At 43.7% G+C, this 71,835-nt stretch overlaps 1 protein-coding gene across 3 annotated transcripts; it reads left to right on the forward strand.

Moving 5' to 3' along the window:
- Positions 1-13,940: 13,940 nt before the first annotated feature.
- Positions 13,941-47,689, forward strand: GATA6 (GATA binding protein 6). Of its 3 annotated transcripts, none has more exons than XM_049901947.1 (7): positions 13,941-15,117; positions 15,549-16,705; positions 21,019-21,185; positions 25,264-25,389; positions 26,263-26,350; positions 26,439-26,542; positions 44,075-47,689. In XM_049901947.1, exons 2-7 carry the CDS (start codon positions 15,586-15,588, stop codon positions 44,243-44,245), a joined length of 1,776 nt encoding a protein of 591 aa, XP_049757904.1. In that variant the 5' UTR covers positions 13,941-15,117; positions 15,549-15,585; the 3' UTR covers positions 44,246-47,689. The 3 variants fall into 3 exon arrangements, with proteins under 3 accessions (XP_049757904.1, XP_049757903.1, XP_049757905.1); XM_049901946.1 differs by having other exon boundaries at positions 14,083-14,171; XM_049901948.1 differs by having other exon boundaries at positions 14,083-14,171; positions 44,079-44,182.
- Positions 47,690-71,835: the final 24,146 nt, after the last annotated feature.

Genomic DNA, 71,835 nt, shown 5'->3' on the forward strand with positions numbered 1-71,835 from the left:
TTGGTACTACGTACCAGGCCCTGGGCTGGGAAACAATGACAAACAGAACAAACAAAAAAGATTGCAGCTTTCTTGAGCTTACTTTCTAATGTTCCATCCTAATTTCATTATTTTAGGCTCCTTTTAAATGCCCCAAATCTCGCTGTAATTTACTTGGAGAGATTCAATCATGACTCAGCCCTTTAACACTCTGGATAGGAAGGTGAGTTTTGATTGTACCAAAGAAACATCTGAGAGAATCTTTTTTATTTATTTTTTTTCCCCAGCAAAGTTAAAGTGATAGTTGAATAGTAAGAAGTAATGAATCCCTGTGCTGGCACTTTAAAGTAGAATTTTCAAGAAAATACACATAGTTGCCCTCAGTTGAGGGAGAAAGGTCAGATACTGACTTGATACAGCCAACGTATTACTCATGCTCAGAAGGATTCTGTGCTTAGTTTAATGATCTGCTGTCTTACCCTTGAAATTCTTAATAATTTTTGAGCAAGGGACCCTTTAATTTCACACTCCTGCAAATTATGTAGCCAGTCCTGATTACTTTAAATCCAACTCTGTGCAGGGTGTCATTAAGCCTATTTCTCCCTTACAGATGAAGAACATTCTTCCACAAAGCCAAGGGAGAAGGCTGGCAGGTTTCTTCTGTAGCTTCACACTAGGGAAGAGGTTGTTCTTTGAGGGGCAGCACCAGTTTCCCATCGTTCCATCCTCAAGCTTTGCACATCATGTTCCCTCTTCCCCCACTCCCACCAGCTCATCCTACAGGTCATGGGGCTGATAATGAGAAGCTTTTCCTAGCCTCTCAAGACTGGGTTAGGCACCACCTCTTGGAGATCCTAACACTTAACCACACTGTGTTTCACGTACCTCTTTGCATCTCCCACCCAGACCACTGTTGAGGACAGCAACCACACTTTATTACTAATGAATCCACAGTGGTTAGCACAGAGTAGATGTTGAAGGAAATAAAATCTTTAAAGTTAGCCACAATAATGGTGATGATGATTCAGTGTATTAGTAATAGAAGACACCTTATCAAGTCACATGCCAAGGACTTTGTTGTTATGTTGTTAGGTGCTGTTGAGTCCGCTCTGACTCATAGCAACCCTATGCACAACAAAACTAAACACTGACAGGTCCTGCACCATCCTCACAATTGTTGCTATACTTGAGCCCATTGTTGCAGCCACTGTGTCAGTCCACCTCGTTGAGGGACTTCCTCTTTTCTGCTGATCCTCTACTCTACCAAGCATGATGTCCTTCTCTAGGGACTGATCACTCCTGATAACATGCCCAAAGTATGTGAGACATAGTCTCGCCATCCTTGCTTCTAAGGAGCATTGTGGTTGTACTTCTTCCAAGACAGATTTGTTTGTTCTTTTGGCAGTCCGTGGTACATTCAATATTCTTCGCCAACACCACAATTCAGAGGTGTCAATTCTTCTTCCATTTTCCTTATTCGTTGTCCAGCTTTCACATGCATATGAGGCGCCTGAAAACACTGTGGCTTGGGTCAGGTGCACCTTAGTCCTCAAGGTGACATCTTTGCTTTTCAACATTTTGAAAAGGTCTTTTGCAGCAGGTTTGCCCAATGCAATGCGTCCTGTGACTTCTTCACTTCTGCTTCCATGGGCGTTTATTGTGGATCCATGTAAAATGAAGTCCTTGACAACCTCAATCTTCTCTCTGTTTATCAGATGTTGCTTATACGTCCAGTTGTGAGGATCTTTGTTTTCTTTATGTTGAGGTGCAATCCATACTGAAGGCTGTGGTCTTTGATCTTGATCTTCATTAGTAAGTTCTTCAAGTCCTCTTCACTTTCAGCAAGCAAGGTTGTGTCACATGCATAACGCAGGTTGTTAATGAGTCTTCCTCCAATCCTGATGCCCCATTCTTCTTCATATAGTCCAGCTTCTTGGATTATTTGCTCAGCATACATATTGAATAAGTATGGTGAAAGGATACAACCCTGATGCACACCTTTCCTGACTTTTAATCATGCAGTATCCCCTTGTTCTGTTTGAATCACTGCCTCTTGATCATGTACGGATTCCTCATGAGCACATTTAAGTGTTCCAGAATTCCGATTCTCCATAATGTTATCCATAATTTGTTATGATCCACACAGTCAAATGCCTTAGTGTAGTCAATAAAACACAGATAAACATATTCCTGGTATTCTCTGCTTTCAGCCAGGAACCAATCCAACATCAGCAATGATATTCCTGGTTCCATGTCCTCTTCTAAATCCAGCTTAAATTTCTGACGGTTCCCTGTCGATATACTGCTGCAGCCGCTTTTGAATAATCTTCAGCAAAATTTTTCTTGCATGTGATTAGTGCTCAATAATTTCTACATTCGATTGGATCACCTTTCTTGGGAACAAGCAAAAATATGGATCTCTTTCAGTCGGTTGGTCAGGTAGCTGTCCTTCAAATTTCTTGGCATAGACATATGAGCACTTCCAGTGCTGCATTCATTTGCTGAAATAACTCAATTGGTATTTCGTCAATTCTTGCAGCCTTGTTTTTCACCAGTGCCTTCAGTGCAGCTTGGACTTCTTCCTTCAGTACCATTGGTTCCTGATCATATGTTACCTCCTGAAATGGTTAAACATCGACCAATTCTTTTTGGTATAGCGACTCTGTGTACTCCTTCCATCTTCTTTTGATGCTTCCTGCATCATTTAATATTTGCCCCATAAAATCCTTCAGTACTGTAACTCGAGGTGTGAATTTTTTCTTTAGTGCCTTCAGCCTGAGAAATGCTGAGCATGTTCTTCCCTTTTGGTTTTCTGTCTTCAGCTCTTTGCACATGTCATCATACTTTACTTTGTCTTCTTAAGCTGCCCTTTGAAATCTTCTGTTCAGCTCTTTTACTTCATCATTTTTTCCTTTTGCCTTAGCTACTCGATGTTCAAGAGCAAGTTTCAGAGTCTCTTCTGAAATCCATTTTGGTCTTTTCTTTGTCTCCTGTCTTTTTAATGACCTCTTGCTTTCTTCATACATGATGTCCTTGATGTCATTCCACAACTCGTCTGATCTTCAGTCATTAGTGTTCAACATGTCAAATCTATTCTTGAGATGGTCTCTAAATTCAGGGCATACTTTGGCTCTGGTGGGCTTATTCTGATTTTCTTCAGTTTCAACTTGAACTTGCATATGAGTAATTGATGGTCTGATCCACAGTTGGCCCCTGACCTGGTTCTGACTGATGATATTGAGTTTTTCCATCATCTCTTTCCACAGATGTAGTTGATTTGATTCCTGTGTATTCCATCTGGCGGAATTCATTTATTTCGGTGAAAAAAGGTATTTGCAATGAAGAAGTTGTTGGTCTTGCAAAATTCAATCATGCGATCTCCAGCACTGTTTGTATCACCAAGGCCATATTTTCAAACTACCAATCCTTCTTCGTTTTCCAACTTCCGCAATCCAATCACCAGTAATTATCAGTGCATTCTGATTGCATGTTCGATCAATTTCAGGCTGCAGAAGTTGGTAAAAATCTTCAATTTCTTTACCTTTGGCCTTAGTGGTTGGTGCGTAAATTTGAATAATAGTCATAGTAACTGGTTTTCCTTGTAGGCTTGTGGATATTATCCTATCACTGACAGGGTTGTACTTCCAGATAGATATTGAAATTTTCTTTTTGGCGATAAATGCAAAGCCATTCCTCTTCAAGTTGTCACTCCCGGCATAGTAGACCATTATGATTGTCCAATTCAAAGTGACCTATGCCAGTCCATTTCAGCTCACTAATGCCTAGGCTATCGATGGTTATGCATTCTGTTTCATTTTTGAAGATTTCCAATTTTCCTAAATTCATACTTTGTACATTCTATCTTCTGATTATTAATGGATATTTGCAGCTGTTTCTTCTCATTTTGAGTCACACCACATGAGCAAATGAATGTCCTGAAAGCTTGACACCATACACGTCATTAAGGTCAACTCTACTTTGAGGGGCAGCTCTTCCCCAGTTGTATTTTGAGTGCCTTCCAACCTGAGGGGCTCATCTTCCGGCACTGTATCAATGTTCCACTGCTACTTATATGGTTTTCACTGGCTAATTCTATTCAGAAGTAGACCACCACGTGCGTCTTCCTAGTCTGTCTTAGTCTAGATGCTCAGCTGAAACCTGTCTGCTATGGGTGACCCTGCTGGTATTTGAATACTGGTGGCATAGCTTCCAGTATCACAGCAACACACAAGCCCCCACAGTATGACAAGCTGACAGACGGGTGGGGGTCCAAAGACCTTAGTAATGTATAAAACATATTGAGGGAAAAAAAAGCAATCTAAATTGTTAAGACAAATACCAGTTTATGTATGTGATATGAGTATTCAAAAAACCAAACCTGTTGCCATTGAGTTGATTCTGACTCATAGTGACTCTACAGGACGGAGTAGAACTGCCCCACAGGGTCTCCAAGGAGCAGCTGGTGGATCCAGACTGCTGACCTTTTGGTTAGTAGCTGAGCTCCTAACCACTGTGCCACCAGGGCTCCAATGATATGGGTATTAAATATCCATTAATAATAAAAATAAAATGTGGCCCTGCCATTTCAGGGTCTTTGCTTTTAGCCCCTTCTAGAATACAAAGGGAACTTTTGAGCTTCGCATGGTTTCTAATGTTACCTGAAAACCACTGATACTAGAGAACAGCTTTGTATCATATCATGCAACAGGACAGTCCATAAGAATTTTCTCAGGGAACATCCATAACCTCAGTGGGAACAGTGATCTCTCTGGTTTTCAACTTTGAATACTAATTCATTTAGCGTTCAGAATAATCCTGTCAGGTGGCTACTGTTACTATTTTTTTGTTGTTAGGTGCCATCCAGTTGGTTCCAACTCATAGTGACCCTATGTACGTCAAAGACTGTTATTACCACTCCCTTTTTATAGTTGAGGAAAATAAGCAGAACTTGCATAAGGACACACAATGTTACAGAGCTGGGATTTGAACCCAGGCCTCCATGTCTTAACCTCCACATGGGTGCTTAATCTAGTTTGAGACCACACGTGTAGCCAGATTGTGCTGCTGGTCCACCACCTCCAACAATAAGTAGGCTTTTTCCTATTCACAGAGGCTTTTTCACTTTGCCCAAACCATGCTGAGATCTTTACAGAAAGATGCCTTTGAAATGCAGAGGTTGACAGCTTTATTTGTGAATCCACACTGTGGTTTTTGGCTAGAGTCGGCTGGGCACCAGCTATGTGGTTATCTGTGAGCACCTTTTAAAATGGTGTAATACACTGTTATTGTTGGATAATTGCATGCCTTTAATTTGTGGTATTATAAACAGCAGTAATCTGGCTCAGGAGTAGCCAGAAAAAGTTACTTGATATCCATTAAGTCAAGTTTTTATTTGTATTCACCTTTGTAGAGATAAAAATTACTATGGTTAGGAAAATGCATCATATTAAGCTACTCTAATGGGTGTCTCCTGATTGGATGGGTAAAAAAAAGTTGCCTCCTGAAGAAGTAGACGATTCTGCTTCTTTCCCTAATAGGTGAATATACTTTTTTAGAATATGAATTTTAAAGAGGAAAAAACAGCCATACTTTTTTCAGTTCCTGGACATGGAATAGTGATTTTTTTTTTTTAAGACTTCCTTAAACCACAGTTACCTGTTTACCTTACTCAGAAATTCTGATAGTTCAAGATAAAGCAAAACATTAAATCATGTACAATAATTACTTATCTAGTAAATATGAAGTCCCCATAATAGTAACCAGGAGTCCCTGGGTACTGCGAACGTCTTATACATTCATCTGCTAACCAAAAGAATGGAGGTTTGAGTCCACCCAGAGGTGCCTCAAAAGAAAATCCTGGCAATCTACTTCCAAAAAATCAACCATTGAAAACTCAGTACTACTGGGACACACAGGAGGCCATAAATCAACTGGAGGGCAACTGGTTTGGTCTTGATTTTCTACAGTCACCACGCTGAAAATCAGGGTATTCATCTTCAGCTATTGCTTTTAGTCAGTGTTCTGTGCTTTAGTTGATTCATTATCTATTTACAGAGAAAGAACGAATTATTTAGATAGCATCTTCCATCAAAAGACATTTCAGTGGTTTGAAAACTGGAGCCTAAATTAACTGTTAAGTCATTGGAGAGGAATCATTCTTCTTGTTTAGCCTACTGGGATAGCATTTAGATTTCCTTGTAGGTTTGTATCTAACCTGACAGAATCTAAAGATCCAGATGAGGCATGTATTAGGGTCTTCCTGGGGCCCCTGACAGAGCTACGTGCAGGGAGGAGGGCTTAAGCCATTAGTTTGTGATTAATGTTTGCAGAAAGTAGTAATATTTCTACCATTTTATGGATGGAGCAACTGAGGCACTGAGAGGTTAAGTGGCTTGCCCTCGGTAACAAAGCTGTTCAGTAGGTCCAGGAAGACCCAGATCTCAGGCGAGCTGACCATGATTTTGCACCTAATTCTCACCAATTCTAAATTTTGCAAATTACAATTCCTGCATTTGCCCACAGGCAGATTACCAGACTGAAGGTTGGAACAAAAAAAAAAAAAAAAAAAATGAGAAGATGTTGACAGTCACTTTCTAGGAGAAGGACGCTCCGAAGGTTTGTTTTGAATCACAGAGCTGCCGTGGGTGGGAACACGTCCGGCGGACCCGACCCTCGTGGACACCGCGGGCTTTCTGCGGATCCCTGCCGGCTTCCGTCCATGAGGATTCAATCAGCCCCGACCGCGGGCGGTGGGGGCGGGGCCGGCCGACTGTAAATCTGGGAGAGCTGCAAGTATTCAGGGTCTTGAACTTTATCAGGTTTGAATGTGTGATTGTGAAAGTAAAGAGCAGAGAAATGACAGCACTCAGTAAATCAAACCCAGAGAAGATCAGGACTGTCAAAGACAAGAGAAAAACAGGCTCCGGGCACAAACCCTGCCTAAAACCCACAGGCATGGGAATACTTTTATGTTTCCTTCAGACTTTGCCTCTGAAAAACAAATCTCTTGCCCTGCCATTTTATCTACAGACCAGTATTCTTCGTTATGTCCCATGGATTTCTTTTTTTAAGTTTTTGTTATTGAGGCTTAGATCTTGCTTTAGAAGACCGGGTGTATAAGAAAAAAACAAAATTCGTTGAGAATAAACTGGAATGGTTTAGATTTTTCCTTATCAATAATGTGCTCTGTAGTTTCTGAGATCGTTCTTTTATTACTGCCTTAAAAAAAAAAAGATTATTACAGTAAAATAAATCTCCTGCATATATAGCAAAACCAGATTGAATACTAAAAAGCAGGAGAGAAGTATAAAGTTAGACAGCCAGATCATTTTATTATTATTATTTTAATATCTAATAATACCACTCCTCAAGGCTGCCCTCCTGATGTTAATTCACTCCTATCTACTGCCAGAAGAAGTCCCCAGGGTGGGCTGCTCCAGAGGACTGGGATTCTTGGAGCAGAAGAGAAGCCTCAAGATGACTATCTTTGCTTGTAGAGGACACTGGAGGCTGCTGCTGGCATTTGTAAGGGGAACAACAAGGAATGTTTCCTCTTCAAAGGAACCAGGAGTAAGTAAAGGGACTGTTTGTCTCAAGCTCCCCACACCCCCGTCTTCCCTGTTACAATGTAATAAATAAGGTCCTCACTGCTAAGTAGAAAAGGCCTGAAACCTCTGGTGAACAGTAGGTCCCAAAGTTGAATGGGTGCTCACAGAAGTTCTTTCCTGGGAACTAATTGAGCTCCAGGGGATAGTTGGGCCACACAACTATTGAAATTGAAATTTGGATTAGTATATGTGAGTCTATTACAATATAGATATTAGTATTACCAGTTTTATAGTGCTTACTATGTGTCATATACTAGTGGCACTTCATATATACAAAATTTTTTAATCCTCACAGCAGTCCTGTAAGGAAGGTACCATTATTGTCTCCATCTTATAGATGGGAAAAGTGAGGCTCAGAGAGGTTAGGTACCTTGCCCAGGTTACAGAGCTAGTAAGCAGGAGGGAGTGGGGGGAGGGGTCAGGATTCAAACCCAGACAGGCTAGTCTGGAGTCTCCACTTCTAGAGATTCCCTCAGTCTGCAAGCTAGACCGACAGCCTTCTTTTCAAACTTGAAGCCTATAGGACAACAGGAACTTGGATACTTTTCTAGAGAAAGAACAAGGGCTCAGCCATTTTGTCCATCTAGGAGGCTATCTGTGGGACAGCTTAGCTGGCATGACAGAGGTGCCAACCTTCTAGACTGTTAACACCTCAACACTAGGAGCTAACCCTTCTATTTCTTCTTCATGCATCACAAACTCAGTGCATGTTAGCAAGTGGAGGGCTATACGATGTCTCCCTTTGGTCTTAATTCTCTGCATATTTGCAACATAGCTGAACAGAGAGGTCATATTTCTGGGTGGCGGATGCAGTAATTCTTAATTTCATGGAGACTTTTTTTCCTTCGTTGATTTGAGGAAGGGGCATTAGTAAGGTAGTGGCTCTCCAAAAGCCTATCACCTCCTTCTTTCTTCTCCTCCTTAGCAACGCCCCCCATCAGGAAAAAACAAACAACAAGAACAGGAAGGTCTCTTGAGTTTAGACAGCTCTGGGGTGGTGGGTATCTGGATCTGAGCCCTAGAACTGGCATTACCTGCACACCCTGGGATACCAGCAGAATCCAGGGAGAGCCAAGGTCCTACCTGTCTAATGAGGTGGACATTCTGTCTCTCTTTCATTGTCTTGGAAACATAAATGATTCCTTCCCCTTGGATGCTCTGATTTTTCCCATTCCCAGAGACTGGGCGAGTGGCAAGACAGAAGACATGGGAAGAAAACCCATGGCAGGAAAGCTCTGCCTCCCCAGCTTCTTACCCCACCCTATTCCAGGCTAATCCCAGTCTGGAGGATGTGGAAATGTTCCATCCTGGAGGTGCCTGGTCTGGAACAGTGTCCCTGTCTTTCTCTCACACTCTCACCTATTCACCCCTACTTAAGGGGGTCAGGAAGACTGACAGGGAGGGAGGACAAAAACCGCAGCATCTGACTCCCCGAGCCCACTTTAGAGTCCTGGATCAAGGAACTGGATATTCCCTTCTGCACCTTTGGTGAAAGGGAAGGGAATCACCCCCAGGGCAGGGCTGAGGCCCAGTTGGCAGCCCTAGGCTTTATATAGCGATGCCAGTAGTAATTAATAATGATAATAAATACCATACTTGGTAACCAAACAGTCTTGAGGGTGACTGAACCATTGGACCTCTGCCTCCCATCCGTCTGTGGTCCACACCCTCACCATGGGCCTCAGCCTCATCCTGCTGCCCAGTTCCATCCACCATGTTCTGACTAGGGTTCAAAATGGGATCTGCTCAAGATGACCAGAGCTGTGGTGCACACACTGCACCTTAGCAGAATCGCAGAAATCAGGGGTGGGAAGGTGAAGGGGTTTTGATTCTATTATTTAGTATCAGAAAACAATCAAAATGAGACGGTAATCTGGGCTCCGCCGAGCTGTTTAGTTTTTGTGGGGCACGAAGGGGTCATTTGGGAACCCCAGCTCCTCCCAGGGCCTGGCACTCTCAGGCCCAGCAGCCTGGGTGCCTCCACATCCCCCGGGCGAGCAATGGCCACAGGTCCCGCCAGGCCCATTCCAGATCTGGGGCTGCTGAAGTTGGGATCTCAGGGTGTCAGGGCGCAGCCAGGCTGCGGGGAGGGAGGCAGGCGCCTGTGTGGAATTTCTTTATCGGGACTGGAAAGCCGCAAGTTTCTCCTTCGCTTCTTTAAACGATCAAGGAAAGACACCTTTCGATCTTTTGTCAGACATCTTGGCCCTTAATAGCTAAATTTATTTGGTTTAAAGCGGCCATGGGAGAAGCAGGGAGGGAAAATCTTTCGTCGGTCATTGGGTGGCCTAGATAACAAGCTTTAAAAAAGAGAGAGAAGAAGAAAGTAAAAAGGTTAATGGATGAGGGGAGGGCTAGAAGGCGCCCAGCGTGGGGCTTTTACAGCGACCCTCCCCCGGCCACCCCCTTATCGCGGCCCTAACTTACCGGCGGCGTATGAAGTACATTAAGTCACGTAAACAGCGCGCGGAGAGGAATGCCACCGCGGTGACCTTTCGTGCGCCGCCGTAGCAAGCCCACCTCCGCGCCGCGCTGGCGGCCGCCGGCGGCGCGCGGGGTCGGGCCGAGGCTGCGCGGGGCTAGGAGGCCGCGGCCGGGCCGGGTCCTGCCGCCGCCGCCGCGCTGCCAACTCGCCCGGGGCGCAGTCGTGGGCTCTGCGGTGGGAAGAGGGGCGCGGAGCCGGACAGGGGCTTGGGGCGACCTCTCGGCCCCGCAGCTTTCGCGCTTCCGCCGCCACCACCTGACGTCTCTAAACAGTATTTTTGATTTTTTAGAGAATTAAAAAAACAAGAAAGAAAATGACCGGCCGAACTCTGGGCCTGCGTGGGGCTGACGGCCGCTGAGTGGCGGACTCCCCGCCCCGACGGTGCTAGTGGGCCCGGCCGGTGGCCGGGGGCACCGAGGTGACCCATGTCCTGCGGCAAATGCATTCCCTGGACAGGAGGAAATATGGTATAACCGAGAAGGCCCCGTTAATCTAAGTTTTAAAAAACCTAAAGTAAAAATATGTTTTAAGTAAAAAATGGTATTTTTTTGTCCGAAACGTCGTTGGAGCAGCCAGCTTTGAGAAGTGGCAGTATAATTGGCAGGGATAACGGCGTATGGGGACGCGGGACCTTGCGCCGGGTCGCGCTACCCCTCCGGAAGCAGCACAAGGCGGGGTCCCGACCACCCCTTCTAGTCTGGCAGCAGAGCCCCGGCTGCCTGCCCAATTGGCTGCCGGGTTCCCGCTGAATTCGAAACGCGAACTGTGCGTTGGCACGGCCCAAATAAATCAGCCCTGGGGACAGGCCGCGCTCAGGAGCCAGTCCTCCTCGAGTGTGAGGGGGACGACGCAGGGAGGGACGGCTCGCTCACTAGGGACCTCCCTTGGGTCTAAATGTTCCCGGGAGAAAGGGCTTCGTTCAAGATCAGCAAATTCCAATAGAGGAGACTGGCGGGGAGGAGGGAGGAGCGGAAAAAGACCCACCAAGAAAACGAGAGCTTCCAAGAACCCGCCTGTCCACCTGGGCATTTTGGGGGGCTTTCCCCAACTCTTGGGTTTCCGTAGTTTGGGGCGCTTCCCTTCTCTCTGCACCCCCATTTTCTGCCCCCCCTTTCGGGCTAGCTGGGGGGCGCCGAGGAAGCGCACGGGGCCTGGGGCGGGTGACGGGGGTATATTCGAAAACTTGCCCCTTCTCCCAGTGCTTTCCCCAGCGCCAAAGTGGACACGTTTAGAAAACAGCAAATTGGAGGGGCAGCGGCAGGATTTACTCTCTGAGTCAGCTCTTTGGCTTAAACAGTTTTATTTTAAATTAATTGAGAAGAAAAACATTTCACTTTCCATTGCCTCGTTTGCTTGGAAAACCATACTAAAGAGAATGAAATTCGTGACTCTGCAAAGGAGCAAACAACGATCTTTTTTTCTTTTTGTTTTAGGCAATGTTAAAAAAAAAAAAAAAAAGAAGAAGAAGATTGAGAGTATGGCGGAGAAAATGCCGGGTCCCTTCACGAGCCCTGAGAGCCCGAAAATTGTCAAATCGGTCAATGTCCGCCCCAGCCGCGCCAGGGCCAACGCGCCCTCCCAACGCTGCTGCCGACCTGCGGGAAGCAAGACCCTGGGAGCTCGTTAGCTCTGGCCAAAGGAAACCACACGGACACCTCCGGTACTTGTAAATATAAAGAAACGTACACCACAGTGCTCAGGCTCCTGTCGGGGCTCAGGATCTTCGGGGCATAGGCTTGGAGGCTGACTTACCCGCTAACTTAATAAAATCATTTATTTGCTAACTCTTCACTGGAAATCACCCCACTGAGATCTGAAATTTTTAAAAATCACTTTTAATAGCAAACCTGAGAAGCATTATTTCAAAACATTTGCACTCAAAGGAAATCAAACGTTCACAATATTTTGATTTACAACTGAACTTCTGCAAAATCCACTGCACTAAGAAATTTGGTCGGAACTCACGAAAGAACCAAATGGAAGGCATTTGAAGCCCTGGTCGGAGTAGAGCGGACAGCAGACGCCGGGCTATCTGTTCTGGTAGTTGCATTCGATCGAACTTTGGTTAAAATTTTAAGCCCTTGGATCCTGCTCCAGTCGCCAGTCTGCGTTCCAGAGTTTTCTACCTTCAACCTTTCCGAAATGCTGCCACGCTGAACCTGGGAGCCGCCGCGGTGATTGGGGGAGGCAAGAAGGAATGTAATAAAAGTGACTAAATTGGACAAGAACGGTTTATGGACCTTCTCAGTAGCAATTTAAAATTCAGAAGTGTTTAGCAGCAATTTACAACGAACAATGAAAAAAGATGAATTATCGCCAACTTCCTCGATTCCGCGCCCCCTCCCCCAGGCTTCTAGGCTCTGTTACCTTCCTCCCCCTTCTCCCTCCCCCCCAGGTCCCACAGGTCCGCAATGCACAGTTAAACTGGGAGAAGTGTACACTTGGGACATCTCACAGACTCTGGAAACCATACTTTACAATGCACCTACCTACCCCGGCTCCTTTCCCGGCCCCAACTGGAAAAACACAAAAACAAAACAAAACCGAAAAAACAGAGCTCAAGCGCTTTCAGGAAGACTGGCCTTTAGAAAATCAGACTTCGATTTACCTGAGGGAAAGAAAAACGTAAAAATTCATTCCCACAAAACAACTCCTAATTAAATTCTCTCTCGGCAGCCTCTTGGGGACACGTCTGTCGGAAGAAATCCTTTCTGTGAACGAAAGGGAACGAGACATATATCACGGCTCCTGCGGACGAGCCTGCGGTCGCGCGAGTCGTTGCTGACAGATCGGCTCTGATAACCCCGCGACGTTCATTTCCAGTCTCTTTGCCCGCTAAGGACCGTATCAGTTTGTACACAGTTGTGATAACCATTTGGAGGGAGCGAAGAAGGGGTGTGTTTGTAGGGAGGGGAGGGGAGCGGTGATTTTGCTCTGGATCCAGAGAAGGTGATCCCCCCCCACTCCCTTCCAAGACTTATCTGCGACTTACCTGAAGTTCTCCAGGGAAATCTCAGAGCAAACTGTACATAACAACGCGGAAGGGGTCCCCAGGCACGCCGGGCGTGGAAGCGCTTTAAGTACATTACCACTGACTAACCTTTAAGTACACGACCACCTCGAAGTAAAAGTTCCCAAAGGTTAGCTAGGGAGAGGAACTTCCCGAAACTCAGAAATTTAGTATATTTTTTAAGTGCAGGGGAGACCTAGGAATTGGGGCACCATTTCATCTTTCCCGGATCATAGGAGCTGCGACCCTCAACAGCCAACACGGCCCCAGGGTCCCAGGAAAGGATCGGGCAGAGTTTAATGTCGGTCACAAATAACTTCAGAGCAAAGAGCTCAGTTAACCCGGGGGGAGGAGCGCGGAGGGCCAGCGGGGTAAAGCACTTTTCCCCCTAGTTTTTTTTTTCTGGGGGCGCGACGACCCAGGGGCTGACATGCCTCTCCCCTCGCGGCCGCGGCGCGGGGCTGTGCACAGCCAATTCCTCACGTGCCGCGGCTTCCCCCCCTCCACCTCGTGAGTGTGTGCGTAACTAGGGGCGCTGGTGGGGGGGGAGCGCCTCAGCCGGCAGGATGGGGGTGGGTCGCCCGCCAGCCGGGTCAGGCCTTGTGCCGCCTCGGCCCCTCCCCCGGCGTCCTCCGGCCCTGCGCCCCCTGGGTGGATTTGCCCCCACTCCCGGGACTGCGCTCCCGGCTCGGCCCACGCCCGCAGGCTGCGCGGCGCTCATTGTCTGCCCGGGGCCGCGCGCTCCCCTCCCCCCGCCGTCCACTCCCCACCCTCTTTTTTCTCCTCCCCTCGCTCCCTCCTCCTCCTCGTCTTCACCTCCAGCTCCCAGCAGCTCGCAGAGCGCAGTTCCGACCCACAGCCTGGCACCCTTCGGCGAGCGCTGTTTGTTTAGGGCTCGATGAGTCCAATCAGGAGCGCAGGCTGCAGTTTTCCGGCAGAGCAGTAAGAGGCGCCTCCTCTCTCCTTTTTATTCACCAGCCGCGCTGCGCAGACCCCGGACTCGAGCTCGCCCGCCGGCGCCCTCGGCCTCTCTCCCCGCTCAGGATCACCCTTTGCCGCGGCTGTTGTCCATGCGCAGCGCCCACCAGAGGTTCGGATTCTTCTTTCCTTCCTCACTCTTCCCGCCTTGCTCCCCGCCACCCCACGCCTTGCGGGCCGCTAGGCTTCGGGCTCTCCAGCGCTCTCCGGGCCGCAGTTGGCTCCGAGGCTTTCTCCTTCCTATCCTCCCGGTGGTCTGTAGCGGCTCCCAGGTTCCCGGGACACCGCGGACCAACTTCTGGTGTCTTTTCCTCTCCCCGAAGCGCTTATCTGCGCGCAGCCTTATCTCCGAGTTATCTCGGCGCGAAGGGGCGGGAGCCGGTAGCCGGGCGGGCAGAGAAACTTATTTCTTGCTATCTAGTCCGGGTCTGTGTGTGGGCATTAATTTTAGTGTGGTTATCTTCAGTGAGTCGAAGAGATTTGGAAAAGCAGCCCCAAGGAGGCCAGCCCGACTGCATTTCGCTTCCCACTCCCCACCCCTTTAGAGGCTCCTGTCATTCTTCCTGCTTTCCCCTTTGGGGTGGCCTCGGCTCCGGGGCGGTCTCACAGCCCGCCTGGCGGTTCCCTCTCCTCTGCACTCCACTCCACTCCACCCCGTCTGATTCTGAGACGTTCTGCTCTTTCCACGGCCGGGGATGACTACCGTGTGGGCTGGGCGGTGGGCCTGGCGGGGCGTGAGCGCGCGCGCTGGTGGCCACAGACGCCGGCTGTGTCCACGGTGTGCCGCTCCCCGGGGAAGCGATTTGGGCGTGAGACTCTACCACCGCGGGCTCCGGCACTGCCTCTGCCCGGAAGGTCCGGGACTGCCCGTCTCCGCTCCGGCGCCCCACCTTCCCAGGGTTGCACTGCATTTCTCTCTGGGTGTCCCGTTCGGTCTCGTCAACGCAGTCAGGGAAGCGCTGGAACGGCTACCGTGGGAGAACGCGGCAGTTTCGCTTTGGGGGGCAGGTTGCCTTTCTTGCGCTCATGATTTTTAAGCCGGGAACTCTCACACTGAGGTATTCCAGGCAAAGGGAATCCGTAGTGAGGCGGGATGAGGCCGCGCGGACACACACTGCTATTTAAAGTGTTCTCTTGCGTGTCATCGGCCAAGAGGGAGTTACTTGGGGTGGAAGGAAAACCTCGGGGAGCCTCTGTCACCCCTAGAATCTGGCGCGCGGAGTAAGGATGCTGCGGACGGGCGGGAGTGGAGAGCCAGGGAACCGAAGCGGTGCGGGTGCGGGAGGTTGGCTATGCCGAGCCTTCAGGATCCTGTGGCGGCTGCGCAGGCTCCATTCTCTACTCCCTCCCCCAACCCCTGCGTCCTGGGCCGAATCCGGATCGTCGTGAAGCCTCATTACCTAGAAAATGAAGTCGGGGTGAGGTGCTTTAGGGCCTGTGCTTTTGGTAACCCCTCTTTATTTCTGTTCCCCCCTCCACCTCGCCTCAGGAGCTAGGAGTCAGCTGGGAGCGGCGCCAGACCGTGGATGGCCTTGACTGACCGCGGCTGGAGCCTGCCGAAGCGCTTCGGGGCCGCGGCTGCAGACGCCGGTGACTCCGGGGCCTTTCCAGCACGGGAGCCCTCCACGCCGCCTTCTCCCATCTCTTCTACGTCCTCCTGCTGCTCCCGGGGCGGGGAGCGCGGCCCCGGCGGCGCCGGCAACTGCAGGACGCCGCAGCTCGACACGGAGGCGGCGGCAGGCCCCCCGGCCCGATCGCTGCTGCTCAGCCCCTACGCCTCACATCCCTTCGGGGCTCCCCACGGACCTTCGGCGCCCGGGGTCGCTGGCCCCGGGAGCGCCCTGTCCAGCTGGGAAGACCTGCTGCTCTTCACTGACCTGGACCAGGCCGCGACCGCCAGCAAGCTGCTGTGGTCCAGCCGCGGCGCCAAGCTGAGCCCCTTTGCACCCGAGCAGCCCGAGGAGATGTACCAGACCCTCGCCGCCCTCTCCAGCCAGGGCCCGGGCGCTTACGACGGCGCGCCCGGCGGCTTTGTGCACTCGGCAGCCGCGGCGGCCGCAGCGGCAGCCGCGGCAAGCTCCCCGGTCTACGTGCCCACCACCCGTGTGGGGTCCATGCTCCCCGGCCTGCCGTACCTGCAGGGGGCGGGTAGCGGGCCTGCCAACCACGCGGGCGGCGCGAGCGCGCACCCCGGCTGGCCCCAGGCCTCGGCCGACAGCCCTCCATACGGCAGCGGTGGCGGCGCAGCGGGCGGCGGGGCAGCTGGGCCCGGCAGCGCCAGCTCGGCCGCCGCGCACGTCTCGGCGCGCTTCCCCTACTCACCCAGCCCGCCCATGGCCAACGGCGCGGCGCGGGAGCCGGGGGGCTACGCGGCCGCCGGCGGCGCGGGCGGTGCGGGTGGCGTGAGCGGCGGCGGCGGCGGGAGCCTGGCGGCCATGGGCGGCCGCGAGCACCAGTACAGCTCGCTGTCGGCAGCGCGGCCGCTGAACGGGACGTACCACCATCACCACCACCACCATCCGAGCCCCTACTCACCCTACGTGGGTCCACCGCTGACGCCCGCCTGGCCTGCAGGACCCTTCGAGACCCCGGTGCTGCACAGCCGCGCCGGAGCCCCGCTGCCCATGCCGCGGGGCCCCAGCGCAGGTAAGGGTCGCGTCGCAGTGTGAGGGTGGGGTCCAAGGCGTTGGGGCTGCAGGGTGGGTGAGGTAGCTACTTACTTCAGAACGGTTTTCAGGGCTTTCCTTTCTGGTTGCGGGAAGGGTTTTGTAGGCCTGAGGCAAGGCGACCGGGGACTAGTAGCTTTCATGGGGCGATAGGGTGATGGGGTGCGTCTATTTTACGAACGAACTCTCGGTTCCTTTCCAAGCTTACCTTAGTGACTTGGAGAAGGAAGCTCCGGGAACTCGAGGAATGGTAAATGGGCCGACAGTTGGGAAAAAATGAGGCAGAAAGGGAACTGACAGGGCCTGAGCCCTCTCAACCCTTGTCTGAAGCCCTAGTTTGGGTGTCAGTGGATGACTCCCCTTGGGGGAGCAGCTTAGGGGAGTGCTGGGCACTTGATTCACCCTCTCCCCAAATACACCCACGTGCACATGCAGCCTCACCCAATTTAGCTCTCAAAAGGTGAGGAGTTGTGTGTTTTCCCTGAGAAGGATATTTGAAGAAAGGACTTAGGAACAGAAGAGATGAGAGGGCTCCTGGATGGGCCAGCCTCATACAGATAGAACTTCATCCCAGGGGAAAGCTGGTGGATAGAGCCCGGGCCTGATGCCAGGCAGGACCAGGAACCTGGGGCTGCCTGTGCCTACCTGCCCCTCCTATGCAGGCCAGGCTGGAACCCAGGGGTCCTGGAGCTCGGGACATTTTTTCAACCACGGAGTTTTGTTCACAAATTTTTCAGCTTCCAATTCCACTTGTGCTCTCATTCACAAGGCAGGGGGAGGAGGCATTTGGAGTACACTGGGAAAACACAACCTTCAAAATACCTGGAAATACATCATTTTGTAAAGTGTTTTGTTTTGCTCAAGCAGGAAAGTGTGTGAGCTGTTTCTAGCCTGACAAAAAGGGCAGATTGGCTTCTTTTCACAGTCACAGCATTCTGTGAGTCCTCGGTGCTTTTACGGGTCTCTGGATTTGTATTTCACCTGTTTGATCTTCTCAGGGAAAACAAAACTTTTTCTCTTTGTTTGAGGGAGGTGTGAGGAGCCCCTGTAGCCAGAGAGATGACAAGGAAGAGGGAGGCGTATTAGCCCAACTTTTCTCAGTGCTCCCTTTGGAACCCTGATTAGTTAGGGTAAAGTGGGGCATTGCTAAGCCTGGGTTCAAAAGACATACTGGAAAACCCTAGTGACCTGAAAGTAAGGAAACTGAAGAGCCATCGGCTAGTAACATTGGGAGGGGGCCAACAGGCTTCTTCATAACTAGCCCTTCCTTTCTTCCTCCAAGGACTTTAAGACTTTGCTCTCTCTTTTTCCTTCCCCAGCAATCTGTGTCTGGAGTGGCAGTGGGGTACCCTGTTAAGATTTACCCTATTGGGTTGAGACCTGAGAGAGCAGAGGGCTATCAGCCCTTCCTGCTGCATAGGGACCCACGTCTGGCTTCTAGGAGCATAGAGGCAAGGAGATGAGGGATCTTCAAAGAACCGGAAACGGGTAGTGTGTATGAGGCTTCTTTTATTAGTCAGGGAGTCTAGCAGGGAATCTGATGGGTGTGTGTTGGGTGGGGAGCAGATGCAGTTTGAGCAGGACCCTGAAGCTCAGCCTGTTTCTTGACATACCTTAGATTGATCTCTATAATTCCTTTCCCCTAGTCTTCCAGCATTTCACATGATTGAGAAAGAGGGTAACCCAAAAGACAGAATCAGAGTCTGCTGATATATAAAGTCACTGGTGCTGTATGAAAAGTCTTTTTAGAGACAATATGGTGCAGTGGCAAGCAAGTTTTAAGTTTCTTTTTCTTTTAAACATAGCCTGTCTGTTCACTAATTTGCTCACTTTGTGGCCAGGACACTGCAAAATTAGAAAAATGTTCTGTAGACCAAGAGTATATTTTAATAGAAAGGGAGGGGTTTGGGAGCGCTCAGCTTTTGCATAAAGGGTCTATTAAGAAAACAGGAAGCTACAAGGGCCAAACCAGTCTTCTTTTTGGAGGGGAGTGAATTACCCGAACTTTGTCATCCCAGGTGCTCTGTCACGTACTAAGAGAGACCTTGGTTCCCCATCTCCCCTCCCCCCAGCTTCCTAGCTAGATTCTCTGTTTCTCCACTTTGATTTTTTTTTTTTTTAAATAGCCGTTTTTGGAGGCAGTCTCTAATTGATTTGAGCAAATACCAGGGCTAAAACATGAGCACTGGGCTTTCTCAACCTGCACAGTGCAGAGGCCTCTGGGTGACCCACCCCATACACCTTTCCCTGACCCTGGTGGTGGGGGGTGTCCTGGGTGAACTCAGTCCTCGGGCCAGCACCCTCCTAAGATCATCCTACTCTGGGTCCTGGGACAACACACAGGCTATGCCCTTTCCCAAGTCCATCACTCCCTCAGGGTACCCAAAAAAGCCATGTTAGGAGACAGATGATGTTGAATAAGGAAAAATTGGTGAACAGGGTCCAGCACAATCAGATTTTGTAATTTTTCTTAAAAAAAAAAAAAAAAAACAGGGTCCCCCCCCCACTCCTCATTTTAGTCAGATAAAGGATTGTAGCTGCCGGGTGAAGGGTGAAGGAGAGGCAGAAGGGGAATGGGAGCAATAAATTTTTACATAATTAAAAATAAGCAAACACCCTAGATTTTGTGACTCAAAAAAAAAATTAAATTTTGTCTTGGGCTTTTCAGATGACTTAATAGTTCTACTTGGGGAGTCCATACTGTCTTCTCCTGGGAGTCTTTATTGTTTCCAGCACCGGGCAAGGAGGCCAGGCACAGGGCTGAGTTTTCCAGGGAATTCCCCCCTATATGGAGAGGGGCTCTGATAGGTAACATTTTAAAGTCAACAACAAAGACAAATACCTTGTTTAACTTCAGTGTCCTTGAAGTCCTGAGCATTTTACTGATTGCCCTAGTCAATAGTGGCTTTTAGGGTGGAGAAGAATAAATCTTTGTGATGTGTTGTACGTTGCAGTGTCCCCATGACAACTTTGACTCTCATTGTGCAGGATGCTAGTTCCTAGGAAGGGAAAATAGTACTAATGGAATTAAAGAGTCTTTATGCCAAAGTCACATTTCAATATTTTTACAACAAAAGGTTAATAGTCGACGAGTAGACACAAGCTTTAAATGGCAGGGAAACTGGAGGGAATAGAAAGGCTCACTAGCACCCGAAATCCTCAAATAAAACTTCTTCCAAGTGTAATGTTTATTTACTTTAAAAAGAGATTCAGAAATGCTTCTTAAAGAATGCCAGTTTGAAGTATTTAAACCATATAAAATATAACGAACCCAAATAGTAGGAGACGTTTATTAAAAAAAAAAAAAAAACCTACATTCACTTATTTCACCTATTTCATTTTATTTGCCCATACTTAAGTTGGTTGAGGGGAAGTAATGAATGTTACAGCCATTTCTTAAGATTTTTTTTCAAGGCAGGTTAAGATTAGTTGTGATTTACAAAAACTAACCAAATAATAATAAAATGACATTTTAAATAGATTGCATAAGCTGAAATTTTAGTGTAAGAAAATAGAAAACAATTTTATGTATCACTGGGAAGGTCTTACTCATTTTCTCAATCTTTAAAATATCAACTGTATGTACAAATTTTGCAGATAGAAGAAATTAGTCATGAGCATAAAATGTAACATTAGTCTGTGTCCTTAATATGTTAGTACTCACCCCCCCCCAGTCCTGAGTTATATTCTAATCAATTGACATAAGTGCCCAAGTACACGATTTCCAATTTCACGTGTTTTTTTAATTGGGTAAAAGGCTTGTAAGGAAGAGTTGCGGATATAGAAAATGCTTTAAAAAATTACCTGAGATAAAAGTAAATAAAGTAGCCGCACTGTGTACCCGGGTGTTTGTGGGGTGGAGAGAGAAACAGTGGTCAGTGTTAATGTTGTATGGCTCGTTTGCGTTTGGCAAGTGGCATATTGTAATTATGATGGATTTCAGTTTTGAAAAGCTTGAAGCAACCGGAGACAAGGGGCGGGGGGGTCCAAACCGACCTCCCCACAGAGAGGAGGCAGATGATTTCGGGCTCTGCCTCCTGAACTGTCCCGATTTTCTGGGGTCTCTACTGCGCTCACCCAAGGTGTGCAGAAATATTGGGGAAATAAATGATCAACCAATCAATGGCAAGGAACTGAAACGTCTGAAAAGGCAGGTGGGGGAGCCAGGGCACCCAGTCTCCACGATCCAGAGGGGGGCTTCGGGAGAGGGGGGCATCAGGGGTGACGGACGCTCTGCCTGAGGAGGGGCAGGCGTGGCGCGCCTGACCCGGGCCTCTCTCCGCTCTCGCGCAGACCTGCTGGAGGACCTGCCCGAGAGTCGCGAGTGCGTGAACTGCGGCTCCATCCAGACGCCGCTGTGGCGGCGGGACGGCACCGGGCACTACCTGTGCAACGCCTGCGGCCTCTACAGCAAGATGAACGGCCTCAGCCGGCCCCTGATCAAGCCACCGAAACGTGCGGTGAGTGAGACCGCCGCCTCGCCCTTCCCTCCGGCCGGGCCCCGGGCAGCGCTCCTCCCCGCGGGGCCGCAGCTCGGCGCCGGGTGCTTCCCACCGGGCCCCTGACCTCGCCGCCGCCGGCGGCCTGGGCGGTGCTGGTTGTGCGGTGCGCGCCCGGGGCCCTGGCGGTTTCAGCCCGGCCAGAGGGACTCGGCTGCGCGCTCCTGGGCCTTTCCCGGCCCGCCCGCGGGCGTCTCAGTGTAGGCCACTGCGACACCAGACTTCGGGGGAGGCGAAGGCTGCCCCTTTTCTGTATATTCACCTATACGGAATGATGTCGTTTAGTGAAAAGGGAGGTGTAGGGTACTATTTTTTTTGTTGTTGTTAAAGTACGAAAATAATCCATATTTACGTATCGTACTTTTTACTGAAATAATTCTACAAGGATACACAAGAAATTGGCAATGGTGGTAAGCTGGGGAGAAAAACTGAGTTCCGAGAGAGATCAGGTGAAGGAAGGAAACATTTTTCTCTGTGTATTCTTCAATCTGGTTTGGTTTTGTATTCTTGAAAAAGGTGTGTGTGTGTGTGTGTGTGTGTGTGTGTGTGTGTGTGCATAAACAAGCCATGTTCGTTTACAACAGTTCCCTTCAAATAGAATAAAACAGCAAAAAAACTCCGACCTCTGCTCTGCCCCCTACAAAACTTCATTCTGGGCTCTTCTACTCTGTCCTTTAATACCTTTCCTCCTCGATTGAGCACCACATTCTGTACGTCTTTTGGGTTGCTCTGGAGTCTGGTGAAAATTTATTTAATCACTATGATTTGAAATCTGACTGTTGAGAGAACTGCAAAGAACTTGAGAAATGCCTAGTCTGTGTGTTCTTCTCAAGACTAGAATTTTCACCAATTGGAGCACATTTTACCATGTTTAGAACAGGGAATTCTGATTTTCTTCATGCATTAATCTCATATTGTCATTATGTGTGTTTATTAGCAGGAGAGGGTATTTGCTGCTGTAGTGATTAGAGAAAATAAATTAAATGGTTCATAAATCCCACTATAAAGGTAACATTTGTTGAACAAGTACTCATACTTTGATACCTTTTAAGAAAAATATTTTACAGTTAGATGCCGGATGTCTTAAGTATCCAAGTAATTTATTTAATTGTTATACTCTAATTAGCAGGAACAAATGCTACTCTTGTTGTTTGTGTTAAATAGATTAGAGGGAAATTGCATCACGATGTAAGTCTGACACCTTAAAAAGAAGCAATTAGTTTTATGGTTGTTTTGTTTTTAATGCATTTAAAATAAAGTGGCTGAGGTTAATTTAATGAGCGGCTGTGCAGTTAAACATATTACAACCTCCCACAGCTTAAAATTTTCTTCCAAGGGCATCCTTAACTTCAGTGTGTGACTCCTCGTGGTTTTCGTTTTCTCTTACTTGCATCTGGCATTGTATTTAAAAAGAAAAAGTAGCCCATGGAAAATATTACAATAAAGTTCCTTATTTAATAAAACTTATTATTTGGGGGGACAGGGGAGGAGAAAGGCAAATGGAGCTGAGTACTAGGTGAGCTCTGAAAGGTAACATTTTCTCAAGATTGGGTGAACAGCTGGTAGAAAAGTAGCCATTTAGATACAAGTTGCATTCTAAATTTGATCTAGTAACATTCATATTAGATAACACCATTTGTTTTGTGCCTTTATGGGTAAAAAATAACTGTTGCTAGAAAGAAAACAGTTTTTCACATCTCTGAATCAATTAATTTTCCTTCTGTGTGGCAGGTGTCCCGGCAGTGACCAAGGTCAGCCAGTATGCTTTGTAAATGGGTTTATAAATGATACCAATTGAAGGGTGTGTCACTATCAATTAGTTCTCCTTGTAGGCTTTTTATTTATGGTTTTGATGGATCTAGCGTAGTTCTCAGAAACAGAAGGTTGAACCCAAGTTTGTTTAGCCAGCAGTACAGAACCAATCACTATGGATTTGAACTCATAATACGTTGCAAAATGAGAGATTTATGGTGTGGCTTGAATTCCTTGTCACTGATGAGTACAACTAAGATCACTTGTAACAAGGAACTTTTATAACCCGTTCACCTTCATTTCACATGTTTATGAGGACGGGCTTCACTTATGATCTGCAGTTGACAGTCATAAAATTCTTTGTTATAATGGCAAATTCTGATAACAGATTTGGTTCACATTGACTCCAAATTCCACTGGAAACTGTCATAAATGACCTGTTTATAAAATAAAGCTTTCTGTCCCCTAGCTTACTGATTTCACATTTATGAAGAGAAAGGAGTGCTCTCTGAGAAAATTATTTTCTTTTATCCAAAAAGAGGAAAAAAATAAGAGAAAAAGAAGCCCCACGTGTAAGGTTTTGTTAATGTTTGTTCTCATCATTTTAGCAAAGCAGTTCCCCAGATAATATCCCTGTTAGCCAAGCTCAGTCGTTTCCACTGAAGTCTGATTCTGTCTTAGCACTTGCTTCTCAGAAACGGTGGGTGTAGTGTTAAAAGGTTTACTCGTGTCTCTTTGTTTTTATAACTTGTCTGGAAAGAGTAGTGCTAAAGCAGTACAACAGGATGTGAATTGTAAATGCAAAATTCAATTTTATCTTTTAAATGTGTGGGCAAAGGATTTTGAAATCTCTGTCCTCTCATCTGTGAATATTCATGCTCAATGTATATTTTTTGTTGTCCATTCTTCACTACTTCTCTAATTAATCAGCATAGCTAAATTTCCAATTTTTTTTATTTGTACATTTCAATTTCCTTTGGTCCCTGAATTTTTCCTCAGTCTTTTTGCTGAAGTCATGATGCATTTTTTATAGTTGCTAATCTAGGTAATTTAAAGACAAATCTTATATTTTGCCATTTGAGGGAGGAAATTATACTAGTTCAAATTCTCATTCTTTATAATGCACACATAATAATTTAGGGGAAATAAATTCCCCCTAAGGTTCTTATGCATAAAGGGAAGGTGGAAATGGAAGTCACAGTCATACAGTTGGCCGTTCCTGGTAATGCCATTTAACCCTTTGTACAAACAAAAATTGTGTATAATACCTACAGGGTAAATATTGATGTCACTGTATAGAAGACTATGTCAGCATCAAAACATTGTTAAATTTACTTTCTCGTAAAAAAAAAAAATTCTGGCAGGCAATTATGACAATTATGGATTGTATTAAAATATGTTTGTTTACGAAGTATTAAACATATTTTTCAAGATCCATTTCCATTAACATACATAAACCCTAAAAACCCAAACCCATTGCCATCGAGTTGATTTCCAACTCATAGTGACCCTATAGGGCAGAGTAGCACTGTCCCATAGGATTTCCAAGGAGGGCTGGTGGATTTGAACTACTGACTTTTTGCTTAGCAGCTAAGCTCATAATCACTGTGCCACCAGGGATCCTCCATTACATAGATCCTTCAAAATTTCCTGAGAAATAGACCTGGTTAGTTTTCAGGGTGAGCTATGGGGACTGCCTAAAGCCACTTAGCGTATCCGTGGGTGGTTTGTGACTCTTGTATGTCAGACCTATGACCACAGGGCTGCCTGCTTGGAAGTGGGGTGGGGGGAGAACTCTCCTGCTGGCCCAGTATTGTATAGTTATTTCTGGTGTGTTTTGGAATATAATTCTGTTTGGGCAACCTTTAGAAAAATAAACCTGATTACCCTTAAAGTAATAGCAGTAACTAGGAAACTCCTCTAAATTCTTGGAGAAGAAACCATCAGTGAGACTTTCCATATCATGATGCTAGTGAAAACTTGAAGTGGAGTTATTAGCCAACATTATATGATTGCTTATCAGTTATTTCTTCTAGAATTTATGCTAATATGCTGGAGCAAATCAAATGTTTGGGTTTGGGATTGAGCACATTATGTAAACCTGAAGTTTCTTGACTCAGGAAGGTCAACGTAATTATACTTTAAATTTTTTTCTCAAGGAACATATCATTTATAATAAACCCAGGTACATGCTTGTTGATTACAGCATCGTAATACAATGAAGTATGTAGCATATACATAAAAATCGTTTGTATCTTCGGACTTACTTTCTTGTGCTGTTTTCTAGCCTGCATCACGGCGGCTTGGATTGTCCTGTGCCAATTGTCACACCACAACCACCACCTTGTGGCGCAGAAACGCTGAAGGTGAACCCGTGTGCAATGCTTGTGGACTCTACATGAAACTCCATGGGGTGCGCCATTTATTCTCCTCATGTGTATATATGCATTTGGTGTCTTGTTGTACAAGGTGGTTTTAGTTTAAAAACAAAAGGGAAAAACTTGAATTTTTGAAAGTCAAATATACATTTGAAGTATGCTCTCATTAAATCTAAGATGCTATTAATTACAATATAAACTATTATGAATTAGTAAGAAACAACAACCAAAAATGCTGTGTCACACATATACATCCCAATTTTAGAAATGTTAAAATGTGAAAAACATGCATTTGAAAATTGATAACCTATGATACCAGTCCCTGTCCTGCTTTTTTTGGGGGGGGGGGCATGCTCAGAGAACATGTGAGAAACCAACTAGAAGTGCACAATAACTATTTTATATTTTCAACTTTAAAAACACTTGGAATGCAATCAAATATATTGGTACAAAGGAGTAATATGTTTAAGAGTTATAGCTAGAAAGGCTCTATACTTCATTTTAAAGGATCACACAAAATATAAACACATCAGTCTTACAGAGAAAAGTAAGCTTGTATCTGTAGGAGGAGGAGAACAAATGATCTCTTTGAAATAAAAATATTTATTCAGTGGTTTTCCTCTACAATTGAAATGATTTAAAACAATAAACATTAAATTGAAGCAGTAAATTCTCCCTGACAAATTAGCCCATTTCCTCTGAAGGAATCTGTATGGTTGATGGGGGAAAGTATAGGCACTTAATCTATTGAATGTATATAAAAAATTAGATTGAGACTAATGCCAAGTTGTTTTTTTTTTTTTTAATGAGGTGTCTTAGTATTAGTGTTGAGTGTTTTAGTTAGACTTTTCTTCAATATAGTATTTATTAAACTTATGGCTTATATGAAAAAAAAAAAAAACTTTTAGGTGCCTCGGCCGCTTGCTATGAAAAAAGAGGGAATTCAAACGAGGAAACGAAAACCAAAGAACATAAATAAGTCAAAGACTTGCTCTGGTAAATATAATAAAATGCTACTTGATTGTATTTTCAACTTTAATGGTAAGTATATGTATATTTATAAGGTTAATTTTGACCGTTGCAGGTAATAGCAATAATTCAGTTCCTATGACTCCAACTTCCACCTCCTCCAACTCAGACGACTGCAGCAAAAACGCTTCTCCTGCTACACAACCGACAGCCTCAGGGGTAAGTGTCACAAGTAGGGCCAGAGTGGTCACAGTGACAGTGAGCTCTCTGAGCGAGTGGCTTGCTCTCTGGTGTATTATCTCAGATTTTATCTTATCTGGTAGTACAATAATCTAAACCAACATTCAGTTTCGTTAGCTGATACCTAAGAACAGTTTTTAGAGGAAATTACATTTAAATGTAAACAAAATGACAAATTTAAGTACTTTACAAACCTCTTAATTAAGATGTATATCTTTTTTTATGGTTAAATTAACCTAAGTAAAAGCCTGAATTTGAGTATTAAAGATCTTAAATGGTTTTATTTCTAGGTATTTATCTGAGTTGTTACCTTGTATTTCTGACATAGGTCAGAAAAACTACTAGGCCAACAGTTTCCTATATCCCAGGGCCCGTGGCATTTAAAACTGCTCCAGCTGTTTTTCCTTTTTATTAATCATCTATCCGAGGCAAAGCTCATCCAAAGGTGATCACTGGTTTCTTTTCACCCAGCTGTCCCCATTCCGGGAGATCTGGACTTTTCTAGAGGACCTTAGTTGTACCTGGGTTTGTTACATTCCAGCAACAGCCACAAACCCAGAGAGGTTTGTGCCGTTGAGCACCGGCAGATGCCAGGGGTCTTTGAAGATCACAGGGCTAGTTTCTATGCAGCTATTGCTGAGACTAGGTTTTCCTGAAGTAAAAACAAACAAACAAACAAAAAACCCGTATTTGCCTGGAATGCTCTTTAAAAAATATCTCAGGTAGATCCAGGAGAGGACCTTGGGCAGCCGACTTCAGATAGTGCCTGGTGATTCTTTGGATTATGCTGAGACTAGTTTAGGACTAAACACCAGCATGTAAATTCCTGCTTGCTTAGTGATTGTTTTCTACGTTTAGCTTTGCTCTCAAATTATTTGAGGTACTTAAAACAAAACAAAACAAAACAAAACAACTGGATTCCTACCCTCCACCCTAGCCCCAACCCTAGATTTCCTTAGTCTCTGGGTGTGGGGCTTGGAAATTTTTAAACCTGTGCCCCAGGTGAAATTTAAACCGCTGCCCTGAAGCTGTCTGTGAGCCAGGGTTTGGGAACCATAGTCCTGGTATTTTATTGGTTTAAACAAAAGAAAAAAATTTAAATGTTTAAAACAAAATTTAAAAACTGTTGCTTAAAATTATATTTGTTACCTTTCTCTTCTCTTCTGAATTTTTTGGGGCCTTTTCACTGATGAAACCAGAAGTTTCAGCGTTTCACAAAGGATCAGTTGTCTCGATTTGTTACAGACACATGTTAAAGAATGTTTCTGGCCTTTTATAAAAATGGACTCTGGTGTACGATGTTTTTTATAGGCAGATTAGGTGTAACTTTTTTGTTTAAGGACCTCAAGTAATAAATAGAACATATTGCATGTTCGGAAGCCCTGGTGGCGTAGTGATTAAGTGCTGCGGCTGCTAACCAAAGAATCAACAGTTCAAATCCAGCAGCCACTCCCTGGAAACTCTGGGGCAGTTCTACTCTGTGCAATAGGGTTGCTGTGAGTAGGAATCGACTCGACGGCGCTGGGTTTAGTTTTTATTGCATGGTCAGAGATGGAAAAATCCAGCATTTAAAGATAACCTTTATTATATCCTAAGTCCTCAGAAGCAATTATCTAAAGGAGGCAAAACAATGTTTCGGTTTTCCAAAGCCCTGAGGAGCAGTCCGCTTTTTGCCCTTGAGTGTCTCTCCTAGCTGAAATGACATTGCTGCCAGACCCTGGTCACAGGTACAGGTCAGCTTATTCAAGGCGAAAGTATAATTTGAATGACAAATGGCACAGAAAGAGATATTTGCCAAACAATGGACTTCGGGGACTTGGGAGCTTTTAGTGGATGGAGTCGGTTTTTCTTCTGTGGTTTTGTGATGTAGATTTTCCAGATGGGATCAGTTGCCCTTCTGGGGAATAAATTCCAGCTGTGGGAAGGTCTATACCCTGGCCTGGTTGGAGGGGCTTCGGGAGTTCTCTGAGCTTTCCAGCGCTCCCCACTGCCCTGGGATCCCTCCAGGGGTGGAGTGCAGGTGTGTGTGAGGGTCCTTGTCATAAATCCAGCCCATGTTTCTAAAATGCATGCAGGTGCGTATTCCAAGGGGCCACCAGGGACAGAACGTGCTGGAGGTGGCGGAGCTCTCTGTGGGCAGTGTTCTTCAGAGGAAATCTCAGTTCCTTACTAGAGGCCAGGAGGCAAAGAAACAAAGATTTTAGAGATCTGGGGAGTTTCAGAGTAGTCTCACACAAGGTCTTTTGCTGCAACACACTATCCTGGGCAGCCTGCACGGGAACCGGGCAGCCAGAGGTGGTGTGAGCTCAGCGCCCGGAGAGGAGGCAGGGTCGACTGGAGTGTCCCAGGGTAGGGGTGGAGCTTGCCTACTGGCCTTCCCTCTGTCTCCTGTCCTCAACATGACTCCTCCAGGCAGACGGCAGGCACCTAGACTTGAGGGTTTTCTCCCACTGGTGAACCTGTCAGGAGTGTTTACAGCAGCCCCTACCTGGCAAGGTGGTTGTGCAGAACCAGGCCTGCTCAGCAGAAGCAAATCTGCCGGCTGCCTTTGGAAACTGTCCCCCTCAGGATCATTGTAGTAGCGTCTATGAGGCCGAGCCACTTCTACAGGTCGTTGCCAGGTGTGCAGTGTGCCCCTGCGTCCCTTCGCACTGGGCAGTGCCTTCTGCTGGGTGGACTCTGAGCCCCTCTGTGTGGCGCTCCACAGCGGAGCAACCACAGAGAACACTGTGGAGGAGTTATCTGCGGCGGCTGGCAGGAGCAGTTTTAAAAGACTGCTGTGTGGACAGGTATTTTATTTTCCCATTTTGTTTCTGGTGTATCATATTGGAGGGTGGCTGGCTTTGTGGCCGTCTGCCTAGAGGGTTTGGTGAAATATTGGAGGTGAAGGAAATATTACCGCCACATGGCTAGGTTGTATTCGGTGTTTAGGAAGCGAACATATCACACAGCATCTTAAAATAAATGACTGTTGATCCCCACTGCCACCTGTAATGTGGCAGAATGAGTAATGCAGGGTTATCCTAGTTTTATAGGAGCAACTGAGCTACAAAAACAAAGCACACTCTAAGCCATACTCATAGTGGAAGATAGGGCCTGAGGGGTCACACATTCTTCCACTTAGAGATGCAAGTGAAAACATAACAGCTCATCTGCTTTTCCTTAATAGTGATTGCGAGTTACAGAGGTCCATATCAAACTTAGTGTTCATTTTAATTTCACCCCTGAGAGGTCAGTTGTAGGAGATCACCACCAGGCATTATCAGCCAGCTGCTTTTGAATCCTAGTACGGGAAGGGAGAAGTGTTCTGGACAGGAGCTTAGTTTAGTATCTGGAGGGAGGCTGTCCTATTGTGTGTTGCTGAGTGAGCCTTCCTGGTGAAACAGTGGTTAAGAGCTCTGGCTGCTAACCAAAAGGTTGGCAGTTCGAATCCACCATCTGCTCCTTGGAAATCCTACTGGGGCTAGTTTTACTCTGTACTATGAGTCTGAATCGACTGGACAGCAAGGGTTTTTTTTTTTTTTTTGGAGTGAGGCTCCAGGGTTCCCCTCCCCAGCAGGAATGAGATGTGGGCAGGATTCCCTGTGCAAGCAGGCATTCTTCCAGGGTGAGTGTAGAAACTTGGACTTTGAAGTTTCGTTGACTTACTTGCATGTCTTAGCTTTAATTACTTGTTACTAATTTGTGTTTTAGCTAGACTTCCATCTAGGGAACAGGAGTCCTTCCTTCTGATAGTTTTGAGGTCAATGGCCTGATATCTCATGACTCAGTTTCCCTTTGTCGTAGGCTGTGCAAGTGAGGTAGAGGGAGGGCAGTTGGCTTCCTGTCTGGGATCAGGGAGACTCACTGCCATGACGCCTGGCTTGGTCTTTATTTGGGATTCTTTGTGTTTACTAAGAAATATGGTAAACTTAGTTTTTGATTAGACAGTTGACTAATTTCCCTGACTTTTGAACTTAAAAAGTTCAATTTCTTGAAAATAGACATTCCTTCTGGATAATTTTTTTTTTCTTGTACATGTACATGTAGATTTACTAAAGAACGCGTATGTAGTTGACCTAGGTAAAATATCAGAAGACTTTTTTTTTGGCATTTACTCTTATAGATTGTAAGAATATTAAAATCTTTTTCATTGAATTCTGTTTATTTGCTGAGTTATATTTTATAGGTTCTTTTGCTTTTGTTGTTTAGGGGGTAAACATGGTAACATGTTGTATTTCAGCAATTCTCAAATAAGATTTAGTAAGTATTCCAGAAAGGGTCCCATCCCATCTGATTTAAACCAAAGATTTGTAAAAGTGCAGGGTACTTTATAACTTTATAGCACAGCTCCCAAACAAGTATTTCCTCTAATTTCCTTTGGGATACCAAGCCAAACCAAACCCATTGCCGTTGAGTCAATCCCAACTCATAGCGACCCTACAGGACAGAGTAGACCTGCCCCGTAGGGTTTCCAAGTGGCTGGTGGATTTGAGCTGCTGAACTTTTGGTTAGCAGCCGAGCCATTAACCACTGTGCCACCAGGGCTCCAATAGGGGAGGATTTATTTTGGGAAGAAATTAGTAGTAAGAATTACTGTCTGAGAATAAGGAGTCACAATGTAGTTTGCTAGCCTAAAAATAGCTTGTATAAATAATTATTAAAAAAAATTAAACTGGCTTAAGTTGATATTAAATCTGCAAAAATCATAATGTTGAAGTCATCATTAAACATATAATATTGAAATTAATGGAGAAGTAGTATGTCTTACTAGCCCTTGCCTTACGGGTCTTCGTTTCAGTTAAGAAGCATTGCTTGAACATCTGCAGTATGGAAGATCTTGTTTACAGTTGAGTAAAACATGGTCCCCGACCTCAAATTGCTTATACTGGGATGGTGGGAACGGGGTAGAAGGGCTGATACAGACACAGACCTCACTACTGGTCAGATTTGTAGGTGCTTTGAATGAACTACAAAATATGTACTGTAGGAGGGAGTGATGAATTCTGATTGCGGAGTTGAAAATGGCTTCACAGAGAAGAAGAAATTTGAAATAGTTGAATCAAGATTTTTTTGCAGGAGAAAAATTGGGATATAAGCATCCCGGAAAGAAGGAAGAGCATGGATACCTATGGCACTTGGGAAAGTAGTTTTAGGAGTTCAGTGTGGCTGGAGCGTAGGGTATAAGAAGCCAAAGGTAGGAGATAAGGCTGGAAAAACAGGTGGGAAGTAGATAGTCCTGTTTAATGAAAATATTTCAAATCAGTTATCAACTCATCCTTAAGCAGTGCCCAAACTACATTCGTTTCTAAGTGGGGAGACTTTATTTAACCCTCACTTCAGTGACATGTGTTTTCTGTCAGCATGTTAGGGTCCATCAATGGAGCCCATCAATTAAAACATTCTTAATTGGGAGTATTTCGATAATTGATGTAAATAAACGCGTGCTCCTGCTTGTGTGTTTTAAAGGGGTTTCCACCTCACAATTAGGAGCAACACTTCTTCAGAGCTGTTTACATGCACATGCACTGACCTCTTGTGCTTTCAACATGGGGAGCACTTCAGATTCTCTGTCTCCCCAGATCTCAGAGCAAGATGGTTAGGGGTGGCTGCCTGGTTACCTTCCTAATGGAAACACTGTGGTGGTTCCTTGTTTGAGCCACACCCTTCCTGCAAGGAGAGGTAGACATACTTAGACTAAAACTAAGACAGACCTAAATTCTGCCCATTACTGGTGACTCTGCCACTGGATGGGCTTTACCCAGTCTTTGGTCAGCTTCTCCATATTAAATAGTTCTCATTATTCCTGTTGCATTTTTCTCCTGGGGTGCTATGTGCCTGACTAGACCTATTTCCCCTAGTCATTACCACTTTGTGGTAATAACTTTATTCAACAACCTTATCAGAAGAGATATTTCTCCTGAGCTGCCTGGTGCTCAATCTTGTGCTAGAAGTGGTTTGAAAGAGTTAAAGCGCATTCCTAAGTACGTTTGGAGCCCTGGCGGAGTGGAGTTTAAGAGCTTGGCTGCTAATCAAAAAGGCTGGCAGTTCAAATCCACCAGCCGCTCCTTGGAAATCCTATGGGGCAGTTCTACTTTGACCTATGGCGTTGTTATGAGTTGGAATTGACCGGACAGCAACAGGTTTGGTTTTGGGTTTAAGTGCATATGAACATCAGGGAGTGATTTCAGTAGAGACTGACACTGTTAGAATATTTGAGTGTGCTTTACAAGGCCTTCTGGAGAAAGCTTAGGCAGCTTACAGGCTAATACTGAAAATTGTTTTTATAGATTTTATCTATTGATATTTGCATCCTTTGGTGAAAACTGGGGAGAAAAATCAGTCACACAGCTTACTAGATATTGCTCAGTTGATGGGGGAATGTTTTATTAGCAGATTTACGTTCCACTATCTTTTTCTCCAAGTAATTGAATCCCTTTGGATTTACCGTGGCATTATGGTTGCTCACAAAATAAGTTTCTTTTAAACAGCCAAAGGGTGCATTTGTGAAGCACTTGGTTCGTGCTTACTGTACTAGTTGCATACAATTTTAGCTGCTTTCTCAGAGAAACTTGACTTTGAGTAGGAGTTCGGATTCAAAAGGCTCCTGGGACTAGGGCAGAAAATTACTGCTTAACTCCCACTCCAATATTCCACAGGAGCCTTTGGCGGGCTTTAGGACTAAACATTAGTCTTGCATCTTATCGTAGTGGTCATGCCTTGGGGATGTTTTCTCTCGTTCCCATACTTTCTTATTTATAAGGTAGTGGCTGTTGGAAGGCAGGAAACTAGCTTTTATCAAATGTCTTTTATGTGCCAAGTGTTTTGTGTACACTTTCTTTTTATTCCTAACTATTACTCCCCAAATTAGGTGTTTTTATGCCTATTTTCTATTTGGGAGGTAAGGATCAAGCCCAAGGTCATGTATTGCATTAACTGGCAGAAGTTAGATTTAGATCCCGATCTGGCTGGTACATATTCTAGGTTAGTATGTGATGGTAGTTCATCTCTTTGAAATCTTTGAAGAGATGAAATAATGTTTTTAAAAAGAAATTTGACTGCCTTTGTTTAGTAATTTCAGCATCAAATACCATCCCACTAAAACAGGTAGGGAAATAGTGCAGAGAAGTGCTTTGCTTCTAGTGATCAGTATATAAGGCACATGATGCAAGTTATCTGGTTGGTATTATACTTAGCAATAACATGTATTATAACCCGTTGCCATCAAGTCAATTCCAACTCATAGCGACCCTATGGGACAACAGAGTAGAGCTGCCCATAGCTCTTCCAAGGAGTGGCTGGTAGATAGATTCAAACCCCTGACCTTTTGGTTAGTGGTTGTGGCTCTTAACACCTGCCCCCACCCCCGCCCCGGGCTCCAACATCTGTTATGGTTGAGTAATATTAAGTAAAAAAAAATAATACTAGGTAGTAAAAATTACTGTTGTTGATGAGCCTCATGTGATTATAAAAAAGTTCTCTTAAAAATATTAAATACAAGATTGCAGTATTGAAATTTTTCTAGGAGTGTGATTTAGATCCACACACAGTAAGTACTAAGCTATTTGGAATTTGAACTTTATTTCACTTGTTAGAACGTTCAAATTGCTTTCAACTGACTTTCAGGAAATAATTTAAAAAAAGTGTTTTTAATAAGCAGGTGACTTTTTTTTTTTTTTTTCAGAGCTTATAGTCCAAAACATGCTTTTTTTAAATAGAGAAAAAAAAGAGAGCTAAAAAAATCATTAATCTCCCACAAGGGTCTGTAAGAGTGCTGCGGTTAGGTATTATTATTGCCTCATTTATAAACCAGACCCGGAGTGACTCCATAAGTTCACAAAGCAAGCCCGTGTTGAAGCCGGGGCTGGAACCGATGTCTCCTGCTCTGAGCCCAGGGCTGTTACCATACCCAGGGAGTCCACCAATCATCACAGTTATTAATATCCCACTTGCCACATGCTACAAGCCATGAATATAAATATTTTGTTGGCATTTTATCTTCAGGCTCCCTGTGTGCCAGGCTCCTTTTCTTTCTTCTCTCACAGCGCCTTCTAATAACTTATGTTCCTGTCTGACCGCATTGGCCTTCGCCGTGAAAGTCACACGTCACCCTGGCAGGGAACACTGAAGCATGTGGAGTTTGCATACTTGCATACTTTCATTTCGATCTCAAGGCTTTTTTCTGGACTCTTTCATTCTTTTGTTTGTGCGGTGTATGTGTGTGTGTGTGAGTGTGCCCACTTGCGAGCACACAGGGAGAAAGAGAAAAAAAAGAAGGGGGGAGGGAAAAGAGCTGGGAGAAAAATGGTACGGAGTAGTTAGGAAATACATTATATACATTAACATCCAATGGCTTTGTATATTAGGAAACAGTAAAACTATATTGCTCTTTAAATAAACCATAATATATATATATATCCACCCAATTTATCACAACCGTGGTTTATTTAATAAGTGACTTATTATCACAATCTGAAGGCCAGAATACTAGGTAAAGAAGAAGTCCAGGCAGGAATAATTTGCTTCCCACATGGCCTCAGGTTAAGAGTATTAATTTCAGAACAAAACTTTTCTTTGTAGGTTACAGTGCTTTTGTTTTGTTTTGCCTTTTTTTTTTTCCTGCCTCTGTAGGGTTGCTATGAGTCACAGTTGACTCGACGGCAATGGTTTTTTTTTTTTTTTTGGTGGATATACAAAATTGTCACAAAACATGAAATAATGTTACGGGAAAACATGGCCAAACTTAAGAACTCTGGCTTAGAATGAATGCTTTAAAATGTTATTGTTAAATGACTCTTCGAAGAAAATGAATTTCTTTACTGGAACAAAAAGTAATTTTTTATACATTTCATGGGTGTCTGCCAAAAGAGTTACTAGCAATATGAAGATCTAATGGATAAGAATTAAATACAATCTGTTAGTGCTGTTCATGTTTCAACCTACCTGTTAATTTTCTTTGAATCTTAATCATAGTAATTTTAAAACAAAGCCTCTCCAAAAACGAGTATTGGCAACATGATAATTCATAATTAAGCTGATACCTACTATGTCAGGCCTTCTAGGCCCAGGACCCAGAATTGTGAGACTGAGCACAGGGGCTTACTTTATTGACCTCAGATTTTAAGAAAGATTTAAACAAGTAAACTACAAGATAGTGATTTCAGTGACCTGTTGGAGTCTTGTGAGTAAACAGAACTCCAAGTCAATATCTGACCATGTTTATCTGATGGCTTCCCTGATGGTTTTCACCAGAGCTGGGGCACACACTCCAGAATCAGGTTTTTACTCTGCTAAGCACAAACACCTCTAATTTGAAGCCATTGTTCATTTAGGTGCTTGATTTTTGAGGAAGCCAGAGTATAGTCTGAAGTTTATTCTGGGGCTTCACAGGCTAGCAGTTTGAAGGAAACAGATTGAGGCAGCCAGGGCACTAGCTCCGACTGTCTGCGACTACACGAGCTGCTGAAGTTTTCTAAAGCCTCTGTTTTCCTCCCCCTACTAAGGGGGAAAAGTAGTTCCTACCATCTGGTCCTCAGGAGTATTGCGCAGAATACGTGGGAGATGTCCACAGACCTCTTTGAAGCTCAAGAAGAATAGTGCTACTTAGAACATAACCTTGGAAATGCAGAGCGATACTCTTTATTTGCAAGGTGTTTTTCATTGCGAGTCGTCGGAAATAAATCCATACTTTCCTGTTGGGGAAATTTAGAGCTTTAGAGCAGTTGTTGTTAACAACGTAACCATATTTTAAAGATTTTTATTTCCCTGATAGTAACAGTTTTCATCCCTTAAGATATTTAGTGCTTTCATAATGCTTCCTTCGGTTTAAATGCATCGTTAATTCCCATTGGTTCTCTGACCATGGTGCGCTTTCTGGAATTGAGGTAGATTAAGATGCTCACCCAAACCCCCTAAAAAGCCAGTTTTATTTTAAAAGTTAAGATCCTAATCCACCAGGTTTTAAATCTTGCTTCAGGATCTTTACTACTTAGTTTGAAGACTGGAATAGAGTAGTCCATTTTGATTCAAGTTAAGTTTTTTCTTCAGTAGGCTAATTGACTTCTGGTTGTGGGACAGCCCACTTCCCCTGCAGTTTATATTTGGACATGGATATGTTCCTGAAAACCCCAGAGTAATTATATACTTTGAGTGGTGCCTTTCTTCGTCACAGCATGCCTGTTGCCCGAATGGGCACAGATGTGTCAAACAATTTGCTCCACTGTTCAGAATAGGTTGTGTGTACAGTTCTTCCCTCCGTGAAGACGGCAGCAACCCTCAGTGTGACTCTAACCTGGCTGACTGGGGCCAAGGAGGCAGCCAGAGAGCTTGCACTAAGGAGTTTGTTGTGGTGAATTACAAAAAAAAAAAAATGCAGATTAGGTTATTAGCTGAGGAGAGAAGCTACGCTCTAGTGCCTTATTGAGCTGTTAGGGGACAACGAAGAGGGTTTTGATGTGTCGGACAATTTTCACGCACCCAGATGGAGACAGAATTTGTGTGTTTGTGTATCTTTCATGTATTACCTCCTAGTTGCTTTTTTGTCTGATTCTATGTTACCGAATATAGGATCCAACCAAACTGAAATGAGCACATGCGCATAGCTTTTACAGTTATGTGTAGTTTTATCAGTTAAGATTTATAAGGCAGTGCTTCCCCTTTGTTGGAATTTATTTGTAGTTTTTAATTTTTCTTTGGGGAAAGGCGGCCATAAAGCACCACAGGAGTCTAGCCTAGAGGTTACAAAAGCAGGGAAGAGTACTTTGGCAACGAGGAACGGCTGGCTTCCCTTCACAAAAGAAAGAGTCCTCACCACAGACTGACTTAGATGTGTAGGAAGGGCAGATCGTAGGTCCTGGAAGCCTGAATTCAGGCTGAAGAGGCCTCATGATCATTATCAAAGTCTGACGCCCTGGGAGTGATCACAGCTCACCCTTCACCTGGCCTGGGTGCAGTGTTTCCTCTCTTCAGGGAGAGGCTGCAGCGAGAAGGATTGTAGCACCGGGGACCAAGTACACCCGTGTAGGCTCAGTTTTGGTTTTCTTCCTCAGTAGTGAAATTCATGTTTATGATTCACAGAGAACCTCCTTTATTCTTCTGAAAATGCTGTGTTCTTTAACAGTTTCCTTTTCTCTAAAGGGTTTGTCTTGTCAGAGCTGTTATGTGGGCATCCCCCTCAGAGGCTGTCTCTATTGCTGCTGAATATGGGATACGTGCAGGAAAGGAAAAGAGAACATACGTTGTTCTTATAGTGAGCTCACTACGGGCCAGGCACTCTGCTGAGTATTTGACTCCCCCAGCTAATCAAAACAGAAATCCTTGACTTTTCATAACCAGTTGCCATGGAGTCCCTTTTAACTCATGATGACCCCATGTGTACCAGAGTACAACTGTGCTCCCTAGAGTTTTCAGTGGCTGATTTTTCATAAGTAGATTGCCAGGCCTTTCTTCCAAGGTGGACTCAAACCTCCAGCCTTTCAGTTAGCAGCCAAGCACGTTAACTGTTCACACCACCCAGAGACTCCGCTTTTCACAAAGACAGTATGTATGTCCAAAATGAGTGAAAGTTTTTTCTCACAGGAAAAAAATCCTGGTGATCTAAAGATTAACTATGCCCACTCCATAGAAAAAAAACCAAACCTGTTGCCTTCGAGTTGATTCCGACTCATAGCGACCTTATGAGTCTGCTCCATAGGCTAGGAATATTTTCCATGTCCCCATCTGCAGCAACCCAGGTTCTCCCTGAAGTCATTTATTCCTTTAGGAGGAGTTTCCCCGCCCAGCTGCTCTGCCTGTCTCCCACCTAACCTGGCTGGCTTTCAGTGCTAAGCCTGGGCAGGGTCTGGTGCTGATAACACATTCTTTCTACAGGAAGTGCCTCCATTTTCAGTTGTCTGTGGGTGGGTGGAGGGCAGATAAGCTGTGAATGGAAACACAGAGCAGATTTCTACTCCACCCTCATACTGCACTTTGATCAGAGAAAGACTGGGACCCCCTGCCTGGTCTAGAGGCCTGGGAGGAAGGATGGTAAGCCTTGGGCATTCTGAAGCTAAGCTCTTCTCTACTTTGCTCAGGAACATTTAAGTTGGTTTAAGTCTGGTGGAATGCCTAGTTTTATTACGTTGATATAGGTCTGTGATCTTCGCAGGATTTAGCGAGATATGGGAAAACATGTTAACCGATTCAAATTTATACTTGTGGAGTTTGTGTGTGTGCATGTGTGTGTGGGTGTCTATACTGGGTCCAGGGCCTTAATAATTTTCTCAAATAGTTTTTCCCAGAATTGCACTGATTCTCAATAGGTAGCTCTGGATTATAACCAATGAAGAAAGGGAATGAAGATGAAGAGTAAAATGACGAGCCAAGTTTCTTAGGCAGGTTGTGATCATTCTAGACTTTTTTTTTATTGTGCTTTAAGTGAAAGTGTACAAATCAAGTTGGACTCTCGTACAAAAATTTATAAACACCTTGCTATATACTCCTAATTGCTCTCTCCCTAATAAGACAGCACACTCCTTCCCTCTACTCTTTTCATGTCCATTCAGCCAGCTTCTGTTCCCCTTTACCCTCTCATTTCCCCTTCAGACAGGAGATGCCAACATAGTCTCATGTGTTTACTTGATCCAAGAAACTCATTCTTCCCAGTATCATTTTCTATCCCATAGTCCAGTCCAATCCCTGTCTAAAGAGTTGGCTTTGGGAATGGTTCCTGTCTTGGGCTCACAGAAGCTCTGGGGACCATGACCTCTGGGGTCCTTCTAGTCTCAGACCATTAAGTCTGGTCTTTTTACGAGAATTTGGGGTCTGCATCCCACTGCTCTCCTGCTCCCTCAGGGGTTCTCTGTTGTGTTCCCTGTCAGGGCAGTCATTGGTTGTAGCCAGGCACTATCTAGTTCTTCTGGTCTCAGGCTAATGTAGTCTCTGCTTTATGTGGCCCTTTCTGCTTCTTGGGCTTATAATTACCTTGTGTCCTTGGTGTTCTTCATTCTCCTTTGCTCCAGGTGGGTTGAGACCAATTGATGCATCTTAGATCGCTGCTTAAGACCCCAGACACCACTCTCTAAGGTGGGATGCAGAGTGTTTTCTTAATAGGTTTTTTTTATGGCAATTGACTTAGCTGTCCCCTGAAACCATGGTCCCCAAACCCCCGCCTCTGCTACGCTGGCCTTTGAAGTGTTCAGTTTATTCAGGAAACTGCTTTTGGTTTAGTCCAGTTGTGCTGACCTCTTCTGAATTGTGTGTTGTCTTTCCCTTCACCTAAAGTAGTTCTTATCCACTATCTAATTAGTGAGAACCCTCTCCCTCTCTCCCTCCCTCCCCCCTGTCGTAAGCATCAAAGAATATTCTTTTCTGTGTTTAAACTATTTCTCAAGTTCTTGTAATAGTGGTCTTATACAGTATTTGTCCTTTTGCAACTGACTAATTTCACTCAGCATAATGCCTTCCAGATTCCTCCATGTTATGAAATGTTTCATGGATTAGACCAGTTTTGAGAGCAAGTGACACTGATTCACACATTCCATGTTTTAACTTTGTGGAACGGTGCTTCACATGTGCGTGGGTGACCAGGCTTCAGCAGCTGTGCCAGGTGACCTGGAGACACTTACAGTGGTGCACTGGTGGCTCTTCAGAACCCACTTCTGTCAGTTAGGGCCTCTGCTCTGGTTCCTCCCCAGTTTTAACTCTGCTTTGTGACCCTGCCGAGGCTGCCTGCTGTCAAGCTTGTGCTTCTCTGGTGCTCTTGTCTTCTGTTGTTATTTGGCCCCGGACTCTTAGTGACCCCACGTGTTCTTCCCTTCCGCAAAGTGAGATTGTGCTTTGCCATTCAAGTAAAATAGTCAAAGGAAGGTATCAATGGCTGATAGCCTTGGCCCTCTCATGTGGTTCCCTGTCCGCCATCCCCTCCTCGGTGTCCTCACAGCACTAATGTGTGTGCTCAGATAACTTGGAATTATCACAGCATTACAATTTGTATCCTACTGTTTTTCACTTATATAAGAATTTGTCTTGCCGCGTGGTCTTGCTATTTTTACTAATTGCATAATAGTTCGTTTAGTGGATGTACCCTGCTTTTCCAAACCGTTCTGAGATTATTAGACACATTCATGGTTTCCACTGTTACAAGTAATCCTGCAATGGATATCTTTCTTTGTGGTGCCTTTTCCCTTCCTTTGAATTATCTCCTTATGAGACATTTTCAGAAGTAAAATTAATAGGGTGAAGTAGGGTATAAACTTCTTGATGGCTGTTGACATTACTTTTAGGTGTGTAACAGAGTATAGTCCAGTGGCCAGAGCTGAGGCCTGCTGTGATAACAATTTTTTTTCTTTGCAGGCTTTCTTGTTTAAATATTATATGTATGTCCCCATTTAAAAATAAGGCTATCAAGTCTTGGGCGTAAATACTTCTCCCATTTTTGCTAACAGACTCGAAGAAGTTGCTTTTGATTTCAGATGAGCGCATGTTTTGGGGTTTGTCTGCCCTTTGACAGTAGGATTCTTGCCTGGCCATATATGTCAACATTTTTGTTTGAAAAAAGAAGACAGTGACGATTTCTAGGGATAGTTTTTGTGATGATTATCCCTGTTGCCATCGAGTTGATTCCAAGTCAGAGCGACCCTCTAGGACCAAGTAGAAGGTTGGCAGTTCGAATCCACCTGCTGCTTCTTGGAAACCCTATGGGGTAGTTCTATTCCAAGGAGCAGCTGGTGGATTCAAACTGCTGACCTTTTGGTCAGCAGCCAAGCTCTTAACCAGTGCGCCACCAGGGCTCTGATTATTGCCCAGGAGTAAGAATAATATACAGTGTGTTAAGATTTCTTTAATGTGGCTCCTTTGAAAAAATGTCAATGAGCCTTTGTATACTGTATTCAAACATGAATTGAGGTTTACTTATTATTTTTTTCAATGAGCCTTTTGAATGGCTGCAAAGCACCTTGCTTTCTCTTTGTGGAGAGCTGTCAGCCAATGAACAGGATGTTCAAGGAGATTGTCCTCACTTAGCTCTAGAGGAGTTCCCACTGCTTCTGCCCTTGCCCAGTGATGCTGGTAACTTACTGGGGCTGAAGGATAGAATTAGTGAGACTAAATTAAGTCCAAGTTCCTTAATCTTAACAATAACAATAAAATACTAATAATAGCCTATACTTATATGTGGTTAAGTGCTACGGCTGCTAACCAAAAGGTTGGCAGTTCGAATCCACCAGCCGCTTCTTGGAAACCCTATGGGGTAGTTCTATTCTGTCCTATATATCGGGTCGCTTTCAGTCAGAATTGGCTCGATAGCAACAAGTTTGGTTTTAGTTTCATACTTATGTAGTCTTTGCTACTGCAAGACACTGTTCTAAAAGCTTTACATATGTTAACTAAATTCTTTAAACAGCCTTATGCCATAGGTACTTTTTGTTTCCGTTTTATAGGCGAAGATACTGAGGCACAGAAAGGTTTATGTCAGCTCTTCTAGTTTTCATCTTCTACCTTATCTCTTTCATGTCCTTGCTTCTTCTTTCCAGTGGGTTTTCTGTTGAACAGGCTAGGGTAATTATTCCTGTTACCCTCACCATTCCTGCATGCTCCACTTTTGAAGACCCCTTCCTCATCAGTAATAATTGCCCACTATTGAATGTTTGACATGGGAGAGTACGGTCCTAACACTTTTTCAAACATTACCTCATTTAATTGTCACAACGACCCCTTGAGGTAGGTAATACCCACTTACAGATAAGGAGGCTCAGCGAGCTACCAGGATCTTGCATAAATGGCCAGGCTCGCCTGCCTTAGACCCTCCCCAGGAATCCCCTTCCCTGTGGGATTCTTAGGCTGACCTCTTATGTCCATGGCACTCTGTTTGCTTGACAGGATTACTGGAGCTATTTCAAAATTGTCACAAGAATCTATTTAAAATTTTCAACATTTCAATGACTTTGTGAAATTTGTATTTTTATGCACCGAAAGCCCTTAGTTTAAGTCTTTAAGTTTGCATTATTAAAAAAGAGTTAGGATGTGGGTGTACTGTTGCTGGATTTTCACAAACTCACATTTTTGCTAGGAAGGGAAAGGGCAGGTTACCTGTGGAAGGGCTAGATTTGGTTTGTCTAGCTGGGAGGACATTTGGGTCCGTAGACAAAGTCACATGACAGGACCTGGTTGGGGGTTACTCCTCTGAGGCCCCGCTGTCCAGCTTCATGCAGCTATTGTGAGGATGAGAGAGAGCCACACCTTGTCCAGGAAAAGGGGAAGGACCACACTGACTTTTTTCTCTTGGCTCCATGCACCACTGGATGGGAGCACCTTCCCTTCTGTTCAGCCTGTGTCTGATCTTGGGTATTTCTCTGAAGTTCTTGTCATGTAACCTTAACTCGGCCAGCCAGATGGATGTTTTAAGGATCTAATGGGATCATGTCTGTAAAAAAGAAATGCTTTGAAAAGTCCAAGATGTCCCACCTGTGTTCAGTAACCAAGTAGCTTGGAATTTATGAATTGGAACCTGAAAGCTTGAGAGAAATAACTTCTGAGCCTTTAGAAGGAAAAAGCCATGATTAAAAAGTATGTGATTATGACTAGATCCTTAAAAAGTCTCTCGAATGCAACTGATTTCTCAAACTGTAGTCTAAACATGATTTTAGTTATTTTGGTTTGACTCTACCAAACTGTATGATGTTTTCTATTTGGCCTTTTCTTATTTGGATGGAAGGAATGAATTAAACGGGGGAAAGGTAAACGTTTACTTGCCATGATCATGACAAATGTAGGTGTTTAAAATTTTCTTCATACTGTGGTCTGGTTCAAATATGGCCTGTTTTTGGAAAGAATTAAGGTAAATGAGGTAGACATTAAAACCAGAGTATCCGTGGGTTAATTTTCCATGAAGTCAGTGCTCAAAAATTTCATTTATCAGGCAGTGTTGGACTCTAGCATTTCTCTTTAGACTCTGACATAACTGCCAAGTCTTCTGGCCATGCTGTGTGTGTGTGCATGTGTATGTGTGTGCATGTAATGGGAGTATGTGTGCAAGTATGTGTGTATGTGCGAGTATATGTGTATGTGCAGAAGTGTTCATGTATGCACGTACGTGTGTGCACTAAGTGCTCTGCAGTTTTTCTTTTGAAGTGATTAGATTGAGTGTGCATCATTATGGCCTATTTACGTACCCAGTGTCATCTTTTGGCGCTTTTCACCAAGAAGATTTCTTCCAGTTCCCCTTTCTACCTTGTTCATCTTGCCGAGTAGCTACTGCCATGAGTTCTAAAGTGGACAGGATAATGTTTCTGAGTTTAAATTACCAGCGTTAGGCTGATAGCACGTTACCACACAGTACGACTCCGCCACTTCCCGGGGCGGTGCCGAGAGAAGCCGGCTTTATCGGGTTTTTTTGCCCCCACCGACTCGAATGCCTGTTGGATGTGGCTCTCGCCCCTGCTGGATTTAAAATCTCGTTTGTGCCCATGTGTTTAACTAGCAGGATCGTGGATAGCAAATTTATCAATAACTCTCTCACCCCTTCTCTCCTCCTCTCTGCCCCTCTCGTCCTGCCAGGCAGGTGCCTCCTCAGTGATGTCTGGCCCAGGAGAGAGCACGAATCCCGAGAACAGCGAACTCAAATACTCAGCTCAAGACGGGCTGTACATAGGAGTCAGTCTGGCCTCCCCGGCGGAAGTGACGTCATCTGTGAGACAGGATTCTTGGTGTGCTCTGGCTCTGGCCTGAGCCCGCAGCCACAGGAAGCTGGGAGAGTCCACCACGGCCCTCATGTGACTTTTGTATTATTTTATCAAGCAGTCCAAACAGTGGCAAGTACGCTGACAGAACATTCCTCTGATGCGTTATTTCTGTGCCTTTATTTTGAAAGAGATGCATTTCCAAAGAGGCTTGCTCCGCCTTACCATCGGGTCCCTCGTGAGAGAAGATGGGGTTCTTCCGGGGGAAAGGTCAGCGGAGCCCAAGAGCACACCGTTCTCTTCCCCTTGCCAGGACCCTGGTGCTGCACTCCCAGCCAGCCTGCCTCTGGGCTCACGCGGGGATTTAGTGTCCATTGCGACACTTCCGGAAACCGGGACTGGGACCGGGGCCTTTCCTGCTAAGGAATATTGAGAAAGATTTTTAGAAAAGGTTTTATGTGTGTTGTCCCAAATCATGTGCTTCTGGTCGATTTTGGTTATTCGCGAATTTCTTCATACCTTGTCCAGATCCAAATTTCACATGCGTTCGTGGAGAAGATCATTTGAGCGTTTCGTCACATCTCTGGAGGCTGAGTTGGTTCATGAGGTCTCTTGTCAAAAATATTACTCAGTTGGCAAGACTGCATTATAACGTTAACATACACTGTGACTGAAGTTTTTCAAAGTTCATATTGTGTGGCTGATCTGAAGTCGGTCAGAATTTGTAAACAGGGTAGCAAACAAGATATTTTTCTTCCATGTATACAATCATTTTTTTAAAAGTGCAATTTGCGTTGCAGCAATCCAGTGTTAAATCATTTGCATAAGATTTAACAACATTTTTTATAATGAATGTAAACATTTTAACTTAATGGTACTTAAATAATTTAAAAGAAAAATGTTAACTTAGACATTCTTATGCTTCTTCTACAACTACATCCCATTTCTATGTTTCCAATTGCTAAAGAAAAATATTTCAAGAACAAATCTTCTCTCAGGAAAATTGCCTTTCTCCATTTGTTAAGAATTTTTATACAAGAACACCAGTATATCCCCTTTATTTTACTGTGGAATAAGTGCTGGAAAAATTGCAACAAAACTTTACTACCTAACAGATAACATTTGTAAATACTCTATGAGATACCTAGGCATCTTTAAACACTATGGTGAAGTCTGTATAGTGTGACTAACCCACAGGCAGGTTGGTTTACATGATTTTTTTTTTTTTAATGGGATGTCATATGGAAACCTATTTCACCAGAGTTTTAAAAATAAAAAGGGTATTGTTTTGTCTCTGTACGGTGAGTTTCTTCCCTTTTAGTTTCATTTTGTTGTATATAACTATGTGGGTATAGACATTAACATAAAACAAGCCCATGTGATGTTTGCAAATTGTCTGGAGACTTTCCTTTCAAAGAATTGTCCTTTTTGAGCATTTTATACATTTGGCTTATTTGCAGTTGGCACATGGAGTTAGGTATCACTTTCAGTTTGCATTGGGGATCATTTTTATAAGTGCAAAAAAAAAAAAAAAAAGACCTGTTTTATTACATGAAATTATCTGAGATGATAAGCATTCTGTTCAGGATCAACCATTAATAACATTTTGGAAAGTCCAAGGTTTCTTCCCTTGGGAAGGAAATCTGCTCTGTGGCTCAGAAGCAGGATAACTTCCTTTCTATTCCCTCCCTTTTGCAATGGCCATGAAGTCTCATTTAAAACTCACCTAGGTTGAAGACCTTGCACTCACCAGAAGGTATTTAAAAGTTATTTGAACAGGCTGTTTTTTTCTTCATCGGGTGGATTTCAGGAAGTCGGGGCTGTTTCACAACATAAAATGATGGCATTTTAATTTTGGCTTCCTGGGAATGTGACATGTTTTACTTATTTCATGCATTTACTCCAGCCATTCTATGGGATCCAGCCCGAATCTTTCAAGAGAAAGGAAGCCTTCCTCAGTGATATTCGGAAATAATGGGTGGTGTTGGTAGCCTGGTGCTTGTGTGTCTGGGGAAGACACTGATGTTCACACACATGCAGGTATCATGGTGGAGGAGAATAATGGTTAAGAGTGCTGGACTTGGGGTCAGACCACTTGGCTTCAAGTCCCAGCTCTGTCATGGGCTAGCATAGCTCTGACTTTCGTTAAGTTACCCCACTCTCATCTTCTTAATTTGTAAAATGAGGCATAGGGTTATGTGAGATAATTCATGTAAAGTATCTAGCATGGTCCCTGACACATAGTAAGCATTCAATAAGTGTTAAGTTGAATTTGAGAAAGAGTGGCTGCCATAACATGGGTGTTTTGAATAATGCCTTACTTTCTGTGGAGTATCAGACATTGATCTTTTTTTTTTTTTTTTATCAGACATTGATCTATAGGCATCTGATGTTCTTTGGTCGCCTGCACTTCTTGAGCAATGCTGGGGAGAGTGAAATGAGGGCCTGTCCCTGACCCATGAGTGGCAGAGATGGAGGGAGAATGTCTGGGAGCTACCAGTCTAAGTTGAACTGATGGCTGTTTTGAAGAAGGGGGCTGACTGACAGCAGGAGAAAATTATTCTCCCTGATGTATTTTTTTCTCCCCGCTCTTATGGTTCTCATTACTTTGCATGCTTTCTGGTGGGTTGGGAGTTGTTAGAGTTAATATGCTTTGATTGGGAAATGAATTTGTCTTATTGGGGCTTCCAAATGATCTTTTTCCTTGGAAATGATTTCACATACTTCTTGCAATCCTAAGATGTAATTAGGTTTGCTGCCTGCCCCTCCCCCATTTTTATTTATTTATTTTTTTAGAACAAAGTGGAAAGAATTCTAGCTTTCATGAAATAAATTACAAGGAGCAGAAGGAGGGCAGGAGGCTTTTTGTAACCCATCCTAATACAAGGACCTCCACTCATCTGGTCTTTTTAAATGATGGCTTTCTTACCTATGCTTATATAAAGCAGAAATATTATTTTTTTCCCCAAGTACACGATCTCAACACCCCTCTTCTAAATGTGACATACAAAAAACAAGTGATTCATTTCTCAATAGGGAATGCATTTAAATATAGGTGCACCTCAGTTTAAAGAATCCTTAGGCCCATTACCGTGGGTTGTAGGATTGTATGTCCCCCATCACCCATGGCTGATTTTAGGCCATCTCATATATAGGCTCTCTCTGGGGTCTCTCTCCAGGGTCACTTAATGTTGTTTCCCGGTGCCTATGGGAGGGTCAGAAAAGCAGAGGCAGCCATTCATTTCCCCCTGAAAATAAATTAACTTTTTGTTCGTGGGAAATGTTCTCTCTAGTCCTTAGAAATTTGATGTAATTTCAGATCACAGATAAATGAACTGCTGGGAGGGCAATACAGCCAGTCTTTGGTGGCCATACCAGATTCCACACTGCTTTCACTGTGGTACAATGTGGCTGCTTCTGTGTGCTGGCTGAGTTCTCTCTATACCAGTATTGCCCATGGGCCTGTGGATCCCCAAGGATCTGAGAAAGGAAAAATGGGTGTGTGTGTGGAGGGGGTGATGGGTGGGTGGAGGGGCAGAGATCAAGTATTTATTTGGAATAAGGTAGCTCTGGCTAATCCAAATGTGTTTTGTTTCTTGGTTGAAATTCTATTAATTCAGATTGGTGACACCAGTTATCTCCTATTGGTTGGAAGCCCTAATTGGCAGTCAGATAGTAGTTTTATTATTTTGAGTGGGAGAAACTTCAACATGAACACATTTTTGAGATCAAATATTTCAAGACAGGGTCTGTGGGTTAGAATTTGGTTTCTACAGCTCTGGCCATGTGAAGTCTTGGGATGGATTTTGTGCTGCTGAGCTTTCAACAGCTGGATTCAAAGCAGGTTCTTTTGCTTATGATCTCTGTGGGGGGGAGGGGGCAGTAGATATCTGTAGGCTGGGCTGAATGAGTCCCTCAGTGGTATAAACGGTTAACATGCTTGGCAACTAACCAAAAGGTTGGAGGTTCAAATCTACCCACAGGCACCTTGGAAGAAAGACTGGTGATCTACTTCTGAAAAGTTAGCTACTGAAAACCCTATGGAGCCAAATTCTACTTTGACACATATGGGGTCTCCATGAGTCGGCATTGACTCAGTGGGGCGATGGAAAGGAGTTGTTCTTTGCCTGGGGATTCTGTGGTGTCTTCAGTTGCTTCAGCTCTAAGATATAGGTAGACTGAAAGCCTAAATAAGTTCATAGGGACTTTGGGTAAATAATGGTTGATAGTTCCAAATAGCTTTTAAAGGAAACTTAGGATGTTACAGGTGTGTCAAACCTTTGAAGCTCACGTCAGAGAAAGCATCAGTGTTTCCCACTGAGCCTTCTACAATGTCCCCAAAATCTGTACCAGAGAACTAGTGTGACAGCTGGCACCTCACTGTTGTCATCCTTGCTTGGTAGCTGGCCCAGAGAAGTGGCTGTTAGACAGTTGCTGTCACTGTTTTAGCTGAAGGGTTACTCGTTTTGCATAGTGGCTTTTTTTAAGAACATTTTAAAAATGACTAACCCACTGCTGTCGATTCAATTCTGACTCTTACAGACCCTATAGGGCAAGGTAGAACCTCCCCATAAGCTTTTCAAGGCTGTAAATCCTTACGGAAGCAAATTGCCACATCCTTCTCCTTTGGAGTGGCTGTGGGTTTGAACTACCAACCTTTTGGTTAGCAGCTGAGTGCTTTAACCACTGCGCCATCAGGGCTCCCTTAATATTAAAGAATGTATACACACACAAATATTGTATATGTATTCTCTACAGAATTACACGAATATGGAGAAGTACATGAATGGGTACAAAACCAAAAAACCCAAACCAAACCCAGTGCCGCTGAGTCGATTCCAACTCATAGCGACCCTATACTACAGAGTAGAACTGCCCCATAGAGTTTCCAAGGAGCGCCTGGCGGATTCGAACTGCTGACCCTTTGGTTAGCAGCTGTGGCACTTAACCACTATGCACCAGGGTGCAAAGTAGGAGGCTAAGGTGGGGTCCAGCCAGGAAGGCACGGCTGGGAAGCGTTATACTGACAGGACAAGAGAAGAGAATTGTGCAAAAAAGGAAAAAGATGGGGGGGGGGGAGCGACTGTGCAGAAAAGCACGTTTATAATGACATTTGTGGATTTACATAAAATCGTGTCTGTGAGTATTTGTATCGAGAAATTAAAAAGATTTTAAAATGAGGATAAGTTACCGCGGATTAAATAGTTTCTGGTATGATTCTAAACAAACAAAAAGATTAAAGAATGTTAAATTGGTAGAAGGGCTTATATTTCAGTTATCAGTGGTCCCCTCTGGTAAAATTATCATCTAAATAGTCTGTAGCCTTTGGGCAAGTCATCTTGTCTCTCTGGACTTCAGTCTTCCCGTCTATAAAATGGAGAAATCAGGTGGCATAGTCTCGAAGGTCCTTTCCATCTGCATTTGCTTCTCACATTCCCAGGGGCTGATTATATGCAATAAGGTGATGGTGGGCCTATGCCCTAGTCCGGGTTCCCAGAGCTTGAGGGCCCTCCAAGGGCACTTGCATGACCAGGGAAAGCTGATGGATTAGAATCTCCTTGTAGCTCTCTTTCTGTTTGCTCACTGCCTCAGGTTCTGGCCTCTGGAGGCCAAACCCTCCTGTAGCTTTGGGCCACGGAGGGTGAGAGTCCTGCTCATATTCATGAACACGGGGACTTGGTAAGAGGTGCCCCCGCCCCTAATGCTAGACTTGCTTGGTCTCTGGCCCATGATATAAAATTTATACAGTGATAGGAACCCAGACCGGAAAATGGAAAAGTCTGCTGCAGAGCAGTCGACAGAACAAGGAAAAAACAGTTTTGCTTTGCTTGGCCCATGGCTTCAGTATCTTGTAGTAGATTTTTCTCTTTTTTTATTATTTCTTGGAAATAACCAGCTTTTCATTATTGTTTGCCTTCTTGTGTCTTGTCTTTAGCTATTACACTTTTCCTCCCTGTCTCCTTACTCCCTGGGCTTTACATTTATTTTTGTGAATTCTATCCCCCTGGCATGCTAAGGGAGCCCTGGTGGGGCAGTGGTTAAGAGCTCGGCTGCTAACCAAAAAGTCGTCAGTTCAAATCTACCAGTTGCTCCTTGGAAACCCTATGGGGCAGAATCAACTCAATGCAATGGGTTTGGTTTTTGTTTTTTGAACATGCTAAGTCTGACCTGAAATAATAAAGCAAATACTTATATAGTGCTTGTGGGCTACTTTCTATATGAAGTGTTTCATATACATTGATTTACCTAATCCTCATCCCAAATCTATTCTCCTTTTACAGATTTGGCTACCAAGGCACAGAGAGGTGAAGTAACGTGCCCAAGGTGACACAATGGCAGAGCTGGAATTTGAGCCCAGGCAGTCTGGCCCTAGATCACATGCTCTTAAATCGCTGCACTATATTGTCTTTTCAACCTGATTCAAAGGTGAAGAAATTAAAAGAACACAGAAGGGAAGCTAGAACTCTGAGATCTGAGGCTGTGCCCTTTCTCTTTCCCCTAGTGTCTCAGAGATACACAATTGTGATTCGCAACACAGATAAGTCTAGATTGAAGAAACCTTAGTAAACCTCGTAAGCTGCTTCTGTGAAATGTAAACGATATCAACTTCTAGTTCTGTGCTTCTTTAGAACTCACAAGATAACACCTACTTATAAGCTGGAAGCGTGAGTTTGGTGGTGAAGTGCTGGCCAGGGGCACAGTCACTGAGCAATTTATTCCTTTCCTGTAACTTCAAGGAAGGCTTTTTACACTCCGTTGTGGTTAGTTGCTGTCGAGTCTCAACTCGATTCTGACCCATAGCGACCCCAGGTGACAGAGTAGAACTGCCCCCAGAGGGTTTTCTTGGCTATAATCTTTATGGAATCAGGTTGCCAGGTCTTTCTCCCGAGAATCTGCTGGGTAGGTTCTAACTGCCAAACAATTTGGTTAGCAGACCGAGTGCTTAACTGTGGACCACCATAGTTGTCTTGCTCTACCTAGCTCAAAAGATTAGGGTAAAGCATTTTAGAAAGTGCAAAAAGCTGGTGAAACGATTAACAGTGGTTAAAACTGAACACCGCAGAGAACAAGGAATACTTACCTCATCATGGTATAAAATCCTTTCATTGTGCCAAAGAATAAATTTTTTTCAAGAAAACTTGTGCAAGGTTTTGGCAGTGGCATCTTAGCTTTATCTTTTTCAATAAGTGTTCATTACTGCTTACATCATTGTTGCTAGTATGGTTTTGATAAGTGTCCATTATCAGTGATGCTGTGTGTCAGGGCCCTGAAAACTTCCATGAGCATGAGAATCACACGCAGTGCTTGCTAAAATTGCCAAGTCCCTAGCTCCTTTCCCAGAGCATCTGATTCTGAAGGCTCTATATAAGGCTAAGGAATCTACATTTTTTTGGCCTTTGTGTTAATTAAAATTTCTCAAATACAAAATTTATAAATTGCAATATAGTAAAAAATAATTGTCCTCATCCCTCTCACCCATGCACTCAGTTCCCCTTCCCAGATGTTACTCTTGTTTCCTGTATACATTATATGCATTGATCATTGATGCACATACACACATCAGTATATATGCATATGTATACATATTCCATTTTTAAAATAAGCGGTAGTATATAATACACACTGGTTTTTTTCACTTAGTATATGTGGTATTCAGTCAGTGCCCTACTGAAGGACATTTGTTTCAAATCTTTTGCTATTCAAGCAATGCTGCCATTAATATTCCGTGTCTGTCATTTCACACATATGTAAAGATATCTATAAGATAAATTTCTAGAAGTGGCATTGCCAAGTCAAGGGTTATCTCTGCTTTTAATTTTGATAGACATTGCCAAAATGCTCTCCACAGAGACTGTCCTATTTTGCGCTCCCACGAGCAATGTACCAGAGTGCCTGTTTTTCCTTAATCGAATGAGTCTGTAATCAAGCTTTCTGATCTCGGTTTATTTCATATCGCTGAGCTTTGTTTTTCATCCTTCTTATTGTGAACGAGGTTGGACATCTTTTCCTATGATTAAGATCATTTGTATTTTCCTTTTATGTGAACTCTTCATCCACCTTTATTTATATTCTTTGCCTATTTTACTATTGAGTTATTAATCTCATTGATTTGACAAGTTCTTTACATATTAAGGAAACTAGTTCTTTGTCTGAAATATACCTAAAAAATATTTATTACTGGGCTTTCTTTGGACTTTAAAAAAAATCGTGATGGTCTTTGTTTAAATTAATTCAATTTATCAGTCTTTTATGCTTTCTGAGTTTTGTATACTACGTAGAGAAGCCTTCCTCACTGTTAAGATTATTTTTAAAAATTTCGTGGTTTCTTCTAGTGCTTTTATGGCTTTATTTTAGAAGTTCACATTTTTTTAATCTAGAATTTGTATTGTTGTTGTTGTAACATATAGAGTATATGTTCAACCTTATGTATTTCCAAATGGCAACCTAGTTGTCCCAGCATCATTTACTGAATAATCCATTTTCCTGCCACTGATTCAAAATGAAAATACATATAAATTCTCCTATGTATATGTATTCTGACATAAGTTCCTATGCGTCTAAATATATTTAACTTCGAATTTTATATATATATTTGGGTCTGTTTCTGGATTTTCTATTCTGTATCAATCATCCGTTTATTTGTACTCCAATACCATATAGCTTTGATTATTATACTTTGGCATATATTTTAATATTTAGAGACTTTTCATTGATCTTATGTTTAAAGGAATTTGATCACTATTTTTGTTTTCATTTTTCCATACAAACTTTAAAATCAGCTTATCTAGTTAAAAAAAAACCTTGTGGATATTTTTATTGGAATCCCGTTAAAATTTCAGATTAACTTAAAACAAACAAACAAACCCAGTGCCGTCGAGTCGATATGGACTCACAGCGACCATATAGGACAGAATAGAACTGCCCCAGAGTTTCCAAAGAGCGCCTGGCAGATTCGAACTGCTGACCCTTTGGTTAGCAGCCATAGCACTTAACCACTACACTACCAGGGTTTCCTTAAATTAGCTTAGGGACAATTAATATCTTCATTTTGTTAAGTCTTCATGTCCAAGGTGAAATATGTCTTTTCATTTGTTTAAATTTATTTCTGTGTCCTTCATTTGAGTTTTAAACTTTTCTCCTGATAGATCTTGCATGTATCTGGTTAACTTTATTCCTAGCTCTTTCATCCTTTTTCATGCCACCAGGGTTTCCCATACTAACTTGGTTGTTATGTACGTTAAGAGCGTATTAAGCTTGTTTCCCAGAACCATCCTGAATTCTATCTCTTTTTCAGGCAATTCTATTGTGTTTTCTGGGGAATGTGAAGTTTCTATTTGCGACGTTGGTGGGTGGAGTGTTGGAGGGAGACACTGCTCTTGGTGTTGACTAAGGAGTTACAAACTCTTGTGATGTGCGTATTCACTTACATCATGGGTTGACGTAACTTTAGAGAGGAAAGGGACCTTGCTGTGGTCCAGCTGAGGAAACTGAGTCTTGGAGAGGTTAAGTGCTGGCTGGGCAGTATAGAACCAGTGTTTCCAAACTCTTGGCACAGTGACCTTGGCTCTGGGCTTGGCTGCGAGGTCACTGAATGAAATTTGAGGGCCAAACACTGTGAGCTAAAGCTCAGCCTTTGGCAGGAGCTGGTAACTTCTTACTACTCCGAGTATTGCTTCATTAATTGGTTTAGGAATTAACAAGATACCGAGACTTGGCCTAATATTGTTTTTTCAAAGATTGTGTACGTCTCCAAACACCAGGTCTGAGTTACCTCCGGGAAGCAGCACAGATGACCACTGGTCTCCAGTGAATCATCAAGACTTCATTTGCTGGAATAAATGAAAGCTTTGTGAGAGTAGGAAATCAGGACAACACCTACACTTGCTAAACCAAACAGCTTCTGTTTCTGAGCCCCTGGAGACCAGTTATCACCAAATGGAAGATACACTTGGCAAAGTTTCTGCAGGCTTCACAGCTTGTAAATAAGAGGTTGCATTCTGCATGCTCCTCTGTTGTTGAATCTGGCTCCAGTTGGCTGGGCAATGACCAGTAGCTGGGCTGAAGGGGAGGGAACCCGCAGGGATGACTCCATTTGGAACGAACTTTGTAATCCCACTATCCTTAATTCAGAGCACACTATATTTTGAGAACACGAAGCATCTTACTCATGAAGATCATGTTGGGGTTACTTGCTATGTATTACCTGTCACTTATAAAGCCGTACCAAATGCAAGTTGGTCTGTGTGGAATACATTAGAATAGATTACACAATAAGTATCTCTAGCTCTTATCACCCCTTTTACTGTTTCTTATACTCTTAGTATTCTTTGGACTTTTACTTCCTTTTCGTGATTTTGCTTATCCTATTCTTCCATTTAATCTATAACAAAAAATTTTGTACTCTTTGATACCCCTAGATTCAGTGGTATCATTTCCAGCTGGGTCCTTTCAGGAGAAATTCCAGGAGGTGCCTCTTTATTCTTTACAGACAGGGGAGAGATGCTTTCATTTTGAAACTGACCACGAGGAGCCTTGGAGTGGTAGCTGCACCTTGGATCGGGGCATTGGAGGGAGCTGCCCCCTAGTTCAGCCTGCTTTCCTTGACCCCTTTGAAGCATTTGGAATTGTGGCCCACTCGATCTTTTTTGAAATGCTCTCTCCCTTTTCTCTCATGAGGTTTTAGATAAATCAAGAGTGTGATGAAGCGGAAAGACTGTGGCCTTTGAAGTCATGCAAATAATGGGCTTGAATCCTGGCGTAGCACACTTCAGCTCTGAGGCCTTGAACAAGTTACTTACGTAATCTCTCCAGGCTGCAGTGTTCTCACCCCGGAAAGGAGAGCAATACTACCGACCTCATATTCTAGTCACCCAGCCTCGAAGCCTTACTCAGCTTCAGCTTTGTGAGGGTAGGAGACACGTTTTATAATCCTGTGCAAAGTGCTAGCACAGTGCCTTTCATTAGATTGTTGTTGTTGTTAGTTCCTATCCAGTTGACTCTGACTCATGATGACCTTATATATAACAACAAAATGTTGCCTGGTCCTGTACCATATTCGTGATCATTGCTATGCTTGAATCCATTGTTGTAGCCATTGTGTATTTTGAATGTCTTCCAACTTAGAGGCTTATCTTCCAGCACTGTGTTGCACTGTGTACCATAGTGATCCATAAGATTTTTCAAGTTAATTAATTAATTTTTTTGTGAACCCGTAAAGTTTTTATTGGTTAATTTTCAGAAGTAGATTGCCAGGCCTTTCTTTCTAGTCTGTCTTAGTGTGGAAGCTCTGCTGAAACCAGTCTACCGTGAGTGACCCTGCTGGTATTTGAAATACTGGTGGCATAGATTTCAGCAACATGCAAGCCACCATAGCATGATAAACTGACAGGAGTTAGTTTCATGAGATAGGTACTCAATAATTTAATTGCTTTCTGCTTCCCATGAACAGCCTGACGTCATTCATTCTCCACAAACTTGGCCATTGATACTTAGCAACTGGGCCTTGGTCCCAGGTTAGAGGGATTAGTTGAAGTGGATGTTGTAGCTTGAAGGGGCCTGAGAAATCTCTGTTAGATCACTCAAGTTCAGAATTCTGTGTTGATAGCTTCTTGGGGACTCTCTTAGGGTTCTCACTGAAGAAGGTTTTGTAGAAGGGGGTGCAATCCCAAAGCCTAGGAGCTGCCTGCTCCCATCTAATCAGTTCTGGGTTCAGCACTGCCATGATCTAGCTTTATGACCTGGGGCAAGTCACTGGACTCTTCTGGGCCTCAGTTTACTTGTCCATAAAGTGGGAGCATCTAGATTTGATGTGTTCCAAGTTCCCATCCCACTTTTTAATACCATGTTTCTCTGCAACTGCTGTCTTGGTCCATGATTTGCAGAGATAGGTTAGGAATTTACGGCTGGTGGTTGCTTTACCTTTTCCGAAAAGGCGACAGGTTTTGAAACTTCATTAACTTTAAGAATTGATGGCATGTGTTTGTTGACCAGAAAAGTGATGCCTTTTTATCACTGTGATGTGATGATGTCATGTATCTCGTGGGTGCTCGATAAATGCTTTTTTTGGCCTAAAAAATATTTTTAAAAACTTCCCATTAAAAAGACATGTTCAGAGCAGAAGCCCCTGGGTAATGTAGCGATAGGAATGCCCACCCTCCACATTGCTTTCTTGTAGCATAGGGAACTATGTGCTGTATTGGAAAGAACCAAGGCTTTGGGGTCAGACAGAGCTGCACTTCAATCCTACTCTTTCCACTTATCCCACTGTGTGACCTTGGTCACAATATTTCATGATAGTTAACTGCCATGAGCCTCAGTTTGCTCATCTGTAAAATGAGGATAATGGGATAACTCATAGGTTTGTTGTGAAATTAAATGAAATACTCCGTGTGAAACGATGCTGGACACAGAGTAAATTTGAAATAAAAATGAGTTTGTTTTCTCTTCCCTTGGATTGTTTCCAAAGCCACAGAGCACTGCAGTGCCACTAGTGAGTTTGAGGCAAGAGTCTCATTTCAGAGATGTGAAGGAACTTATCTTTCTTTTATTTAAAACTGCACCAGAGTCTGGTCACCATTTGAGTGTGCCAGATATGAAAGGCGAGGGCTAGGCCACCTGGTGCTTTGCTTTACTTTAAAAACAGTCCGTGCTCTAGGAATCCGTTGTCCTTCCATTCTAGGAAGAAATGATGAATCATTACAGGAAATAGTGTCCCCCCGCCCCCTTCTTCTTCTCAAATACCTTAGCAATGAAAATAACTAAAAATACAACCCTCAGTTGAGAACAGTTTCTGGAGGTGACAGAGTGAAGACAGGTATACCAGGATTGGAGTCAACATCTCTATGGGTTTTAAATCCTAACTCTCTCTCTAAATTCTCAAAAGGCTTATATATTGAAAAATATATTTTTTAAATATAAAGTACTACTTCATATCAAATGATTTAGAATACCATCAAAAATAGAAATAATGATAAATAATTTCCTAAATAGATAACTAAAAAAGGACCGCTATGGGAAACCCTGGTGGCGTAGTGGTTAAGAGCTACGGCTGCTAACCAAGAGATCGGCAGTTGGAATCCACCAGCCGCTCCTTGGAAACTCGATGGGGCAGTTCTCCTCTGTCCTATAGGGGTGCTATGAGTCAGAATTTGGATTTGGATTTGGTTTTGGTTTGGTTTATGGGCTGCCAAAGAAAAGCTCTTTTTTGACTGTAGAAGATAGCCCCCGAAGGAGACTGAGGCTGGCCCACACCCCCATTAAGCAGGGGCGAGCTCCAAGGCTCTGACCGTCTTTTCCACTGTATTATTTGTGCTGTACTGTAGCATTTAACCCGTGCTTTGTCTCCGTCTGCTTTCATTCAGGCTCCAAATTGCCATTAATTGGCTTGGCCGACATAGTCTGCCATTAGATGCTACCTTTTTCTTTCCTTTAATTGTGGCTAGAGGTCACTGTACTACATTCTAAATGTTATTTTAATTGACACTTCCCAGATATCTGCAGTTGGGACCTGGTGTCCTGCTTGCCCTTAGACTCAGGCTGGCTTTGAGTTGGTTACTAAAAATCAGCTAAGCCACCACAGCCACTTGTCTCAACTCCGTTTTAACTGAGTATCCCTGGGTGGTCCAATCCGTTAAGTGCTTGACTTTTCAGCAGAAAGTTGGTGGTTCGAACCCACCCAGGGCACCTTGGAAGAAAAGCCTGTAAATTGCTTCTGAAAGGTCACAGCCTTGAAAACCCTATGGAATGCAGTTCTACCCTGCAACAAATGAGGTTGCTGTGAGTCAGAATCAACTCAACGACAACTGGTTTTCTTTTTTTGGTTGGACTTTAACTGAGGGCCAAGGGTTTTTTTTTTAAGGGTTTTGGGCCCTTTGCTCTTTTTTACCAAAGTAGGAAGGCAAGCTCCATTGTCACCTCATTCTGGATCCTTCCCTGTAGTGGATGTTCCCTACCCCTTATGAGCGAGCAACTCCTTTAGAACCGAAAACCAGAACCAGTCGCCATCAAGTCCAGCCCATGTGTGTCAGAGTAGAACTGTGCTCCATTGAGTTTTCAATGGCTGATTTTTCAGAAGTAGATCACCAGGCCTTTCTAAGGTGCCTCTGGGTGGACTCGAACCTCCAACCTTGCTGTTAGAGAGAAAGAAAGAGTGTGAGCTACAGAAAGCTTGAGGAAGCTATTTCTTTGCAGCCTGCTCCCCATACCACCCCTCTTAGAGTCTAGCTGGATGAGAAGAGGCTGTAGTTTGTTGCCTGTCCATGCGCTAGTTAAACTGAGTAGAACTGGCTTCCTGCCTCCTAGCCAGGGCTGAGGCCTGGTTGGTAGGACCTCAGAAAGTATTCCTTCTGTTCTGCTCCTCTGATCTGACTCTCTCCCTTGGAAGGCTGAGGCTGACCGGAATCCTGTGGTAGAGGAGAGCTGTTCACAGATTCTGTCCTTGAAGGTTTGCTGCTCGCATTCCAGCAGATCAGGAAACAGGAAGCAAACCAAAGAAAGCAGCACAGAGGAAGAGACCTAAAGAGACAGAGCTGAGCAAAGTCATACTTTTTCATCTGATCTAGTTACTGGCTCATCCTCCTAACTTTGAGAATTGAATACTTTTATTTTAGTGAAATATACAAACAGAATAGCACATATATTGCATACGTACAGTTCAAAGAATAATAATAATGCAAATAGTCTAAGAAATACAGCGTTACCAGTAATCTTTGAATCCCTTATGGACCAGTCTTTAGTTACCTCTGTCTATTTAATCCACAGCCAAATGTCTGAATCTACCATACATTTACATTTAAATATGTCAAATTATCGCCTCTTTTGCACTCTCTGGATAAGAATTAGTTTTAATGATCTGAGGGAGTCCCTGCCTGCCCAAAGCCTTTTCATCAGCCAATCCCACCTCCTCATCTCCAGCTGTCATTAAGGAATTCCCCAACTTTTGTTTAAAAAAAAATGAGTTGATAATCAATATACACCCATTGCCATCGAGTTGATTCAGACTCATAGCAACCCTATAAGACAGAGTGGAACTGCCCCATAGGGTTTCCAAGGAGCAGCTGTTGGGTTGAACTGCCGACCTTTCGGTTAGCAGCCGAATGCTTAACTACTGTGCCACCAGCCAAACGAAACCAAATCCGTTGCCACTGAGTTGATTCCAACTCATAGTGACCCTATAGGACAGAGTAGAACTGCCTCATAGGGCTTATTGTGCCACCAGGGCTCTGATAATCAACATGGGGGGATCTATTTCTATGAAAAACATTACTTAGCTACCCTGTTGTTGCTGTGACCCTTTGGGACAGAGTAGAACTGCCCCACAGGAAGACTGAAATCTTTACGGAAGCAGATATCCCGGTCTTTTCTCCCTGGAGGCACTGGTGGCTTCAAAACACCAACCTTTTGGTTAGCAGCTGAGCACTTAAGCGTTGCACCACCTATCCTTCCTAAATTCTGTGGATAGTAGAGCCAGGAATCTCTACAGACTTAAGGAAGTAGCAAATGCTACTTTTGTAACACAGATTAAGTACTCTATATGTTAAGGCCTTTTGTGGGGAGGGGTGGGTAGTTCGCAAGAGCAATGCAGGTATTGAGGCTTACAATAAAGAATTTTCCTTTTTCTTGTCTGGCCTTTTCCAGTGGGATGTTGTAGAATGGCGTGATGGTTAAGGTGTGTGTCAATTTGCCTGGGCCATAATTCTCAGTGGTTTTGCAGTTAATGTAATGATATAGTTTGGCAGTTACATAATGATGTAACCATCCTCCATGGTGTGATCTGATGTGATCAGCCAGTCAGTTGTAAGGGGAGTTTCCTTGAGACGTGGCTTGCATCTAATATATGTATGTATATATGGATGTTCTGGCAAAGCCTGCTTGCTTGCTCCTAATTCTGCATCCAGCTTGTCATCATCTCACCTCTAGTTCTTGGGACTTGAGTCTGCTGCCTGCCACATTGCCTGCTGATCTTGGGATTCATTGGCCTTTGCAGTTTGTGAGCCAGCAGCCTGCCATCTTACCTGCTGATCTTGGATTGGTCAGCCTCTGCCGCCTGTGAGCCAGTGGCCTGCCATCTGACCTGCCAATCTTGGATTTGTCAGCTCCTGCAACTACATGAGTCAGGAGAAGCCTCCAGCCTGATGCCTGACCCAAGGACCTGGGACTTGCAGCCTCTACAACAACTGTGTGAGCTATTTCCTTGATATAAATCTTTCTCTGTATATATATATATATATACACATATGTATTTATATATACACATATATATACACACACTTCACTGGCTTTGCTTCTCTAGAGAACCCAGCCTAAGTCAAATAGTATCGTGTGTTGTGTATGAACGACCTTAGGAACCACGGGCTGGATGGTGGATGGTGCAGGTAGAGGCAGATTGGTACAGTCTTCAGACAGGCGCTGCTGAGAGGCCTTCCTGAGCTGTATTGAGTGTCTACCCACAGCTGAAGGTCAAGAAGCATCTAACCATTGCTCATCTCTGAAAAGCAGGCTGTGATGATGTCATCCACATCCATCATGGTGTGTATGTATCTGCCAATGCCATTGCTTTTTGGGTGGTACTGGACAGTGTTGCCAGGATTTTTAGGTACCCTCCACCCTCTTCCCACACCATCACCCACTGGACTAAACCTGGGCCAAATTTCAGCTTTTCTGATGCCTTTCTAGAAGGGCTTTGGGAGTGATGATGTGAGACCCAGAAGACCCCAGAATCTCTATTCCTTGTGTTCTGTTTCAGAGTGACCCTCTTTCTTCCCAGTCTCACTTCCCAGAATTCCCAGGACCTTACACCACCAGCTGGAGATTTTTGGTTCTAGACCCAGGTGAACTTCTGGACCTGGGGCTTTTTGGGATCTTTTGGAATTTGGCAGTATCATTGATGGGCAGGGTCTGGGCAAGAAGAAGCCTCTCCCTTTTATTCTTCCTCATGAATACTTATGCCACTTTGTAGACAGCTAGTTCTGAGAGCCTCTAGAGGACCTTAGAGCCATTAATAGTGACGAGACCATGAAGTCACAAGTCAGCAGGCTGAGGCTAGGTTGGCTAAGAGAAGGTGATCCTGACCTGTGGACCTCAAATCTCTGAACTTGTGTGCAATTTTTTTATGTATGTAGGTATGTGCATTTTTCTGTTTTTCTGGAGATAGGTCTGTGATGGTTAAAATTGTGTGTCAACTTGGCTGGGCCATGATTCACAGTGTTTTGGCAGTTGTATAATGTTGTGATCACTTCCCTCTTGAAATTTGGTATGTGATCACCCCCATGATGGAATCTGCTGAGTGGTACTGGTGGGGGTGGGGCCTGTGGTGGCTCACTACCCCCTCAGCCTCCATCTCTCTGCCTTCTGCTGCCTATTTCCTTCCTGCTCACCTTGCCAAGGTTTTTGGCTTGTTCTGGATCCAGCAGCTGCCTCTTGGCTAACCTCTGGTTCTTGGGACTTGAACTAGCAGCTTACCTGTCCATCTTGGGATTTGCCAATTTTCACAGCCTGAGAACAAGAATCCTGCTCCCCGACCTGCCATTCTTGGGTTTTCCAGCCCCTGGAGCTCAGTGAATCAGGAGAAACCTGTGGTCTTGCCTACCCGACCTTGGGATTCTTCAACCTTCACAGCCTGTGAGCGGGAGCCCTGCTCTCCGACCTGCTGATTGTGGGTTCACCAGCTTCTGCGGCTCTGTGAATTCGGAAAGGCCTCTATCCTGATCCAACCCCTACAATCACGTGAGCTGTTTCCTTGATACAAATCTCTCTCTATTTTTATATATATTTATGCGCTTTACTGGTTCTGCTTCTCTAGAGAACCCAGCCTAAGACAAGGTCTGTTGCTTTTATTAGATTCTCAGGCACTTGAGACCTAAAGTAGACTAAGAACCAGGGTCCTGTCTGATTACTGGTTTGTAATACAATGAGAAAAATAAAGAGATATAAATAAGTTTTTCATAATTATAAAATTGTAAGAATACCCCTTATTCTGGGATTGTGTCCATTCTATTCTTTTGGTGTTGAACTATTCTTTTTTCTGTAGGATTATGATGATAGTGAATGGTAATGGAAAAAAAATTTTTTTTTCTCTCAACAAAATCAAAAGTTAGTGGTGCTCCCAATTATATATATATATTTTTTCTGGTCAGTGCAATCCCAAAATCTAAAAACCACAATCTAGAGGTTGCCCTTATATTTGTACACAGTGTAGGAGTATGCCATTGTCTGTCTCTCCTCCATCTCCTCATGGTACATGACAGCCGTCTTTCATTGTGTGCAGACTATCTTAAAGAAAGTGATGTAAACGGCAATTTTCCTGGCTCCAAGAAAACATAATTGTGACTTTAGGCAAATCACCTAATCTTCCTGTGCCTCAATTTTCTTATTAAAATGAGGGAGTTGGGTATGAAAAGATGCTCATGATCATTAGCTGTTAGAGAGATGCAAATCAAAACTATAATGAGATACCATCTCACCCCGGCTAAAATGGCACTGATAAAAAAGCTGATAACGACAAATGTTGGTGAGGATATGGGGAAATTGGAAATCTTATCCATTGCTGGTAGAACTGTACAATGGTACAGCCACTGTGGAAAATGGTATGGCACTGTCTCAGAAAACTAGAACTAGAACTACCCTGTGATCCAGAAACCCTGCTCCTAGGTATATACCCTAGATAAAAAAAAAAACCAAACCCACTGCTGTCGAGTCGATTCCAACTCATAGTGACCCTATAGGATGGAATAGAACTGCCCCATAGAGTTTCCAAGGAGTGCCTGGCGGATTTGAACTGCTGACCTCTCGGTTAGCAGCTGTAGCACTTAACCACTATGCCAAAAGGGTTTCCGGTATATACCCTAAAATATATATATATATATATATATATATATATATATATATATATATATACCCTAAAAAAAAAAAAACCCTAGACACCTAAAAATAATTACATGAATACACATACGCACACCTATGTTCATTGCTGCTTTATTCACAATAGCCAATACATGGAAAGAACTGAAGTGCCCATCAACAGATAAGCAAAATGTGGTATATACATTGCAACTGACTACTATGCAACCATAAAGAACAATGATGAGCCTGCAAAATGTATGCATGGATGGACCTGGAGAATATAATGCTAAGTGAAATAAGCATGTAAGGACAAATATTGTATGATCCCTCTTTTATAAGAAGACAAGAATAGGTATATACAGAGACATCAATGTTTGTTGGTGGTTACTGGGGGTAGGGGAGTACACTTTAGAACGCAGAGACTTGTTATTTTTGATGGTGAGAAAAGTGGCACAGAGCGTGGGTGTAGTGAGTGCAGCACAACCACCAAAGTATGATGTCACTGAGACGCACTCAAGAGAAAAGATTGCCTGTACCAAAGAATCTGGTATATATGAAGATGGCAACAACTCCAAAAAAGACCATAAAATGAGTGTTTGAGCACATATGGATGGGTGTAGGCATATAGGTATAGGGGTAGGTTCAGATGTATCTATAGATGAGAACAGATAAAAGTATACTCGGTACGCGTAAATACAAATATGTGGGTGCAGGCACATATATTCATTGAAGACACAAATACGGATACTCCCCAGACATAACCTAACACCTTCCAAGATTGGTTTTCTGGGTTTGAAAGCTTATGACCATAGTCTCATGGGACAGCTCAGCCAATTGGCATAACATTGTTCACAAAATCATGCTCTGCATCCTAATGAAGTGAGTAGTGTCTGTGGTCTTAAAAGCTTGTGAGTGGCCATACAACTACTGGTCTCTACTTGTTAGGAGCCAAAGAGGAAGAAGGTAATCAACAGCTCTGAGAAGAAACAAGACTGGATGAGCCATGACCTCATCTACCCTGAGACCAGAAGAACTAGATGCCCCCCAGCTTCCACCACTGACTGTTCTGACTGGGAAGACAGTAGATAATCCCGGATAGAGTGGGAGAAAAATGTGGAGCAGAACTCAAACTAAAAAAAAAAAAAGCCAGACAAACTGGAACAGTACGGAACAGAGGACTCCCTGAGACTATCGCCCCGAGACACTCTTTAAACCTAGAACCAACCCTATCCCCGAGATCACCTTTTAGTGAAATAGCAGAGTGGTACAAAAAATAAAGGATTTTACTCGTAAGATTGGTGCTCTACTTAAAAACCAACTGTATGATACCAATAGGTGAATAATTATCTAAAAGCAAAGATGAGATGATAAGGGGCAGGGAAACTAGAGTACTGGAAATGGAACAAAGAGCACAAAAACAATGTTGATACATTGTGATAAATGTAACTAATGTCACTGAACAATTTGTGTGGAAATTGTCAAATGGGAACCTAACTTGCTGTGTAAATGTTCATCAAAAACCCAATAAAATATTATTAAAAGAAAAAAATGAGGGAGTTGGACTAGGACTTCTGAAAGTTCTGTGCAAATCTAACATACGATTAAAGTAAACACACGTGAGGCTAGGCTGGAAGGCTGAAGTATAGGTCGTGGCCATGAGGGAGAAGATCAAGGGCAGAGGGAGAACGCTGTCTCTTGATTTTTCTCGAAAGCCAGCATGGAAGAAAAACAGTTGCCATGTATTTAAAATTCTGGGCTAGAGGATTCTATTAACTCATATGCTTATCTGGTTTTATGAGATGCTTTTAGTGAGATTAAATGTAAAGTTTTTGCAAAATGTATGGCTTTTGTCTAAAAGTGAATAATAGGCCTCTTATACAAAGATGGGTAAAGGAAAAACTGACAAAAATCAAATCTGTTGTTGCTGTCAGGTGCTGTTGAGTCGTTTCCAACTCCTCGCGACCCTGTGTACAACAGAATGAAACACTGCCCAGTCCTGCGCCACCCTCACAATTGTTACGCTTGAGCCCATTGTTGCAGCCACTGTGTCAATCCATCTCATTGAGGGTCTCCCTCTTTTTCGCTGATATCAGATATAGTAATATTAATAATAATAGCCACAAAAATAATAATTACTGTTGATGGAGCGCCGGCTCTGAACTGAACTTTGCATTCGTTGTCATTTAATCCTGCAAGGTGGGTTTGATCCTCCCAATTTTATAGATCCAACCACTGGGTGGGTAGCCAGTGAGTGGTAGAGCTGTGATTTGAACCTACGTCCACACAGTTGGAAAGCACCTACTCCTGTAACTGCATATTTAGCGCGGAGCCTGGGTTCCCCAACACCATAGTGTCACCGGGAGCTCGTTAGAGAATCTCAGGCCCCACGCCAGGCCTAATAAAGCAAAGTCTGGGTTTTAACCAGATTCTCAAGGCATTCATGTTCATATGGAAATTTGAGAAGCACTGGTTTAACTGTTTTTTTTTTTTTTAATTTGTCTCACATATTAAACCCAAACCCACTGCCGTTGAGTCAATTCCGACTCATAGCGACCCTATAGGACAGAGTAGAACTGCCCCGTAGAGTTTCCAAGGAGCGCCTGGCGGATTCGAACTGCCGGTCTCTTGGTTAACAGCCGTAGCACTTAACCACTAAGCCACCAGGGTTTCCTCCCACATGTTAATACAGGTCAAATATGTCTTGCTTTATGGCTGAAGAAAAAGAGGGCCACACTAAGGATGGGCTGAGGAATGTCTGGTCAGGGAACGTGGAGCCCTTGCTTTGTGACTTTCTGAACCTCTTACCTGCATCCTTCCTTGACATCTGAAAAGTGAGCTGCTGGACTTGAGCAGCCAGTAAGATAACCCAAAAAACTGAACCCACTGCCACTGAGTGGATTCCAGCTCAGAGCCACCCTGTAGGGCAGAGTAGAACAGCCCCATAGGGTTTCCACAGCTGTCATCTTTACAGAAGAAGATTGCTAGTGGGTTCGACCTGCTGACCTTTTGGTTAGCAGCGGAGCACTTTAACCACTGTGCCACCAGGGCTCCTTAGCCAGTAAGATAATGCCTATTAAATTCTTTTTTTTTGCCCATTTGGGTAAAAGGTGCTTTTGAAAGAGATGGTTTTGTCAAGTGTCATGATCTCATCATTTGGCAGCACCAGCAGGAGAGGACGCCAAAGGAAACCCAGCATTGACTGGTGAGTGACTCAGGTGCTTGCATGCTGGCAGTGAGCAGCCCCAGGGTGGGACTTGGTAGGAGCGGACAGAGGGAATTGCTGAGTCTTGGGTGGGCGTGAGGAACCCCTTTATGGCTGGGCTGCTCATTAACCAATGGGCTGAGGCAAAGGCTGTGTGGTCTCCTGCCTGCCCTTGTGGCCCAGAGCCCCGGGAAATCCCTGTCTGCATCCCTCTGGTTTTCTGGGCTGTGTTTTCCCCTTTGTGCTTAAATGTTGTTGTTAGCTGCTGTGGGGTTGGTCCCCACTCATGGTGAGCCTATACACAAGGGAACAAAACACTGCCTACCCCGTCCCATGCCATCTCCACGATTGGTTGCAGATTGGACCGTTGTGATCCATAGGGTTTTCATTGGCTGATTTTAGGAAATAGATTGCCAGGACTTCTTTCCTAATCGGCCTTAGTCTGGGAACTCTTACTGAAACCTGCACAGTGACATTACAGATGGCCCTAATTAAGGTTGTGACCTGTGGTGGCCCTTCTAAGGGCTCTGCTAACACAGGGCAGCCCCGGACCTCAGCTTACTGAGTTTCCAGGCCTGGTCCCAAGCTGGGTCCTGGCTGTTGCGCCCAGGGCAGTTAACATGCCTTCAGCGCATCCTCTGCTCCCTGTCATGGGCTTTGTTTTTAGGTTTATTTAATGTATGTACACAGTTTTTAAACTTTTTATTTGTTATCTCATTTGATATTCATGACAGTGTCTGTTAAATGGGTGGGTGAATTATATTACTAGGGAAACAAAGTGGGTGCTGTCCATCCTCTGGACAAGTAAGAAAACAGAGAGTGAGTGAGTGAAGTTAACTTGGCCAAAGTCACACAATTATATGTGAGACTCTTGGGAATCTCTCTTGCCCATCCCAAGGTTTTTGGCTGCTTAAATACTAACAAGGTCATGAAAATAGGTGGTGCTTTATTTGTTAGCCATTAAGGGAGAGAATAAACCCTGTGTGTATTTGCATTTATGGAATTCTTCAAAAATCAGCACTTTCACAGGAGATTTAGGATCAGGGAAGCAAACAATACGGCAAAGTGATTCTTTAGGAGGACACTTTTCATTTGCTGTGTTGTGCCACTGTTGCTGAGTACTTTAAAGAAGCCTTTTTAAGTTTTATAATGGTGCTAAGTTTTATAAAACAAAATACTGAGGAAAAGCAGACCAAGTGAAATGGTTAGGCTTGGTTAGGAATGCTAAGCTCAGGTCTCATTAGAACAATGAGGGAACCAGGCAAAACCAAGATGCCCTCAAGTGAGGCAGTGGCCTTTGCTAACGAGATGAGTCAGCATAAAAAAAAAAAACCGTTGTCTTTGAATCAATTCAATCAATTCTGACTCATAGCGACGCTTTGAGGCAAATGGTCCAAGTGGCTGTTTAGTGTCTCTGGCTTTCACAATTTCCTTCTGGGCCCCCCAAGTGACCTAGTAATTTTCCCCCCCGAGGTGCCTTATTCATTTGCAAGGGTGAGAAATCACTAATTAGCACCCTTCTAGTGTGTTAAAGCATTCTAGATTATTGGTGGGTGTTTGAAAAGGAAAACAACTTCCCCTCCCATCCTCTTCCCTTCTGAGATACTTGGATTAATATTGGAAGAGGTCTCCATTAATAGAATTATCATAGCCTTAAAGACTTTTTAAATGGAAAAGATGGGTGTAAAAAAGTTTGAAAACATTAAAAAAAAAAAAACCCAGAAAACCACCATCCTATATGATGACAAGTTTTAAATTCTGCATATTTTCTGGTCTTTGTCCACACACATATTTATTTGGCAAGCTCATTGTAACATACCATTTTGTATTGTGCTTTTTTGCAGCTGATAATACATCATAAACATCTCCCCAAGCTTATGTACTGTCTTCATAATGATCGTTGTGTTTACACAATATTCATCATGCTGACATCTACTAACCAATCTCTTTGATAGGCATTTTGATTGTTTCTAGGTTTTTTGCTTTTGTCTGTCTGTCTATCATGAAAGTATGCACAGCAAAACATACACCAATTCAACAATTTGTACATGGGTTTTTTGCTATTATTGATGTGGCCATGAACATTTTTGTGTATAGATACTTCATCTTCTTTGAAATTATTTCCTTAAGGAAATCCTAGCAGAGATAGCTGGGCATTAGGGGAGGACCCCCAGTGCCGTCAAGCCAAGTGCTTTCTCAGTTCCTTTAAAATATCCCTCCTCTGTTGTTACTTAGTGCCTCTGCCTTCATTTCCACCATTCCCTTTCTCACTGTCTCTCCTCAGCCCAAAGCTGCCCCTTGACTATTCCTGAACATCTATCTCCCCATCCCCGGAAGGGTCTCATCTATTTACCCCTGGTTCCTTTCTGAGGATCTGCCCTCAAAGGGATGGACAGGGGGAGGGGAACAATGCCCACGCTAATCTTATCGGCCTCTTGATCTGGTGTCTTATCTAAATATTATTTCTTGACTTGCTTACATCACAAGCCTTAAAGGCACAAACCATGCCTTTACATGTGCCATTGAGAACAGAGAGTGCTGCTGGCACTTGGCAGATGTGTAATGTTGTCATTGTAAGATGTTAATAATTGAAATATGTGAGTAGATGTTTGGGGGGAGGTAAAACCAATGCTTGTATGGCCTTTCCTAGGAAGACCATGAAGTAGAGCATCTATAAGAAGATGGTGATTCTGAACTTTCACCATGTTTTTAGAGAAGAGTTTGGGGCTTCTGCTACTGAAAGGTGCTGGCATTTGAATGGATACTCGAATGGGTTGCAGTCCACTTGAGCAAAACTTCATGGAGCATTTCAGGTCCTGGCAAGTTAAATTCAGGGCCATTAATAAGACAGCGATAGTGATAGGCAAGTAGCTCTGGGATAATCCTTCAGTGACATTGGGCAAATGGGACTGGAACTCTGTGACAATTTCTATGTTTTAATATTTGTAGTTTAGGAATGGAGGGTGAACTTTAGAAATAATTTTTCAAGTATAAAAATGTCATGTTGGGTCAAGCCAATGGGTCCAGCCATTCTCTATGGTGTGAAAGGGTAAAGAATTTATCCTTTTTTACTTTATCCTAAGGTATTAGTGGTACATACCTAATCTTTCTTACAAACTTTAGCTAAGGTCTTCCATTATTTAAAAAGAAATCACATCAAGTAGGATAGAAATCAAAATCCTGTCCGGTAAGGGCCTTTCATAAAAAAAAAAAAAAAAATTTCATAGCAGGTTTTAAAACAACTTGAGTAGGATGTTTCTACAAATGGATTCTTTCTAATGCAGAATCTGTTTTTAGATTTGAAGTGTATTGATGATTATTAATTCACTACTATTTTTATGCAAGTTTTTGTGCAAGTTGGGTACAAGGGATACCTATTACTCTATTTACATATTGTTCGATAGTTTAACAAATCCTTTACTATGTGCTTTCTCTTTATTCTCATAACAACTTGTGAAATGGGTACAGGTCCTACCTCCATTTTACGGTGAGGACACTACAGCCAAAGAGGTTAAATGATTCTGGCTGTAAATGTTAAGTGAGAATTTAAATTCAACATCACATAAATGTAGCTCAATGTTGTATTGTCTCTCTCATATGGGATATGATGGTAATTTCTACCATTTTTTTTTGTCTTTATGAGTAGTCTGTGATGTGCTCCCAAGGTGCCTTCCCATAGTCTTTCTCTCTTGTGGGGGTCATCCTTGTGTAGTTAAAACTCCAGAGAGCCTGTTGGACGTTGTATTGGTGAGATAGTCCACAAATAAGACCCAAAAGTGGCAACCTCGGGTACTTCCATGAAGCATGGATCTGGGAGAGGGAGGGAAGGAAGGCCCAGCAAGCTAAAAGCAGCCATTAGACACCATGTGAGGCCCACCCGAGGCATTTAAACAGAAACCATCTGATATGTGGGCTGAAGGAGAGTTGGCCTTCTAAGTCTTTTTCGGAATGTTTACCTGCTCCAGAAGTGGAGAGAAGCTGCCGTGATGACGTTGCTGACTTGAATCTCCAGTCGATTTCAGCTCTCCTTGATACACGTTTTGATGCCCTTGCAGGAAAGAGAGAAAGTGCACATTTTTATAGACTGCCAATAAATAAACATAAATGTTTAAATTGCTTTTTAACTAAATTGCTTTTTGGTGTCTTTTGGAGCTCTGGGTACATCCACTGTTACTACTTTGTGACTTTGGGCAGGGGACTTCATGTCTCTGTTCCTCAGTGTTCTTATTTATAAAAAGGGGGTATTATCAGGGCTCTCCAGAGAAACAGAGTTAATAGGATGGATATATCTATACATCTGTTTATATGTATCATCTATCTATCTATCTATCTATCTATCTATCTATCTATCTATCTATCTATCTATCTATCTATCTATCTATCTATCTATCTATCTATCTATCTATCTATCTATCTATCTATCTATCTATCTATCATCTGTCTATCATCCATCCATCGAGAGGTTTAGAAAGAGAGATTTATTTTAAGGAATTGGCTTACATGATTGTGGGGGTTGGTGAGTCTGAAACCCATAGGTCTAGCAGCCTTATTTTCAAAATTGGTTGACCAGGTAGTGGACTGGAAACTCCAGGAGAATATCTGTGTTACAGTTTTTAGGCAGAATTCCTTCTCTTGGAAACTTCAGTTTTTGCTCTGAAAGCCTTTGGCTGATTGGGTGAGGTCCACCCAGATTATGATGAATAATCTGCTTTATTTAAAGCCAACAGATTGTAAATGTTATTCACATGTAAATACCTTCATAGCAACATCTAATGTTCGACCAATCAACTTGGCACTATAGTCTAGCCAAGTTGACGCATAAAATTAACCATCACAGGATAAAATATTAGTATCTACTACTGCATAGGGTTATACTGAGGATTGGTGAGTGCTTCAGTAACAGCCCTAATGCGGACTCCATAGGCTATTATTATTATTATCAAGGCTAACTTGTACTTGAATGTATTACAGATGCTAGGTTTGCTCTTCGACTGGTAAGGAATACATTTTTGAGTGGGGAGTAAGCTAAGAAGGGATGGGTGTTCGAAGTATGAGTCTTGGCTCCATGTCTGGCTGCCTACCACTAGCTGGCAGGGAGTAGTGTGGGCAAGTGGTCATCAGATAGAGCCAGGCCAATGTTATTCGAATGTTCTGTGAGCAGTGAGAGGCTCAGACTGATAAATTCATGTTGTGTCATCTCCTCTTTGTTTTTCTTCATTTCACTGACTTCTCAATCAGTTCTTTGTCCCTGGGAAGTGAAGGCCTGGGTCTGTATCCATCTTGTTAATATCACTTGTTTGAGATGTCAGCAAATCAGTGGCCAAGAGTCCTGTGTACCATGGTCAGAGGCTCATGACTCAGATCTTCTAGGATGTCTGGATTAAGGGGGAAGTGGAATCAGGGACTTTACCACTTTCATGGAAATGGACAAGGTTAGAAGTTTAAAAGTTTAATTTCTGAAAGTCACAAGGAGGTGGGAACAATAGGCTTTAATAAAAATGGGATGTCTGCTCTGAGATTGTTTCTTCAAGCTCTTGGTGCCACTTTTCATGAATGGCACCATCATCATGGACCGTGGTTAGCATAATAGCTGGAAA

This window comes from Elephas maximus, chromosome 11 (assembly GCF_024166365.1).
Source record: "Elephas maximus indicus isolate mEleMax1 chromosome 11, mEleMax1 primary haplotype, whole genome shotgun sequence".
Classification (NCBI taxonomy): domain Eukaryota; kingdom Metazoa; phylum Chordata; class Mammalia; order Proboscidea; family Elephantidae; genus Elephas; species Elephas maximus.

Excerpts from the sequence above, each read along its gene's own strand:
- GATA6 (XM_049901947.1), top strand. The coding sequence starts at position 15,586 with ATGGCCTTGACTGACCGCGGCTGGAGCCTGCCGAAGCGCTTCGGGGCC. Across the intron at positions 16,706-21,018 it reads GCCGCGGGGCCCCAGCGCAG|ACCTGCTGGAGGACCTGCCC; the intron begins GTAAGGGTCGCG and ends GCTCTCGCGCAG. Across the intron at positions 21,186-25,263 it reads TCAAGCCACCGAAACGTGCG|CCTGCATCACGGCGGCTTGG; the intron begins GTGAGTGAGACC and ends GCTGTTTTCTAG.